At 39.6% G+C, this 72,089-nt stretch overlaps 1 protein-coding gene across 1 annotated transcript; it reads left to right on the forward strand.

The window, feature by feature from the left end:
* Positions 1 to 4,121: 4,121 nt before the first annotated feature.
* LOC108682128 lies at positions 4,122 to 50,684 on the forward strand. Its single transcript, XM_018171244.2, has 10 exons — positions 4,122 to 4,475; positions 29,282 to 29,498; positions 34,142 to 34,335; positions 34,747 to 34,972; positions 35,194 to 36,218; positions 36,551 to 38,195; positions 38,383 to 39,596; positions 39,915 to 40,254; positions 41,420 to 41,655; positions 50,425 to 50,684. Exons 2-10 carry the CDS (start codon positions 29,298 to 29,300, stop codon positions 50,591 to 50,593), a joined length of 5,250 nt encoding a protein of 1,749 aa, XP_018026733.2. The 5' UTR covers positions 4,122 to 4,475; positions 29,282 to 29,297; the 3' UTR covers positions 50,594 to 50,684.
* The last annotated feature ends 21,405 nt before the right edge of the window (positions 50,685 to 72,089 follow it).

Here is a 72,089-nt window from a genome sequence, read left to right on the forward strand (position 1 = left end):
AGAACATGTGACAATCTAACACGTGTGTGTATACAACTTGACATGGGCAAAAAAGCCTTCATTGCTGTTTTTCCCCTCAAAACGTGTAATTTCATGAAAAAATTTAGGGTGCTAGAGTTTTACACTATGTTCAGGCCTTAACTTAATGAGAGGAGTGGATAAAGTACAACAAAAAGTGGGAAACAGAACGCTCACCCGGAGGCCAAATTAAAATCTAGAATTTTATTAACGCTGCCTCTATATTCGAATTGTTTTCGTTGCCGCTACTCAGCTCATAAATGAGAAGCGTGAGTTTTCTAATAATTTTTTTAAAATGTAAATATATATATCGTCATACTCCTAAATATTTTAGCTAAATTCAACGAAAAGTTTTACTTCTCGAGCCTTAAGCTACGATTGTTACATGATAAAATGACATGGATGCTTCTTGCAGCCTTTGTGTATTGAATACAATGACGGGCCTTTGCTGCTAGTCAAAAGTCGGAGTTAAAATTAGCGCTGGTATATCTAAGTCCAAGCTTCCGTAACTTATAAAGAAAGCACGTAAAAATATGTACGTAGAAATACTTAATGACAAAATTAGGTATCCTGGCTTCAAACTCTCACATATAAACTTTAAATATATATTTAATAGCGTTGCGATGCATCTTCACTCACCCACGTGGGTTCTACATTAAAATTATTACAAGACTAACATTTGAGGTAAACTAATAACAGTGATTTATTGAGAACATGTTCCTGAAGGTACGCACGAGTTGGTTGCGCAGGAATGTATGACCTTGGCTCAAGATCTGGCCATACATCGACCACTTCAATGTCTATCAACAGCCCGAGAATCTACGGAGGCCACGTGCAATGCTACTAACGATAAATGCATTCAAAAATATTATTTAAGATTCCAATATATTGAACATTTTTTAACATGGAAATTGATGCTTGTACTCTGCATACTCAGGCGTGACCAAAAGTAACGAACTGACAAATATACACAAAAAAATATGTGTTAGAGATAGAGCAAGCCAATTCCTACCGAAACGCTATAGGAACCAAGGGAAGCAATGAAAACAGTTTGTTTCTGAAGGGCCCATGTACGCCATTGTGACCTTGTGATCTGTTGACAAGTACAGTCTGAAAATAACCATATGCTCCGTCGCAGAATATCTAATATTCGATTCTGTTATTTCAAATTTATAAAAATTTTCAATATTATATGAATAGTGTTAAATTGCTATGAATTCACTGGTAACATACTTTGTTCGACAGATATTTTAATATTTTAATTGAGATAGAGGCAAGTTACCCATAAAAAAAAATTTCTGTGAAGTATCTCACACACTTTGGCCAACCAGCTGATTATCATTCGCGTCCCAAGCTGGTGTCTTGTCAGGTTCCTAAAGTTGCTCAACAAATAAAATAGGAAATGGTGAAGGAAACCAAAAATTGAAAACCTCTATTTTAGAGTGAAATGCCTTCCCCTCACTAACTTATTTGATTAATTCAAAATAATACGCTTGTAATAGTAATAATATAATATAATAATACAACGTGCATTGTTGGGGTCAAAGACCCTACATTTTGTAAGCTCGCAGTAGTTCTGGTCATGTATTCGGCTTTGACTTTCACAGCTTGTTTTTCTAGGATAGCTATAATCAGCATTATAATGACATACGAGAAAAGTTCCAGTTTGTTATTATTACATATGAGCGAAATTCTAGGTTGAAACAGCTGTGGGCACCAAAACCAAACGTTTCTCATGGCTTTGTTTGCTTGTTCTTTGTCACTTGGGCCAACTTCAATATTTTCAGCCCCAGATTGAACCTCCAGTAGAACTGATATAAGATTTATATATGATTCATTCGCGACCAATAAAAATATCTGTAAATAGCCACAACTACGATACAATCCTGGTAAATGTTTCATATTAGGAATATGTCAGTTTTGAATAGCAGTACGCTACATCGGGTGCGGTAGCAGTACGCTACTTCGGGTGCTGTAGCAGCACGCTACAACGGGTGATGTAGCAGCACGCTACATCAGGTGCAGTAGCAGTACGCTACATCGGGTGCAGTAGCAGCACGCTACGTCGGGTGCAGTAGCAGCACGCTACATCAGATGCAGTAGCAGCACGCTACATCGGGTGCAGCAGCAGCACGCTACATCGGGTGCAGTAGCAGCACGCTACATCGGGTGCAGTGCAGTACGCTACATCGGGTACTGTAGCAGCACGCTACATCGGGTGCTGTAGCAGCACGCTACATCGGGTGCAGTAGCAGCACGCTACATCGGGTGCAGTAGCAGCACGCTACATCGGATGCAGCAGCAGCATGCTACAACGGGTTCTGTAGCAGCACGCTACATCGGGTGCAGTAGCAGCCCGCTATATTGCGTGCAGTAGCAGCATGCTACATCGAGTGCAGTAGCAGCAGCACGCTACATCGAGTGCAGTAGCAGCACGCTACATCGGGTGCAGCAGCAGCAGCACGCTACATGTGGGTTTACCTCTTTCCCCACTCTAATCCCCTCCCGCCACTCATCGCCCACTCAGCCCCACCCCCTCTCTGCCCCTCTCTCCCCACCTCCCGCTTCAACATGACGCAGGATTTCCACCACTAGGGCAGCGCCTCCGCAGTACAAAGGATTGTGTTCGAGGCAGCCAGTAGATCCTGCACAAAGCGCCACGTCAACAAACCAAACTATTCCAATCTATTTAAAAGTTATTAAATACATCGATAACTTATGGTAAATGATACCTAGCACCACACAAGTTTTAGGAAAAAAAACGAATGAAAAACTTTGTTCTGCACGAACCCAACCAGAAGCACCTAGCGACACAGAGACTACGGACAAACATACAAACTGTTGCTTCAGTTAACTCCTGGTGTTTGTCTCTACTCTCTTGCTGTACGCCTGAGAAAAAGATTGTGAAAAGAGGCAAATGAAGAAGATCAAACAGACGAATGAGACGTTCCAACAAATTTCTGGCAACTGTTTTAATTAATGATCGGAATCCCTGGACTCCATCAAGATGTAAGCATGTTAAATGATTTATGCATCAATGATTGTTCAAAATTACCAGAATTCCATGCATCCAACGAATGCAACGAATCGTGTACAGTTGTGCAAATATGTTCAAGTTACACTGAAAATTACTCAGATTTAAAACTAATGAGAAAATATTTCCTATGAATCATAGGCTCTACTCTACAAAAATCAACCATTGACCAGCAGTGACAATGTCGAGCACCGTTTATATCGAAAACTAACTACATTCACTTTAAGTTATAATTAATTCCACGACCAGATTTTTAGGAGAACACAAGTACACAACTGCGAAATTTCTAATTTTGCACGACCGACTCTCTTCACTTTACGATGAGGGCTTTTGTTGCTTGCATCCCAGACAAGCGCCTAACACTGAGTCTGTACCTTTGTTAGGAAGGAAGAGGAAAAACCCATCACAATGAAGGAAGTTGTATAATATTTATTGATTTCATTTACATTATACATGAGAAAATTTATGTAACGATATTCAAAAATTCAGGCCTAAATGACATCAGTTAATATAAATAGAAGCACAAAATCGTTTCGTATAATTTTTTATGTTCAACCTGAAAATATTATTGCTGCCAATGGTGATAATGATGAAGATGCGTGTAATTTCTTATCCATGTGTGAGAGAATAATTTCAAATAATAATCATAAATCCTAAAAGCTTTGGGACAGGCTCTTTGTGATCGACAATTGATTAAATTATAAAAATACCAGTACTTGTGAGGGTTGCTAGCTAATCATAACGTTCTGGTGTTTTTTAGATGTTTTATCGTGGCAGGCTTTATCAGTCTGTAAGGCTTCCCAGGACCAAACATATTTCGCTTCGTGTCCGAAGGAATTCCTGGACTAATTTTATTAATTGGATGTAAACTATAGCGTTGAATGACGTAATGCGCTGTAGGGTTATCATCCTATGCAGGTGGAGAGCCTCGTAGCGATGTGTTTTCATGTCACAAATAATAATGGGTTCTGCTCGCCCAGTTGGGGCCTGGTTACAGCAAAGCGGCTTGGGACGAGAATGACTAGGCGATCAGCTGTGCCAGCTGTTGTGCTAGCAGTGTTCATGCAGGCGACGTTTGAGCTGTGTCTGACGCGATGAGTCTCGAACATTTCACAACTTCCAACTATTCATTACTCTTTGGAGTTCGGTAAAGAAGGCTAGTCCTTTTCTCTGATGAGTTTTTCATTGTGAGAAAAATGAGGACTGGAAGTGCGGCGTTTCAGTTTAAAACCATGTAGCCCGATTCCTAGGGTCTTTCCTTTGTTTGATCTGCCTGTCACATTGAAGCATCAGCTTCTTGCTTAACGATTTCAATTTTTTTTAAATCAACCCTAAAAAAGTCAAAATGCGGTTCTGATCCTGAGTTTAATTAGAATTTCAAGGCTACTCCCTCTTCTGGTTGTGGGATTTGGTATCTTATTTGGTGAGTAATATTACTGTTAACTGTAACTGTAGCAGGTATCTCTTATTGAATTAAGCAATTATATAAATAGCCTAAACATGAGTTCATTAAGTTGATCTGTTGATGTTACCTTAATTTGTTTAACCTGAGTTTAAGTATCTTAATCATGCACTGTGAGTTTGATAGTCCTATGGATTATTATGGAATTTTTTTGGCAATGCAAGATTCCCACTATCACTATATCACTCTATTAGTCTATATGAATTATCTTCCAGATTCCAAATGTATTCAAAATTGCATGCTTAGGAGCTGCAAAATTTTATAAGTAGGTAAATTTCAATCTTGAATCATTTTAACCTTTGTGATAAGAGTTTTTTTTTTTGATTAGGTATTTGCTTATTTTCTGCCCAGCAGCACTAGGTTCAGTAGGTTCACTTGGTTGAACGGGTTGATGAGATTCAAAGCCAATTTTGATTGATATGCAACTAATAATGTGAGACAGATTTTTAGAATCCTGCAGCCTGCAGAAAGGTAGGAATATTAATTTGATTTACCTTTACCTAAAAATTAGTATATATTTTGATGGACCATTTATTTTTAATGGATTTTGTCAGCTACATTAACTACTTGAAGGCCATGTGTATAGGACACAGATTATATTTTCTTTGGGTCATGTGAGTTTTGGCAATTGATGAAACATTTTGAGGCCTTTCTCCAAGTTCATGTGTGAAGTTGGGCAAAATCAAGAATGAAAAATTGCATAGTTCATATTTTTTTTATTAAATCTAGAGTTATGCAACTTGATATACTTGCTTCTATGAAAATTGTCATTCTCAAAAGTTTAGATCAATATTTTCTCATGATTTTGTGGCTTTTAAAATAAAGGCATCTCTTAACAAAATCTATAAACTTGCAGCTCCAAAAAACTAATCACAGCTCAGTGAGCTCAACTTTTCTTATGTCTGGAAAACATGGATTCTTTAGGAGTGGTTCTGATTGGAAGGTTGGAACGACAATTCTTTCCATACTGGAGATAATTGTTTCAAGTCAATTGTTTTATTATATCACAGTTAGGCCAAATTTTTTGAAAGATACACCTACCAACTTATGTACCTATAGTACTATATCATTTCCAGAATTTCAACCTTGGCCATTAGAGATTGCTGAGGCTGCATGAGGCACCAACCATCAACTTGTTCAAATAGGCTTGATTTGATCATGTGTTATTATATGTACAGTATATATACTGAGGAGCTTCCCATCAGAATGAGACAACTAGACAGTTGACATAACATGTGATTTTTTTGATGTAGATGTGATTGGAAGTGTTATTTTTGGGGACTTTGCAAGTCAAGTGCCAGACAAAGATATTGAAGGACAGAACCTGACAGGCCAGAACATCAAGTTGCACCAACTCAAGCTATGCTATGTTGAGTTCTGTTCAAATCAGCCTATATACTACCAAGACAGTACCAGTTTTGTATAAAAATTGGTAACCTTTATTTGTGACATAAAATTCAGACAATTTTGGTCCATTCTCAAACTTAACTCTGCATAATCTGTAATCATACTGCCATTACACTTACTGCCTGTCTGTATATAACTGTTGATGGAAATGGGAGTCAAATTGGAAAATCAACCTCAGCACCATGTATGAAAAATTGCACAAGTCATTAGATTTTTCACATGTGAGGAGAATGTGGTGACCTAGTACGTATGGCCTTCAACTTTTGAAAAAGTTAGCTAGAAAAAACTGTAAAGTATTTTAATTCCCTTTCATGAGATATATATAAAGTTATTACAAGTGTGCTGCAACTTGATTAAGATGCTGTCAGTAGCTGGATTTTAGGTAATTATTTTGAGGATGTTATTTATCATCTCTGATGGAACTTGAACTGAATGCATGACAACTTGTCTGACTGGACTATTGATTATGACTGGCATATACGTAATACATACACAAACATTTTGGAAGGCTGTAAAGAACAAAGAGGAAGCTGGATATTTAGTTTCTGACTGAATAAATGCTAATTCTATGTAGGCTACAATCTACAAGACATACAAATTCTGTTTTATTTTAATTATTCAAGCCTTAAAATCTAGACTGAAAACGTCTTGTGTGATGAAATCTTTGTATTTGTTGTAAAATAATTCAATTGTCAAGGAATATACCAGTATATGAAAATATTTTTAAAATAATTTGATTGTTGTAGCTATTTGCATTTTTGGTGCTGTTAAGAAATAATAATCAACTATGTTTATTGACAGAAAGATCACTGGACATGAATACTGAATAATGCTTGTGTAGATAACTCATGGGTACATTACAATTGCCAGGCATATTGTAATATCAACCTTGCCCTGCATAAAGGTTGAGTAACATCACAATCATCAAAATGTTTAAATATGTGAAATCAACCTTGCCCTGCTTCATAATAATGGAATAACACATGGTACAGTACATTTGCCAACATTGCTAGGTACCTACTTATCTTGATAGTTTACTTGATAATAGCTTTGCTCTCTATTTCATTTCATTATCTAGCAATCACATTTCTCATCAATACCTGGTATTATCTATTATTGTCCATGATATTCTAGGATTTCCTTTTCAGTATTTTGGATCAGGCATGAACTGGCCTTTGATAATAACATTCTATCAACATGATTGTTAGTGGCATAGGTACCGTATATACATGGCAGATTGAAATGCTGCAGTTCATGATTGCAGTGATATAGGTAGTATACAATGTAATTTCATCAGTATTCTCTCCTTGTATTATACTATATGTTTTTAGCATTGGCGTTGAACAGTGGGGATTGGCCTCCTGACATTAAGTTTCAACTTTTAAACATTGTGTACATACCGGTAGTATATAATTGAAGTAATTTGTGCCATTACAAGATATTAATAGAAATCAACTGTCTGCTACCGTATTTTATACTTCTTTTGTTCATGATGTTATCATGGTGATGTTATAGGTACCCTACTCATTAGGTTCATAAAATTTATTTTATTTAAATCCATTTATATTTATTTGAATTTCTATGGACAACATAGAAATATTCGTGTTGTTTAATTTAATTTGTTGTTTATTTTAGCCAAAGCTAATATGTAAGAAAACTTGAAATATGTTAGTAATCATTTAGATGTTGTTGTAAAATTTTTAGGTATGAATAAACTATGTTTGGTTGGCAGAACTTATCACTGCAGCTGTTGAGTTATGCAAGTGTACCGGTAGTTGCCACTCATGAATAGCGGGGCTGAAAAACTGGTAAATGCCACGCAATCCAGATCCATCATTCATATGCATTGCATAGAAACGAATACATTCAAACGTGTCCATACCAGGACACGTACTATCGGCTTGATGCATTCTAAACTATACTCTACTGATTATTACAATTGTTATGACAGAAACTCTGCAATTTTTCTGTGAATTTGTAATTGCAACGTCTAATTTCTATGCAAAGTCTTCATTGCATGCATAAATTGAAATCGTTGAAAGTTCTATGTGAAGCAAAAGCGACGATATAGATTCTGATTTTCTTGAAAATTAATTAATTTGTTACCTGAATTGAAGTTTCCACGAAGCATGCTCTAGAGTGGTCCGAGTAACAACATGTGCGTGAGGAAAAGCTGATTTTCGCATCGATTTCTGTTTCCCTGATCTGTGTGGCTACACGAACAACTGCTACGTGTGTGTATTCGTCCGTCCCTGTTCAATACAGCGCTACAAGTTACGTACCTGCGTGATTGTTTAGTAGCGTTATTGTATCTTCTTTGAAGCTAGAATCTGCATCATTAGCTGAAGGAAAGCTACATGGAAGTTTGGTTTTATGTCCGAAGCTCAAGTCTAACCGCATTCCAATTTGATTTTGAGTCGACGTTTAACTGCAGCTTAACCGACGTTCAGATTTGAGTTTGCTAAGCTAACTATTCATCAAAGTTTGATTGTTCGACTAAAGTTAAAAGGTAACTGCATCGAAGTAAGGTTCAGCTCTATCGAAATCCACGTTTTGTTATCGCTTGAAGCTTAACATCACTCACCAAACAATATCGCGTAATATTGCTATCGTCAGAAATATTGCATTTAAATCAAAGTAAGAAATCAAAATTTACGGACTTTTGTTGTTACTGTGCCTCTGAGTAACCGCGCGATAACCTTTGATCGCCCTCAAATAACCATAGCTTGGTTGACAGAGGTTTACCATGCATAAAGGTTTCATCAATATACTTACCCTGTGCTATGATCTATTGTTTGTGGCTGCAATGATCGGTGTCGACAGCACAATCGCGTCACGAGAGCCTCTAGTTGACACAGAATGGGAAAGAACAATCCTATGAGCCTTCACGATGTCAACTTTCTCACCAACACTCTCGCTATCTCTACTGATAACGTTACAGTTTTTTGCTCCTGTTGCCTTCCGATAAATATTTTTTCAAGATTTTTTCGTTTTTGCCTCTGAAATATTCCAACTTTTGAATTGATTTTCCTTACCGATGAAATTTTATCCTTTGTTGGTAGGTACCTCTGATAAAGGTACGCATGAGGATTACAGGCATTTGTTCAATTTTGTTGCTATTTATTTGTAGGATATACATTTTTTATCATTTCTTTCTAAAGGTTTGCAGGAAATGTGTCAGTCCCCTTTTTTATTTTATTTTTTGGTTCACTCTCTAATGATGATTTTGTTATTGCTATTTCCTCTGATGATCTCCCGTAGTAACTCTTCAGTTAAATTTGACGATTGAAGGTAGGTACTCTGCTGATGTAATTTGTAATGCAATATTTTGGATGTGCTGGAAAAGATTTCTGTAGGTACTCAGAACGAGCCCTAACAAAGATCAAGCTGCTGACTGAAATATAAATACCCTTTGTTCCCAAAAATAAATAAACATCCAGAACTAGACAAATGAACGCGTCCTTAAGTCAGTATACCAAAGGTTTATCGTAATTACAACAGAAAATCCGTTGAATCAGTTCATGGAACGCAATAGGATAATTTTGTTTGCGTTGCCAGGCAGTATAATGCGCAGCACTGTTGTGCAGACCCTACCAGACCCCACTCACTTGAGGGGGGTTGCTAACCTTGACGCTTCTTGTTCATGGATTGGTTGCGCCGTAGCAACCTTGAGTAGCCCCCTTAGCTCTAACCTTCACCAAAATATTTAATGCTGATTACCTTCTGGACTTTTCATTTTAATCTGTAATGCATAAAATTTAAATAAATCTTTTTGGTAAATTTCGTTAAGGACTAGATTAGTTAGTTGTCTGTCATCGAGTATAATTTCTTTAATTCCAAAACACTCTCTTATAACGAAATCCTTTTTTGGTCATAACTCACGACGACTCGTGGATTTCCTGACAAAATTTGCTATCAAGAAATATGTTCGGATTGAATTTAACAAAGCACTAACAGTTGTAGATAATTTGTTTGTCACTGAAGCCCATCACGATTATACTGATCACCAAATGCACAGGGAAGATTTTGAACGAAGTTTGCGTATGTATCGGCCGCAGCGGCTACCGAACGAACGATCGAATACCGTAATCCCGAGAGCAGTCGTGATTGGCTCATGCATGAGGTAAATGAATACAGAACTCGGAAACTGCAACTACACAAACTGCCAATTACACAAACTGCCAACTACGGAAACTGCTAACTAGAAGTTATTTAATTTAAGAAATTAATTGTATTAAATATCTATTTGGACCAGAAATTATTCTGTGTGTCATTCATGTATTACAATCAGTTTATTTTCTGTAAAGATTTTGTCATTGCGATGCATTCATTGGCTCATTTGCGCAGTCAACTTTAGGTTAGGCACTTTATCCACACTTCTGTGTTGTGTGTGATATTGCAAAGTTTTTAGGTGTGTATATGTGTATGGTCTTCCGGACGATCATGCTTCTCAGTGGCCGACTCACTGATATTTAGGCCTAAGCTATTCAAACTGCTTCCTATAGAGACACGGTTTACAGGCCCATAGCCACTTGCCAAGTTCTTGCAAAGCTGCCGTTGTGGGGATCGTCAATCGTTCATCGTTGTGATGAACAATAGCTGCCGCTATTGTTCTATCTGCTGGCATTTGAAACCTTATTTATACAACTCTGCTCGTTTTAGTAATCTAAAGTGAGTAATCGCTTGAACTTTTTAACTACAGGACAAGCAATTTTTGGAATGTAAAGCTTCACGTGCGGCTTTCTTAATTACACTAATAATTTGGCGTGTAAAACTAATAGTACCGGTATTGACTTGCTTTTCAGAAATGTGTCATTGGTTGAAAGGCTGTTTTTCAAATATCTTCGGGTTATATTCGCGTTTTGATCGACACCGATTAAAATGACAGAGTTTTTTTTATTTCCTCTTAATGCAGACACTATGGCAGTAATGTGGTTTCTCCATCCAGTGCCCTTACCGTATAAACGTTAGCATGATTGATAACTCAAATAAGTTGCAATTTCTTTGCATCTCTTCTAGAATAAGCCAATCTTTCCTTTCACGCAGCATTTGTGCTACACAGTTCTTTAGATGTGGGACCGGTTCACTTTTGGTCGCGCGCGTGAAAGCTGCCGGTCTTATTGTTCTGCGCAGCTCCCGTGTAGCGCCGCTAAACCTCTCCTTCACTCCCGTGTAGCGCCGCTAAACCTTTCCTTCACTCCCGTGTAGCGCGGCTAAACCTCTCCTTCACTCCCGTGTAGCGCCGCTAAACCTCTCCTTCACTCCCGTGTAGCACCGCTAAACCTTTCCTTCACTCCCGTGTAGCGCCGCTAAACCTTTCCTTCACTCCCGTGTAGCGCGGCTAAACCTCTCCTTCACTCCCGTGTAGCACCGCTAAACCTATGCGCGGCTAAACCTCCCCTTCGCTCCCGTGTTGCGCGGCTAACCCTTTCCTCTACTCCCGTGTAGTACAGCTAAACCTTTCCTTAACTCCCGTGTTGCGCGGCTAAACCTCCCCTTCGCTCCCGTGTTGCGCGGCTAAACCTCCCCTTCGCTCCCGTGTTGCGCGGCTAAACCTTTCATCTACTCCCGTGTTGCGCGGCTAAACATTCCTTTCGCTCCCATGTTGCGCGGCTAAACCTTTCATCTACTCCCGTGTTGCGCGGCTAAACCTTTCCTCTACTCTCGTGTTGCGCGCTGAACCTTTCATCTACTCCCGTGTTGCGTGGGAACTCTTTTCTTCGCTGCATTTTTGATCTCGACCGCATATTGTTAGCCCTTATTTTGGACTTCAGTCGTGAGCTCTTGTTCTATTCCTGTGCCTTTAGAATCAATTCAGTGCGATAATTGTGTGCTTTTCTCAGTCGCAGCGTCAAAGTTTTTGTGTTGAGTTGATTATGTTTGATTGCATTCCTAATGAAATGAACAATTCGTTACAAGTTCTGAATACTTCAATGTCTAAACTCTAAACAATTTATTTCCTCATGTTCGTGTTATATGACGTTATAATTTGTGAGACCATTCATTTATACCTCAGAAAATTTTATAACTGTTTTTTTTTTGGACAACCAAATAGTGTGGAGAAAATTCTCACGTGCATACAAAATGCATTTGATTATACACTATACGAGTTGTACGTTGCTGCCGTGTGTCGTAGCTGCACTTCACTCACGACTTCTGCTTGCATCAATCTGACAACTTTCTCTCCTAAATTGTGGTGAGGACGGCGTATACAAGTAGGAGGAGGCATCCTTCACCTGCTTGTTGTTCTGCCACGTTCTCTTCCAAGACGAGCTCTGATGTGCAGAGTTACGCAAACCTAATTCAACCCTTCACTCTCATTTATTTGCTCTTCACGGATGAAAAAGTTATTCTCTTGTCAATAATAACTTTGTTTTGCTAAAAAATTTAGTTAGTGCTTTTGCACATTGGTTCTATGTTCATTCTGAATACACCTATTAATATGCATAATACGCTTATCAAACTGATGTAAATTTTTTTTAATTCAATTAAATAGACGCAAATGTATATTCTTTATGATCTTACAGTTTTTCATATTTCTTAGGCTTTTCTCTTTTCTCGCCTGCATTGTTTGTTTCGTTTAATGCTTTGACAAGAAACGTTAACCGACTGCAACCTTATATGCACGTATTCTTGAGCCAATTATATTTTGGACCTCGCAAAATGACAGCATTAAGAATACATGCACCGTGAAATTGATCAATGCTTGTTACTGTGATTTCCTTCTGATGTTGATTTAAATGTTACCACAAATGAGGCTTCTAACAAAATGGTGACTAGAAGCCTCGTTTCAATTTACAAACTTGATGGAGTACAATTTGAAGTTGAACAGAGTACTGCATGTGTTCGACGTGTACAATTTCATTCATCTGAATTTATATCAACTGCTCCACAAATTTGCAGGCAGTTGATATAAATTTAGTAAGTAACGGTAAGTTTGTTGATATTTATCAACACATAGACTGCAGTGTTGGGTTAAGTGACCATAGACCGTCTGCGGATTCTATGAGATTAGTTCAGTTTGTCATTCAGTGAAGGGAGTTGACAGGGTAAAATATTGTGGGGGAAATGTGGAGATGGTAGGGAAGAAATGTGGAGATGATAGGGAAGAAATGTGGAGATGATAGGATAATAGACTTGAAAGAAAAAGGTTTGAGATGATAGGATAATAGATTGAAAGGAAGAAGTGTGGAGATAATAGGATAATAGATTTAAAAGACGAAGTGTGAAGATGACAGCATAATAGATTTAAAGGAAAATTGTGGAGATGATAGCATAATAGATTTAAAGGAAGAATTGTGTTGTGACCACGTGATGACCTCACATGGATGTGTTTCCTGCGTCGCTCGTGACCTCACAAGTAGGTCAGCTGGGTTAGTAGGCTTCGCTGTGACCCTACACTGGAAAACTTTCTGGAGGTTGCGACAAGGCTGACGTGCAGCGATCTTTGAATTCTCCTCCACAATCACGTTGATATAATCATTAATATAGATTAGTCACACTCATTAATATAATAGATTGATATTAATGCAGTGGTGTAAGCTTAGATTAAGTCGTGGTGTCCTGTCGAATTTTAATCACGTGGCTCCAATACATGCCGATTTAGACCACAAATTTCACACGTATAGTTGCGGGTTTCAAACCCCCAACTTACTGCTCCAATCTTGGTAATTTTAACCACTCGAAGACCTCGACCTTCGAGCTTACACGCATATTTTGTTGTTGTTTGAATGCTGATGAACTTTGATCTAAGAAAACATATTTTAACAAAAGGCTGTTTGTATGTTTACTATTGGATGATTAATTTTTAGTAATAAATTATCCAGAATGACTGTGAACATTTGCTTTCGGGCGACCTCATAGCTTTCACTTGGGCTCATCTTCTCCCGTTGCCTCACTTCATTACTTTTAGTTTCTGGAGTTTGTTCGTCAAATATTTTTCTCTTTTAACTTTTCATTCGTCGATTATACTTGCGTCTTTAATTTTTTTTCGTTCGTAATTTTCGCACCTATCACTCAATTATTTATTATTGGTATTTATTAACAGCCATAGGTATTTATTATTCAGAGAGATTGTTAGGACGGTTATTACTACATGGTTTGTGCGCGCGCATATAGGTTCTGCACATGCAATATTGGTGCTGGCGCAAGGCCTCTTATAGACGCGGTTGCCGCGTGTCACGCACATAATATATAATCAATCAGTAGGAGTTTCGACAGCGGCGCGCTCTACTCCCGCAAACTGTTGAGAATGCGCCGTCTATAATGGTTCATGTTCTCCAAATAGTGACACTTTCTTTCCTATAGCACGAGCAGAGAGCGGACGTAGCATTGATACGCCCGTAGCAGGGACAAACTAGGTCAATGTGACCCACAAAAGGGGGCGAAATTGCATCGCAATATGGCCAAAGTCTCACTGAGTTCTCTGAGTGCATGTTTTCTGGAGGAGCCATGACCGCGTTCTGTAAGGCGTGACGCGTGAGCAGAAGTAGAAGGGATTTTGATGGCTGAGTTAAATTGTGCGAGGCAAAAGCTGTGGCAACAATCAGAAAGAGAAGTGTAAATCTTACAGATGAGATGACGAGGTAGAATTATGCTGATGCAAATCAAGGTTATGCAAACGAGGCTGAAAGTGCAGCGTCAGAAATACTGCAGTCAGTTTCTGAATATAACTAATGAAAAAAACCTGGTCACCAGGGAGGTGCTCTGTTCTATAAAATGTAGCTCTATTATAATGATAGAAAAGCACACACAATCTAACTTCTATTAATATACTGTGCAATTAGACGAAGTTTCGATTTTTCTATTAGAGAAAATTTTCATTTTATTAATCTACCGCTGATTGTTAATTTTTCCATTCTCATTGTATTTTTCAAAGTATTTTTATTTAAATAACGTGCAAAATTGCCTGCAGGGTGGCAACACGCGTGTTGATCACGGTATCTTATACGCACAAAGATGCTGAATACTTGGAATTACAACCGCATTAATTAAAGCTTTTGATAAATTCGAGATATTCCGAAGCATGTTTTTTTTGCGACGGCCCGCAATGCTGCTGGACGCGCGTCATGTTATATACGTAGTACGCAGCGTCTGCGACACTCACTATAGTGCGCTTTGCGAAGAAGCTGAAAACTTGGAAATGCAAAGTCATTAATGTAAGCTCTTTAGTGTAAGTTTTGTTGAGGACCTGACAGTAGTTACAATTAGCAATTTTCTTATTTTTATTAATTTATTAGTCATTGTAATATTGATTATGAATTAAGTGCTCCTATTCCATGGTGGTGCTTAAATACATTTTCGTTGATGGTTGAATTTAATTTTTCTTCTTTTTTTGTCGATTGCTAGTAAAGTCTGATCCTGGCTGCCGTATCTTTTAAGGTTCACAAATAAAGCCAAATAAAGTTTGCTTTATCTCTGCGTGGCTCAGAATCAGAGTAAAATATTGCCCGCCTTATCATACTTGGTCTCTCAAATAAAACTTTGTGACCTCGCATCTCTTACCAGTTGTGCCTCTGCCAACCTGCGTTGGCTGGGAAGCGACGAGCTGGCTTCATCAGCTGACTGGCGCGACGAGCAGCCACATGGCTGAGGAACAGCCATCTGGCTGGGCAGCAGCAAGTGGCTGCTATTGCATCCCACTTGGCCAAGGTCAAAAGTTCAGGGGCTTTAAGCTACGAGCGCTCCAATGAATGGAAGCGAGACTGGGTCTTAGGGCTGTTCAATAACCGAAATATAGCTTATTGAATGCTTCTCTTCGATGTTATGGGTGTATTGTAGTTCAACTGTTCATGTTTTTCAGTCAAATTTCGCTCTTGGGTTTCATTATAGGGTAATCTTCTGCCTTACCCGTGTTCAGGGCGAAGGCTGTGGTCACACTGGAACATCTGGACGACAAGGCTATTTATTCTGCTTTCTATTTTAATAAACATCTGGGGCTATTCCGATGCTCATTGACAGCAAGCGCATGGATCCTAAACTAGAGGTTAATTTAATACTGATGAAACGAAAATTTTCAGTTAAAGTGGCGTTAAGTTAGTTAGTTTAAAGTGGAGCCTGGTAAAATTGCTACCAATGCAAAAAATTATGGAATTAGTATTACTGAACCGCAAGTGATGCATGTACTACGACACAGCCGCGGGTGATGACGCCAACAGCCACTTGAGCCGTAGAGCAGGAGCAGAGCCCTTACTAGCTAAAATGGGCATGAGTTCGTCGTTCTGTCAGCAATCACTGAAAGCTTTTCAAGCTAAACCCATCAATCTTAGACGAGGAAACGTTTACTCGGGCCGCTGTGTGTACTTGAGCGAGTTCTGAGCGTACGGCCTTATAACATTACTCCGAAGAGATTCTATGAAGTTTGCTGAGGCTCCTGCAGATCCCGAAATGTCCGCCGTCAGCCAGTGTTCCAGCAAGCAGCTTTCAACTCCGGTTCCTCGCTGTGAGTCACCATCGTTCGTGCACCGCCTACTCCTTATTTTCTTCATATTTGTTTTTTCTTATCATCTCGGTAAACCTCAAAATATCGTGGGTGTCATTCGATGGTTTGGTGAGACTCGTGGATGTATTTTCTGTCTCCAATTTGAGTTCAGAATGCAAATTGAGTGTACAAACATACCTGTACAACACCGAATGTAATGCTTTCTCAATAGCCACCAGTAATTTTACTCATCCAAAACCTGTTCTTAGTTAGAAATTTGTTTCGATTATTTATTACCGTAAAAAGTTCGCCGTCCCTTATAAGTTCCGTCGACTCTCTGTAACAGTCTCCGCAGAAATGAAAGTTTTTCGATATGGTTGAACTTCCCGTAATCATTGGGCGAAAAAAAAAACGTAACGGGGTTCGTAGCCTCTCTACCGTCAGTGTAGTTACAGCTGGAAATACTGGTTGCAAGCTCACCGAAGTGAATCTTCTAAGTTTTAGGAGCTGAGCACGGGGTTAACTGGTTGTCGTGGGGGATGGTGGGGTATGACAGATTAGGTTCCCCGTAGCAGGGTTGGTTGCACATGCAACACAGGCGTGGAGGCGGGGCATAAAGAAGGAGTTCGGTTGGTGGGGCGATAGAGCCTCCAGTTTAGGGATCAAGAAGTGGCAGCCTAGGGAACAATTCTGCGGGTTGTCTTCTTTCTAGCATGAAGAAGAGCGTCCATGTGGCTTTGATGTCGTGCTCTGCTGCTGGAATCATCGGTGTTGATTTATCTCGCACAAAAGTCAATCTGGTCACTATACAATGTTGACTTGAGTTGACTATGTCTTTCAATGAATAGCGTTAAACAATTAGTTTGTTGATGTGTAAGTACGGAAATTGAAGAATCTATCGCTAATTCAAAAAATTATACTGCCGCTTTATTTTCGCTAATCAATAAAGGAATTGCGATTAAATTCTTAATTGTCTTGCTCTAAATCGAAATTTCAGTTTTAAACATTTTTTGTAAGATTGTTTGATTAATTGGAATGTAAATTCCTTTATTATTTGCATGGACTGCCTGCCGTAAGCTTCCTACTTTAAATACTTTTTTTCGAGGAACTCGAAATAATTCAACTGTGGACTGTTTATTATATCGAGCTTAAAATACTGTGTAACTGTGGACGCAACACAAGTACAGGTCAAGGCTGCTCACGGTGCTCGATTAGTCGACGATTACTGATTGGTCTAATGCATTTCTGTGAGCGAGATCTTCGATGCTGCGGTTACGACTAGACCTCCAGAATTCAGGCTCGAGTTCTAGCTGTCTCTTTGAATGGAGGGGACCCAGTGAACGAATACTCGGAGCGTAGCTAATTCATATCTACTAATTTATATCTGACATTCGTTACGCTTCTCGAATATTTCACGATGTAAAAATCACAAGAATCATTATTAACGCCGTTAAACGGGGTGACTTAGACCATTGACGGAGTGACTGCAGACCGTTTTGACATTTAAGAAAGAAAAGCCTGTACTGGAAATAATTTTTGCCTAAGAAAAATTGTGTTGATGGCTCTTGAATTACCATGAGATAACCTACAAATGCAATAAAGCGATACATTTTATTTATTTACTATGTGACTATTTGTGTCACAAAAAGGTAAACGCTGAAAACTGTACAAATACCCCGTCAATTGTCCAAGTCACCCCGTTTTATGGTGCTCATTATCATGGGAAGTTTAGTCCTGTCATGTGTGTAATATAGTTTAACGATTGTATTATATTGTGGAATAGATCGCATTTAACTGTGTTTAAAAATAATGCAATGTTCCGGCCGAGCCGCAACGTGATCTTGTGCAACAGACGTGATGACGAGTATGTACGTGTTGTGAGACCGTATATACTTTTTCAGAGCTGACAAAAGATACGCCGATGTGCGCATTTGTGCAGCATCATTCTGAGCTGACCCGAGCGCTCCAACCGCGCTGCCTCAGCGTCATGGCAAAACGCGTCTCGCCACCACCTCCGTTGCATGGCGAGCGCACGCTGATTATCCTTGTTGTCTCGGCTGCATGGCTGAGGCGCTGCCTCTGCTGCTTAGCAGAGCAACTGCGCCGCTTCTTGACTGACTAAAATTAATGCGTTGTCTAAGCTGCGTAGAGCAGGCCGTGCCGCTTTTTGGCACCCTATACAGAACGCTGCCTCACGCAGCTGTATAAAACACCTCGAGGCGCTGCCTCTGCAGCTGCGTGGCAGACCACAAGGTTCTGTGTGCTCTGCAATGCAGACTGCACGGCGCTGCATTACAGACCACAAGGCTCTGTCTGAGCTGCTAAACAAGGCTCTGCCTGCGCTGCATTGCGAGCCCACCTCTCTGCACTACAAGGCACTCGCTTTCGTATCTAAAAAACAAGACTGTCAGTGTTGAGCTTGTTGCTTTATTAGACGCTGTTGCTAAGCTTTTTCCTGCAGTATTGCGAACTCTTCGATTATTATTGATGCCTCATCGATGTTCATTTTAGTCTGAATGAAGTTTTTTGTTATTTTCAGGAACGATACTTTTTCATACCCTATAATTCCTGATTTTGAGTGTGACCGTCATTCAGCAGTACTGCTGCATTGTGATTCATGGTGCCTTTTCATTCTAGTTAAGCAACTTATATAATTCATTTTTACAAATAGTTTATCGTGGATACATTGTAGGTTGTTCTCACTGCTCAATTGGAAATCCCTTGGCAACAAACTTGATGCTGCGTATGACTTCTAACAATTTATATTGGGCGTCGTTCGCTTCTTGAGCGAGTGAAGAAGCCTAACAGCTCTCGTGCCCATGCACTCTCATGATCAATACCCCCGCTGCTGCAGCTTTAGGGGCATCAGCCTTCCTTGTAGCTGCGACCCGCTCTTTCTCGCCATTCTTTCTTCATGTCTTCATAAGATATATCCCGTATCTGACTCATCTCAAGTGAGCGATGCATCTGCAATATAGTCGTGTATATATCTCGAATAATTACCAGCTAGAACTCGATTATAACTCTTGATTATACTTTTATTTTTTACCAGGAACGGCACTGCGTGGGAATGCCGAATAATCCATTTTCAAGTTCAAACGAAATTCACGGGTTATTGTGTTTTGGCTCGTTTGTGTGTTTTAATGCACTTATTTAATGATTCTTGTATATAACAAAGCCAATAAGTGTGCAGCTGCATATCAAACGATTTTTTTGCTTATTTGATTGCTGACAACTTATGTACCTACGCTTTGGATCTTGATGATCACGTTAAATTTTTGTAACTTCTTTTCGCGTGAACCCTCTTCACTTGTGTACGAGTTATTGCCTTACAGAAGTCCGCTGTCGACGATGGGAAAAAAATAAAGTCTGATTTTAATTATTATTAATAATGTTACTCCTAATTGAATCATTATATTAATTGGGCCCTTTTGATTTGTAAGAAAACCTCTGTTTGGTAGTTTGTGCGTTTTAATAGAGCTTCTGGCCTGTAAGGTAAGAGGGTACGTGAGCTGATGTAGCCGCCCCAGATGTGCTTGCTTGTATCTCGTATACTAGACTCCTTGTTCTGTCATAACCAGTGCGCTACTTAGCGTCTAAAATTGACATATACTCTTAACTCCAGCTGCGAAGTTAAGAGCACTTGCTTACAGCGATGTATTCATTGATATACATCAAAGTCGAAGATGTATAAATTGATTTGACCATTTTAATTTTCAGTTTACTTCATAACTTTTTTGCGAGTTGATTGCGGGCAAACCTAAAATGACCGTTTCTTGGAACTGAGAGCTCATGTTCACTGCAAATATACATGTACATCAGAAATGGTAGTTTATGTCAATGATGAGCAATGAATGCTCTGACGTAACTGGTATAGTTCTACGGTTTCGTTGTCAATGGGACTAGTGACGCAGATGTTCAGAATATATGGGTGCTTATTTGCTTTTTATGTTAAATATTCTGGTGCACGCATGTTGCGGAATAAATTGCTGCGCCTCGTGGTAAAGAACTCATATTTTCACGACCATGCAGGGTGGGAAGAACTTCAGCAACGATATTAATTATTTGCACTGTTCAGGCATTCTCCGAGTTATTTTGATCTGATATTGCATTGATATTATTGAGATTAGCCATGATATTGCATTATCTTTTAGCGTCAATGCTTATTGATTGGAGCTTGGCACTTGAGTAGGGGAATTTGAAAGGTTAATGGCACTCGTAATTAGGCCTACTTTTTCCAATTATTTAATACAATGGTTGAAAAGGAATATGAATAATCAAGAACGTAGCTCTTTCGATTAATTAGAGCAAGTTTTTCCCGAAAATTGAGTTAACTTATTTAGATTTTGTGTTTAACATGAACCTGATTATTAAACAGCTGTTAGAATGGAATATCGGCAAGACTTGTGATGTTGACCCGCTTGACTTCTTAGACATGGCTTCCTTGATCTGAATTGTGTGAGTGTTTAAACGAATTTTATTCATCTATTAAGCACTGCGTTCATTACTATGCAGTAGAATTTTCATTGAAATCTCTACTTATTTCATAAGATTGAAATACGTATATCTATCTCATTCACATGTTATTTAACGTCCCTTGTGGATCATTTTTATTCACAATTCATGTTAACCATTAAAAAATTTTGAAGTTACACTATTAAAAAATTATCGTTAAGTTTAATTCCAGTAGTTACTGATATTTTTTCTCATTGAATTCATGTAGTGTCGTAACACAAGCGCTACGGCACGGACTCTTGCTTTGCGGTCGGCTTGCTCGAGCTTCTCTCGAGTGGAATGATTCGAGACTTCTGGTGCACTATCGCATTTCACGAGTGCTTCAGCTTACATATCATAATCTTGTGTGTCGGTGTTGGCTGTGCAGTTGCTGGCACGAAGGAAAGGCTGGTCACTTCTATAAACAAGTGTCAATTGGAGGTGATGAACACTGCACAGTTTCTGCTGACTTAATTTTCTCATATCATGTAAAATTCTGCCTCCCGTAAACTTTTACTATGGTATTTATTTTAATATATCAAATTGACTATGTTATCCCCATTAAAGATATCTTTTTTATTTATTGCAAATAAACATTCTCTATCAACCTTTCAATAAACCTCGAAAAATCGAAGAATCACCCACACTGGCTTAATCAATTCATAATATACACGAACGGTTCTCCACCCCAAGTGAGAGTGTTCAGAGACTTGGGATGCATTCATGATGATTCGTAGTTGCCATACTCTTTTTCTTCATTAATCTGTACAATTTATATTGATTTCATTTATAATTTATGAACAATGTACACTGATTTCATTCAAGGCTATGCGTATATGTGCGTGATTCAAATTAATGTTCTTGAACCCTTTGTCTGCCGACGGCAATTATCACAATAAGACGTCTAGATACGAATAGCAAGGCCGAAGATTAACGTGTTCGTAGCCGACGGGTTAGTTGACCGTCTTAGTGAACACTGATATATCGTAGGCATTCAGTGATAACACCATGAATTTCATGACGAAGTATATAAGTTTCAGCATACCTCAAGTTGAGATGCTACCAATACGTTCATTTTCATTGAGCGAAAGTCAGTGGAATTGTAGAAAGTACGCGCCATGCAGCCCTGAGGCACACGCACCAACCCAACACAATTGTATCCTTTCCCTTGTTTTTGCCATTCACCGCTTTGCATTGGTCATCGTGCTGTGGAATACTAAACAGTTTTTCATTGCCTTCAGCATCGATATCATGTGCTTGTCGATTTTTTGATTATTTTCAGGTTATCAATTTTTCTTCCAGCTTATGTAGGTGGCAGGATTAATTTTGCGTCCATTCACAAGCATAGTAGAACAGTATTATGTTCAAGTAATTAAAATATATCAAGTCATTGTAAGGTGGAGCAGTTTATCTGGGCCGTATTATTTCCTAACTTTTAATTCTCAGGAATTAATCTTTCGAAATTCAGTCTGGCATTCATTCTCGCCGCTTTATTCATTCATTTGGTAAGCGTGCGATCGAGCGACACCTTGACAATCTTGCCGCGTTGTCGGCCTGGAACCGCGGCGCTGATGCATGCAGTGCACCGCCTCTTGCGAAGCGGCTAAGTGGGTCACAGGAACCTCAAAGGTCGGTCATTGTCTTAATGCAGCGCGCGGTTGCCTGCTATTGCTACTCTCGTCTGCCTCCTTGCTGCTATGCACCGAACAATTATCTTGAGAAAGGCTCCGCTCACCATCACACTGGTCGGCAACTTCGACAACTCGTGGATAAAACTTCAAATGTACGGGTTAACTAGCTTGCGCTGAAGCTAGTTGAAATCTTGCCATCATTCATGACTGTTATGTGTCGATTAGTTTAACTGAATCTTTAATTCGAGCAATTCATTCATCGGGATCTTCGAATTGCGAAAAAATTAAGTACGCTTGTATCTATTATTCTATGTAGACTACTTAACGAATCCCTTGAACCCGGATCTGCATAGACGAAACCTTTTCCTAACACAATTATCTATCGATAAAAGCTCTGTAAAGCAGCTGCACAGTTATTACTGTAGAGCAGTAATAACTGTACATTTATTTTATGTGTCCCACTAATGTTTCCGTACAAATTGCCTGCACACGATGCCCCAGTAATGCCAATATTTTTTACTGAAACTTGGATGTCGAGCGACGGCTGGTGCGCGGATTTCCCTTCTACAGCAGCCGGGGACGCGCGGTGCGTGGAGGCCGGGTTAAGTCGCTTCACTTTCTCCTGCCGAGCAGCGTTTGTTTGCCGCAGACCAGGACGCGTTATACACGCGAGAATATTATATTACTCGACACTAAATCCTTTTTATTGTTTCACTTTCTCCTGCACTAAAACTGAGTAAAATGTACAAGAGCCAAGGTACAGAAATTTTATTCAACCACTGAAATTAATCGGAATAGTGCTTCTAATCCAGACTCCTTCCCGTTCCAGGCATCTTCTGTTTCAGCGAAACTTCACGTCTGTTAACAAAAAACATATGGAATTTAAATGATATAAATGGAATTCAGACTGTTAGACGATATGAAAGTTACTAGTAAATTGAAAATAAATATCCAAATATTCCAAATGTAAGTGAGATTGACAGTAGATGTTGAAGCATATTATTTTTTGGAAAGTGCTCAGATGATCGGAAGCTAGTTCCATACTGAATGAGAACAAGTGCACTCTTGGAGTAGTACCGTGATCTCACCTTGAATGATTTCAGTGCGAATAATGTTGCTCATTACGGATCCACGAATCCTCCAGCACCAACCGCTAAGCCAAGTATGTCAGCCTGCGCCGCTTGCGGTTCGCCAAGTGCCGCTCTTATCCGTTCCCGTACCTGGGCTGATAACTCGGAGAAATGAAGCAAAAAGCGAGCATTACGTGTGCACAAGTGGTGTGGGCCCGGGTCAAAACTGCTGCGCTGAAGTCCTACACTCTGAAGGCAATTGCGGACCGAGTAGTCAGGTCTGCAAAGTGCGGCGTCTAAAGATCTACTGGCCACTGGCTAGTCCGCTATAGTGGTTCCGAGTTTCGGACTTCTGCATAGTCTAAAATTACAGAGAGTGACTAAAACATTCTGGAATATGCTGTACGTAGTTACGCTACTGGAATGCATTGAATTTGGCAGTGAAGTCTGATTTTTACTTCTGATTTAATTTGTCTACTATAAGGTTTGACATGCAATCGTTTATTTTACATTTAAGTGCACTGTATGTTGTTCACAATAGAACCCTTCCTCGAGGAGTGTTGCAAGTAAAAATAATGATAAAATTTATCGAAATTTTTGTTCTGCGTGTGAAAAAATTTAATTTTACAACAAGATTTCAGGTCTAAGAAAATTGCGTGTCAAAAGAGTTGTATGAAAATTAAATAGCTTCCATACGTCTCAATGCAGTTCATTTTTGCTTGGGTAAAAACTTTCCTTTTAGTGCGGCGGTTCACTTTCAACTTCTTGTGAGAAATTTGTCTTAGTTTCTCAATTTCAGACTGGCAATTCGATGCGATGTCTGTGAAGCGACTTTATTTAAACTTTTGGGTCATTTTACATCGGCTGTTTCCGTCCATCTTGCTTATTCGGCGTCATGTTCGCCGCCTCGTGCCGTCGTAGTATTTACTGGGTTAGGAGCGCTCAAAGCACCCTACGAATTAACTAGTTTTTTTTTATATTCAATTATTACTAAGTTCGTAAGTTCGTTAATTGCACGTCTCCATTTCGGTTAATGAACTTTCAATATAACATGAGAATGAATGGAATTATCTCGTTATTGCGAAGACTTTTGTTTCTATAGGTGATGATTTATCATGCGGTGAGTATCAAGTAAAATTTTTTGAAGTGCTATTTACTGTCTGACGTGAAGCAACTATTGCGGCTGATAAACTTTTTATAAAACCAAAGGTTGAATTATTTATCTCCTTATAACTATGAATTTTGAATACCTAGTGAAACTTCGAATATCTGCGTTGAGTATGGAGTGAAACTTTTCGAGTGGAAATACAGCAAGTGCAACCGAAATGCGTTGCTTCGTGCGGCAGCACCAAAGCCGTCCAATTGTCGGGCGTGGCTCACGGTCCTCGACTGCAAAAACACTCCACCTTTCTCGCAGTGTATTGTAGTTTGTGTATTTTTCACGCAGTGTATTGTAGTTCGTGTATTTTTCACGCAGTGTATTGTAGTTCGTGTATTTTTCACGCAGTGTATTGTAGTTTGTGACTTGTTTTTACGCAGTATTTTGTTGTTTGCGACTTTTTCATACAGTTTGTGACTTTTTTACGCAGTGTATTGTAGTACGAGTCTCGTTTTCACGAAGTGTATTGCAGTTTGTGGCTCCTTTGCATTGTGGCAGTTTGTTTCCCTCTAAGTTGTCATTTTTCGATTGAATCACGAATGCGTTATTCTAAGAACATAGGCTGATTTTATTCAAAGCAATATATACTGATATTCATTCCAGTTTCTTATTCAGTGTTCACTCCTACCTAGTAAAAGTTCTTACAAAAATAAAATCACAATCAGGGAAATTTTTACCAAAAAGATAATGATATTGCACTGGAAACCATTTTAATTCGTTAAATTTATTCTACATTCAGTCTTCAAGAGATTTATATGTAATACTCAGATGCCAGAGTATTCGCCTATATATAGCGTTTTCACGGCCGTCCGAATAGTTTACAATAAACAACGTCTCTGTGCTGTTCTTTTATCATTGTCTCGAGCTACTGAAGGCTATTTGAACACAAGGCTACCGTCGGTTCCACGCGTGATATCTCGGCAATCACGTTCATGTATCATGTCACCTTCAGTTGAGTGTTGAAACTCTCGACGCCTCGACCTCCTCACATACATTGATTATATCTTCATCGGTTGGGTTTCCAAACTTTCGACGTCTCGACTATTATTATATTTTGTCGTCTCGATTGGTTGCCAACATTATGATGAGACCTTGAGTTGGTTACCATTAGTTGCCTCCTTATACCTCTATAGTCACTGGCTTGCGTATTTCCGTATCTTCTTAATTACGATTGAGACTAAAGCCCTTCTATTCCGACTTCTTTCTCATAACTTGTTGGCATATTCTCACGATTGTCAAATTATGTGCAAGCGTTACATCCTGTGTGACACTCTTATTATATTCTAAATATCATACGAGCTCACGATTGGGGATAGCGATAGTCATGTAGGTTAAGATTGTACGTAATTAGTTTAGTTTCACGTAAGTCATTATGGTACCTGGCCACCATCATGGTGTATTCATTTTTCTGAACAACATACCTATTCAATTTATACGTGCTTGGGTGTGGTGACAATATCGTGCTTAAACGTACGCGTGTATGCAGATACTTCCGCGTGTTCTTTGTTCTGCTCAACCTTGAAGATCTACTGCAACTGATAGAATTAATCTTGAATCAGTTGTACGTTAATTGATTATTAAGTGATAGCGTCGCGATGCTTGCATGCACGTACAAGAGAGATTCATATGCGCTCTTAATATGAAAATTGAATGTAATATTTCGAATTTCAAGCTTCTCACTGTTTGTTGTTTATAGCACGATTAACGGTATCTGCTTTCTCGGTCCTGCTCGTTTACGAACAACGAGAATTTGAATTTATTCAGTATATTATTTTAAATATTTCCCGTTTCATTATTACAAATCGCTTGCTGTAAGATCTGAAAATATTGCTCTCGTGACAGTATAAACTAATCAAAATTTTAATGAAAAGTTGTTATTTTTTGTTGTTTTACTATTTTCTCATTTTTGGTGTTCTCTTTTTCATCGATTTCAATTTTAATCTCGATCGCTGGACTGTTGACGCTCGCTGCTGAATAATTCCCTTTCTACCTCCCATGCAATTGAAAGTCGATGTCGTTATTGCTCCCATGTCAATCTTTGTAGCATGCGTTCTAGGCATCGCATAGAATAGAGCTATAAGAATTTATAATATAATAATATATATTAGTTCATCGAGTTAATCACTTTCTTGGCTGTGTGTGTGTCTTTGTATTCTATCATTTCTGTCACTTGCGGTACCAGAAAATCTCCCGTGACTGAATGACCGAGTAATTTTTATCTTCCTCTCACTTTCAATTAATGGGAGTAAAATATTTTTCATGTCTAGTTGCCCTCATAGAAGAAGTCTTTCTTTCCGTGGTTCTAACAACCGGATAGAGAAGCATGTAGTAATGTCTTCTCTTCCTCCGATTGTTGCCGATTAGGGCTTAGCAGCGCGGCAATATGACTCCACCACTCTGCTCGTTTGGTATGCATAAACCCTTTATTATTCTCATGTTGATGAATCATTGAAGCTTAGAAAACATTTTTTTGGTTGCATTGGGATGTGATTTTGGTGCGCGCGTTTTACTTCTAATTGGAATTTGCTATTTATTCGCGCGAATTGCTTTACTCAAATGCACCTCTTAATTTTCGGTGCTACCTAAACTGTGACACGCGTGTCCTAAACTGTGTGAACCTCCTCCTACTAAGAATGAATTCAATGATGTGCAAATAATTGCGAATTTGATCTTCACTTTTCATATTGATGTTCTACATACTACGAGTCTAAAATAATCTTAGGTTAAATCCCCTCACGGAGAAAGTTGAATCCTGCGCCCGACGTTGGTGCGTGCTGGATGCGAGTGTTGAGGACTTACTCATTAAAGTCTCACCATTTCGCTCGTTATTGATCCTGCAGTGTAGCATTTGCAAGTCCGATAAGCTCGACATGAGTTGCGCTCATTTCCGCTTATTCTTTTGCGGTGATCCCTGCACTGGCATGCGCTGCCGGATGCTTCACTTGCTACAGGTCGCTTGCTGCCTTACTTGCTGCAGGTTACTGCCTTACTTGCTACAGGTCGCTGCCTTACTTGCTGCAGGTCGCTGCCTTACTTGCTACAGGTCGCTGCCTTACTTGCTGCAGGTCGCTGCCTTACTTGCTACAGGTCGCTGCCTTACTTGCTGCAGGTCGCTGCCTTACTTGCTACAGGTCGCTGCCTTACTTGCTGCAGGTCGCTGCCTTACTTGCTACAGGTCGCTGCCTTACTTGCTGCAGGTCGCTGCCTTACTTGCTACAGGTCGCTGCCTTACTTGCTGCAGGTCGCTGCCTTACTTGCTACAGGTCGCTGCCTTNATCAACATTGATTGAACGTTTAAAAATAAATAAACATTCAACGTACCAATATCGACATTGTTTCAACGTTGAAATAAGGTTGTTTTACGTCTGTTCTAGTTTTGGTCAGATTTCGACATTGATCGGACGTTTATTTTTTGTTGTTCAGCACTTCAACCTGATATCAACATTGATTCAACGTTTAAAAATAAATAAACATTCAACGTACCAATATCGACATTGTTTCAACGTTGAAATAAGGTTGTTTTACTTCTGTTCTAGTTTTGGTCATATTTCCACGTTGATCGGACGTTTAATTTTGGTTGTTCCGCATTTCAACCTGAAATCAACATTGATTCAACGTTTAAAAATTAGTAAGAATTCAACGTATCAATATCGACGTTGTTTCAATGTTGAAATAAGGTTGTTTTACGTCCGTTCTAGTTTGGTCAGATTTCGACGTTGATCAGATTTTTAATTTTGGTTGTTCAGCATTTCAACCTGAAATAAACATTGATTCAACGTTTAAAAATTAGTAAAAATTCAACATACCAATATCTACGATATTTCAACGTTGAAATAAGGTTGTTTTACGTCTCTTCTAGTGTTGGTCAGATTTCGACGTTGATATGACGTTTAATTTTGGTTGTTCAGCACTTCAACCTGAAATCAACATTGATTCAACGTTTAAAAATTAGTAAACATTCAACGCACCAATATCGACGTTATTTCCACGTTGAAATAAGATTGTTTTACATCCGTTCTAGTTTTGATCAGATTTCGACGTTGATTGGACGTATAATTTGGGTTTTTCAGCATCTCAACCTGATATCAACTTTGATTCGACGTTTAAAAATTAGTATAAATTCAACGTACCAATATCGACGTTATTTCAACGTTGGAATAAGGTTGTTTTACGTCCCTTCTAGTGTTGGTCATATTTCGACGTTGATATGACGTTTAATTTTGGTTGTTCAACATTTCAACCTGAAATCAACCAATAATCAACGTTGTTTCAACGTCAGATGCCTGCTGGGATTATATCTCTTAAAAATTCATTATAAGCAACAGCGTCTACTAATTATTGACCCCATTCGTGAGAATATGTGAGCAGGTCGTAGATAACATAGGGAATAGTTTCAGTTCCCTATATTTACTCTAGTGTTTACTCAGGCAGGCTGTAGGCTTGGAGGATGAATGAAGGCTTGAAGGATAATTTCAATTTCTTATTTTTTATTTTATTGTTCACTCGGGCAGGCAGTAGAATTGGAGAATGATGGTTTGAAGGATTATTCCAACTCCTTATTTTTAATTTAGTGTTTCCCCCGGCAGGCTGTAGGCTTGAAGGATGCGGGCGAGCGGGGGTTCGGACGACCCAGGGCCCGGGGACCCGTGGGAGGTGTTCAGTGCCCTGGCGCTGCTCATCGTCGAGGGTAGGAACCCTGGCGGAGACAAAGGATACCATGCAGGACCTCACTGCCCCACCACCTTCCCCGCTCTGCACAAGTGCGCCAACCATCATCATGTCTGCAACTCTGACAACCCTGAGGTACTTATTAATCTATTTATCTATTTTCTTTATCATCAATTTTTTATTAGTTGGTATTTTATTTTTATTTTGTATTTATTGTATTTTTATATTTTTATTTATTGGTATTTTATGTAACACCCATATTTGCTTATCCACTTAACTTCAAGCGCATATACTGAGACCAGTAAATATTAAATGCAAAAACCTTTCTCAAGTGAAGATCGAAGCATGAAGTTTCGCGTCACTACTGAGAGTTGAGAAATAAAGTGTACGTATTTCTTGTATTACCGGTGAAATTGTCAGCGTTACATTTAAATTGATTTACCTATCCACCAAATATCAGTGTGCAAAATCATTCTAAAAGAAAAACGGAAGCACGTAGCTTTTCTTCATCTATGAAGTCTTCATGAGTGCACTACATGGTGCGGCTTCGTGCAGTTATGTTGGTCTCGCTTGCTCCCTATTTGTTGGTATGACTCATCTAGTCTGTTGATATGACTCACATAGCCATATCAACACTCATCTAGTCTGTTGACGAGCACTGCAGATCTGGTTGCTGAGCCTTGTTTCACATTTAAGCCCGAAACGGAGGAAAACAGTAAAACACGCTCTTTATTTTTCTTTTATTCTTACAAATTCTATGATTTAAATAAAGCTGGTTAATTTTATTCATCTTGATTTGCGTGGGCGATTTCAAACCATGAATAATTCCTAATGAATTGAATGAGCAAGAAGTAGGCGAAGCATATACATGCATTAATCTGAACTATAATAAATATACATTGTACGATTATTATGCTGAAATATTTTCTTTAGTACTGGCATTAAGCTGAACTAATTGGCGGTCGGAGGTAGTTCGTGCAATGTTGTGTAAGCTAATGCGAGTCTGCAAGTAATAGAGATAAGGTAGATATTACATTTAGTGAGATGTATAGGAACAATGAAGAGCTTTATGGGTTGACTTTGTGACGGCTTCATAAGTTTTTTTATCGGGAAGCTTTTTCATGCTATGTATTGTTCCTTGTCTTGTCAAACTGTCAAAAAATATAACTCAGTACTCACTGCAGTGAGTGACAGAGAGCGCATTATCTCGTCGACGAAAACTTGAGGTCACGGACGGACAGACTGACGGACATGTCGAGCACAATATTGCATTTTTTCCATAAATGAGAAAATGCGCTAAAAATTGACATGACAGAAGCGGCGTGCGGGAACCTTTTCAAACTGGTAAAGAATTGGCCACGAAAGAACAAAATAGCGTTCTCGAATACAGCTGATACGTCCTGCCGTGGTTATTCCCATGAAATTTACAATATTTACAGTTTACAATTAACAATAGTATTACAGTTTGAATTATGATCGCTCCTTTTTTCAACTTTGGAAATTATTTATAATGAACTAACTTTTCCTTAAATTATTTAGTGTTCATTTGCGTCCAACCGTCGTCTCTCGAGTCGAATTTGAAAACTGTTTTCTTTGAGAATATTTTTTGTTGAAAGTGCAGCAAATTTAGCTCCGGATTTTTTGTGGCTCTAATTCATGAAAAATTTTTTAATGTAATGCTCCCGGTTACAACATTTTTTATCCTCTATATCCCCTAGGGAGTGACAAATATTCGTCCCACCGCCCCCTCCAGCGCTCGAATGTCCGCCTCTAAGGCGCCAAGTTACCGATATTTTTACTTGGATTTGTAAAGCTTTTCTTCCTCGCGTTTGCCTGTGTTTATATCTAACACTCCGAGAAATTAGTGAGATTTTGTCTAAATAGTGATGCACTTTTTACTCATGTGTGGGTCACCCTGACCCAGTTTCAGTGCTAAGTTTTCTTTGTTCGTATTGTGGTTACCAAAGCGTGTCAGTATTTGTATTATATGACCCATTTATTTATCTTAAGTGCTTGCTACACCCGAGGTCGTTGACATGTTCTTGGCTCTGTTCTTAGCTCTCGCTATTTGCACAATGTCTCCCTCATTTGTCTGAGTGTATCATCTCTGACGTCTAAATTTCATAATGAATTTCAAGATTTCATCTATTTCATCTCAGTGTGAAGATTTCACCCTGATTTCATCTATTTGAATTCCCTGATGAAGCAAGATGAATTCCTATCCCTGATGTTGAAATAGCTTCATCTTGCTATTAGCATGATTTTTTATTGTGCGAAACTATCTGCCCTCGAACGAAAACTCCGGCACACGCACATCTAGTTTGTTTCTTATTTTATTCAATTCAGTAATATTATTAGAAAGCACATGCACTCATTGTTAGAAAACACATGCACTAAAGTCAATTAGATCCACATCTACCAAAAAGTAGAATATTTTATTCAAGAAGAAGTGACTCGTGAGCTCAGGCCAGCCTGTTTATAGCTGCCTTAACTGGCTTAGTGACAGGTTCTTCTCGCTGGTTACTCGCAATCTTATAAACTCTAAGGCTGCACTAATCCTTCGAAGTGCGAGCTAAAAATTTCTTTTTAAACTCTTTCATTTCGATTTTCGTTTGTTATAACTGAATTTGATATTATATTAACGAAAATGTTAATTACCAACAATACGTGGACAACGTAATCGTGTTTCCAATAAACGCAAAATGAAGATGTGGTAGAGAATATATTAATCTTCCTTGCTGCGCGCTATTAATTTTGTGGTTGAATGAAGTTTCGGTTCTGCGTGACAGCTTTTGTTGTTGTTATCAGTTCTATTTGCATGGTAACTCTGGTCACGTGAGTCACCAGAGCTGTGCTTCACACGACGCGCTGTGCACGCGAGTTACTTGGCCCTCTTGTTGGCAACCGCTCTCGTGTTGACACCTTCTCATGCAGTGCGCTGTTCATGAGCTAAATGATATGTGATGCATTCAAGTTTTTTTCTGTGTCTTATGGATCTTATGTAATTTATTGTTGCAGCACCTTTTTCTTTTTAACCATTTTTCTTTCTGACCATTTTTCTTTCTTTTTCTAATTAATAGTATCTCGTAAATGCGCCATGGGTCTAATTTCATACTTCCTAAACTCTGAAAAAAATGGGTAATATTGTTCAAAAATTTACACTCTCTTACTCTTAGCACGAGCAGAGAGCGGACGTAGCTCTGATACGCGTGTTTGACTGGCCAAACTGTGTCATGATAACCCACCAAAGGGCATAAAGTTCCTTGCTACTTGAACAATCTCCTTCATTTGTCTTAGTGTACGCTTCAGGCCTAGCCTCTGTCACACATCGGACCTAGCCTCTGTCACACATCAGACCTAGCCTCTGTCACACATCGGGCCTAGCGTCTGTCACACATCAATCCTAGCCTCTGTCACACATCAGACCTAGCCTCTGTCACACATCAGACCTATAGCCTCTGTCACACACCAGGCCTAGCCTCTGTCACACATCGGACCTAGCCTCTGTCACACATCAGACCTAGCCTCTGTCACACATCAGGCCTAGCCTCTGTCACACATAGTATGCCGCACCTCTTGCATTGTAGTAGTGATTCAACTCAGAAAAGATCTCCGGAGGAGATTCTATTTAACGTTTCGTTCGCGGAACCTCCTCGTTCAGCTCATGTTTTTTGTCATGCTGGTGCTCCGTCTTATAATTGCTTTCTCAATTGAAAATTATTGGCCGGTCATCCACTGGCCCGTTATTTTTTACATTTAGTCGGCGGCATTTTCGAATAAGAGTGACAGATTTCGGAGGGATTAGGGTCGAATTATCAAAAATAATAATGAGTTTGTAGCCAATTAAATCTTTACGCTAATTACAGAGTAAATCTGTAAGCCAATCACTGACGACATCTCAAGCTAAACTCGACAATCACTGATGTAAGATCGTCTCTCCGTTCACTTCAGCAAGTTTTGACAGTAGGGCACCTGCGTTCTCATTTCTTCAATGAGAAACTAAACGTTTAATTCCATTAAGTATGCTGCAAGAGACAGACAGTTTTCCTTTCCTTTATATTTGACCAGATACGCAGAGATCCTAGACACCTGCCTGAACCACTGAGCCCCGTGACGTTGGTTAATTGTAAACAGTCAACTCTCATAAGCACGTATGGCCGGAGCTGACCTACAGTAAACACTACCCTAGCCTCGTACTGACGCCATACTAACAAAAATAGTAATTTATAAAAGAAAAATAGTTTATAACTCACTCAGGTAATTACTGACGGCTTTTTAAGCTTGACCTGCCAATCATTGACAAGGAATTTAGCGCTAAGTTTAGGGTCGCATCATCAAAAATAATAATGAGTTTGTAGCCAATTAAATGGGACGAGTTTTGGAAGTGCGGCCGCTGCGCCCGACTTGCGTCGTTCAAGATCTCGCACTCGCCAAAATTATTAACCTAATACGTGGTACTCTTTTAATCATATTTAAGACTCCTTCGTAACTGTTGCTAAGTTGTCATCTAAGTTCGAAACCCTAACTGTGCGACACTGGATTAGTTTTCGAGTGGGTCTAAACAGAACGTTGTGTAACTTTATAATTGGTTCAGAATTACTTCCGATTATAGCCTGTCTGTGGACAGCAACTGCTATTTGTAGCATTTTTACTGCAGCTGTACATTTGATAGCGTGTAGATAGAAAAAATTTATTAAATTCTCATAACAATAATTCGATTAATAGTGTCGTTTGTTGGTGATGAATATCATTGTATTCGTGTCCATTTGTCTGGTCAGTGCGCGCGAGCATGCGCGTTACTGCGGCAGTTGCGCGTGATGTGGGGCGTGGGTGTGGGCGTGAGCATGGAGGTGCTGGTGGCCCCAGAGTGTGAGCATGGCAAGCTTCTCGCCGCCACGCTTGACACCGCCACCGCCCCACGACCTTCTCTCAAACTCATCGAGCAGTGGAACTTTACCATCAACCATAACAGGTGACCGATGCCTGCCCCTTGACTGCATAGCGCTCTTTGGAATCGCCAAAAATAGTAAGTGTGTTGTAAAAAATGGTCAAAAATTGGTTAACTTTCTTCGCAGCTTTCTGGTGCCTAATGAGATTTTGAATTCGTATATCGTCAGGAAGAATTTTGTTTGAAATAATGGTGTACAAAACATTCTCGGAACCGTGACATGGCGCAAGTGTAACTCGTCGAGTGTGGGCAATGAAATCATTGTTCTCACATAATCTATCAGAATGTTGTATGAAAGAATAGGTAGTGTACACAATATTCCCGTAACCGTGGCAGGTGCAACTCGTCGAGTGCGGGCAATGCAATCATTGTTCTCATTTCATCTAGCAAGTATATGAAAGAATAGTGTACACAATATTCCCGTAACCGTGGTAGGTGCAACTCGTCGAGCGTGGGCGGTTGGCCACTGGTGGCGGCGGTGCGGTCGTTCCTCCACTTCTCGCAGTTGTCCGCGTGGCTCAGTCGCTCCGCGGGCCGTCGTCCGCCTAATGTTCTCTATCGCCTCACCGTCTCCTCCCCCGTCTTCTGCTCCAAGTTTCAGGGCAAGTTCGAGGAGCACGTCTTTCCTGTGGCTTCCGTTGGCGCTCAGACGAGTATTCAGGTTGGTTCAATTGACCATCGAAGTTTTATTTTAGTACTTCTATATGCCTCAGTGACTTTTATATGCCTCAAATTTCGGTATTTTTTCCAAAAAACTTGATTATTCTGTACGGATTTTCTCCCGATAGAGGATTCATTGATCATTATTTGGCCATTTTTGGCGAGCGGAGGTCGCTGTTATCGTATTTCCAATGTTCTATTTCTGAACATTTGTGTGTGCAGGTTTCTGTGAAGTCTTTGCCACGTACCGATGTTGTGCCTACCGCAATATGCACAGAGAAACACGGCGAAATCTTGCCTCGTGGTGCTCAAGGCTTGTCAAGCTCGTGTGCTACATCCGTGGCTTTGACTTGGAGGACAGGAATAAACACATCGTCCTCGAAACCCTCTGTGCCTCAGATGGATTGTGGTCCTGGAGTTTCTTTTTCGACGGCTCCAAACTCGAGCGTCGAAGCTTCGAGCTCTGCATCCACTCAAGCGGGTGGCTTGGTTTCCTGTCCTCGTTCTGAAGGAAGTGGTGCTTCGCCTGGCGTTTCTTCGTTGCTTGTCTCGAAAGTTGTCTCAGTTAGTGGTTCATCTGGCTTAGCCTCTGCTAGTCGGGATGAAAAGGCCTTTGACAACGTTCCGTGCACCAAGTCATCTGCAGCTCCAAATAATTTAACGGAAATTGCAGTTCACCAGGACTTATCGAAGGAAAAATTCATTTCTGTTAGTCCCGCTCCTATGGAAAATATGCCATCTCAGGATCTTACCTCGTCTCCGCCCTCCGAAGCTGGCCTGACCCATGATTCCGTTTTCGTCCAAGCTTCATCTATACCCGATGCTCCATTTAACACATCTTTGTCATCAGAAGATGGAAATGTCGTCTCGCATTCTTCGCTGCCGCAGGATCTTCCGTCCTCTGGGTTCGTTTCCTCTGTAATTTCTGGTAAATTTTCAAAGTCCAGTACTACAAATGACTCTTTGTGTAGTCCATCTACATCTGGAAACTCGTCTTGCACGGCCAAGTCTACCGCTTCACCTTCGTGTTCGTCGCGATCTTTCATCTTCGACAACTCGACGTCTCCTCCGCCTGAAACAGCTTCTTCCTTCGGGACTGCCGTCCTTCCCGTTACTTCAGTTCTGTCTTCTTCTCCATCCAACTCTGATGCTTCTCAGTTGCAGTCATCACCCCCTGCAAACGGCTCCCAATCAAACGGCTGCTCAACTGCATCGAACGGCTGCTCTGGTCCAAAACTGGCAAAAAGGTTAGTACTAGTAGAATCTGTATAGTTTATTTTATGTTCTTTCCTCACTCGAGATTGTCAAGTGCAACAAATAAGCCTGTTTCGGAAACTTTGTGTTTCGCCTCATCACCCGCGATTATTCTTTTTTTCAAAATAAGGGTATCATTTATATAAAGAATATCAATTTAGTTCTAAGTAATATTTCTTATGTTTCGACGAATGAACCATTAAATTGTTTCATGACATAAGTTCAGAGTAGAAAATGCGCGGGATATTTCTCGAACTCAAACTTTTCCTCATGCGATGGATTGGAAGTCTGGAGAAATGATCTCACGTAAGCTTTTGATTTGCAGTGACGACCTCCGAGTGTGCCTGATGAAGGCGCAGCTGGAGGAGAGCAGCAGTAGCAGTCGTGGGTCCTCCCCAGACGTGATGCAGCTGGGGGAGAGCTTGCTTGATCCTCCTCACGCCTCACGCATTCCCCGTTGTTACCAGTCCCCTTCTCGGTCAGGCTCCCCATCTCGAGAAACACCCGAGCACCTCATCTGTCGTCCCCGGCACTACTCGGTGTCAGAGATCCGCATGAGCTCCTCAGGAAGTGGGGAGTCGAACGGTTCTTGTCGGCCCATCGAACCCGACGTCATCATCGGCCGGAATCCTGTCAGCTTGGGTGGTGGCTACAACCCCATGGCCTGGACTCAGTCGCGGTACCCCATCCATACCACTGCCCAGCACCACAGCGCGCACGCCCAGAACCACAGCGCCCACGCCCAGAACCACAGCGCCCACGCCCAGCACCACAGCGCACTCGCCCAGCACCACAGCGCCCAAGCCCGTCACTATTGTCCTCCAGCTTACGGGCATCATCATCTGTCGAAATCACCTCCTCACGTGCCAATGTCTCCTCTGCCTCACTCGTCTCAACACCCTCCGCCTCACACATACGAGCATCCATTGCCTGACACATCCCAACACATAGATCAGCCATCCCAACACCTCCAGACTTACTCATCTCAACTCCAAATAAAACTTGCATCATCACACCCACCGCCGCATCAACTACAACGCTCATTGCCTCACTCTTCGCAGCAGCCACTGCCTCCTCCACCTCAACAACCGCTGACCCATCCAGCTCAACATTCACTACCTCACCCATCCCCCCATTTACAATCTTACTCATCACAAGACCCAATGAAACTCGCATTCCCACTGCCCAATTCATCTCAACACCCGTTGCCTCACTCTTCCCAACACCAAGTGTCGGATTTTTTGCAGTTCAAACCGCTACCCCCTTCTTCCCAGCGTCTTTTGTCCAATAGTTCACAACACGAGTTTTTCCACAATCCAACAGTCATTCCTCAGGAGACTCCAAATCAAATATCCGCGTCTGGCGTGGCTGACCGGCCTGGCACTCCCGGCTGCGTCAAAGGGAGCAGTGGCTGCGGCAAGCAGAACATGCTAGAAAATGTGGAGAATCTGCGTAATTTGCGAGGAGTTGCGGATCCCAATAACGGTGCAACGCGCGTCTCTAACCCTCCTTACGACGCGAGCCGCGCCTTGAAGCACACGCAGTGGGGAAAGAGATTCAGGGAAGATTATGGTCAGTCGATCCCCGTGCCAGGTAAGAAAGAAGCGGAAATTCATCGAATGCTTAATTTCTACGATGAAATTGACTCCTTTTGTTCGGACGACTGGGGCCGCTTGCTTGAATCAAAATCGCAAAGTTCAACAGATCAGCTCGCAAAGTCAGACGAAGCGACCATACGAGCTGCTAAACTGGAACTTGATCTGTCAAAAATGGGGAAGGACTGGGTTAGTGCTCAAGGGTCCATTTTGCCTCCTGATGAATGGAGTCCACGCAGTCGTGAACTGCTCATGCAGCACCTCGGCAGCGGCGGCACGAAGAGAAAAGTAGACTCGAGTGGCGACGAGGCTACTCTTACCTCTGCAAATAAGGGCAGGAGAAAGGAACAACCGATCAGCAGCAGCAAGAATGGGGTAAGCTAATCTGATGAATATTTATCATGTTTTCATTAGACGATGTCTTCAAATGTAATCCTTTATTACGCTTTGACGTTCAGTAAATTTAGTGATTCGATAACTTACGTGTCTTTTGCAAACGAGAAACTATTCGAATTGGAATAGTTTGTTTTAACTCAATATAATTCTCTTCTTCATCCGGCAGAGTACGTGCAATGAGACTTCTAACAACGGTGCCCCCAAGCACCATTTCGAGTTGACTCCAAAAGAAACTCTTGAAATTTTATCAGTTTTGCACCAAAGAACGCCTTGGCTTCCATCTCGATCTCCACGTTCTGAATTGTCGCAGCGGTCTTCAACCTGCCACTTCTCCCCGAAACACAGCAAACCTTACGACAGAGTTCCAGAAAAGACATATTCTAATACGCGGGAGGCTGAAAATATTGCGAGTTCTTTACTGAACTACCGTACACCCAGACAACCTTCGGGCTCAGACAGCGATGATGATGATGATGATGAGGAGGAGGAGGAGGAGGAGGAGCAAGACGATGATAAAGGTATATATAAGTCTCAAGATGATCTCAATGGTTATGGAAATGGCAACGGTATTCATGTTACGAACGAGTCGACTAAAAATGGGAAAGCTCCTTGTGAATCGGTATCTAACACTAACCCTTCTGAAGCTGAAGGTTCCGATTTGTGTTCCAAGACCGACGACTCGGACCAGGGAAGATCAAACGAGAATTTAAATTCTCACGTAGCGACCATTGGTGAAAGAGTGCGCAGAGCGCTGACTTTTGAAGGCGAACACTACGATTCTTCTAGCAATGGCCGAGCGGACTGCTCCGGTCCGTCTTATAAAAGATCTCCGCAGCAAGCGAGTCTATTCAGGTCTTTGATGAAACGCTCCTATCAGGTTAGCACCGACCATCCATGGAGCAGCTGCAAACAAGCCAAACCAGATACGTTGGAGCTCAATCAAGAAGCAAATGATCTCACTAGCTCTTCAAGTAGTTTTAGTACTAGTATTGATAGAGAAAAACACGTCAGTGAAGCTAACGGGTATACCACGGTGTCAACTTCCGAGACTCGCCCAGATAGTCCGGGCACGCTGCTCGGCGACGAAGAGGTTGCCCACATCACCAGTCGCGCCGCGTCTCAGGGCAGCCAAAACGCCTCGCCCAGTGATACCAACTCTACGCCCACTAGCCTCACTTCCATGCCAACAAGCCCTATCACCATTCCCTCCGCCTGTGAATCGCAGCGCAAACCTCCGCGAACTACGCTCAATTCACAATCAAATTTGGTATTTCACATGAAAACTGGCCTACCTCTTAACTCTTCTCCTGCACCTCTAAGGAAAGGCGGTTCCAGATTTGATTACGACGCAAGTCTCAATTCTTCTGCGGCCATTAAAAGGTATGACGTTCTGGCCCCGCATTTGTTACACATTAATTCAAGCGAGTCTAATATCCTTGAAGCTTGTTTATACGCACTAATAAGATTCTCGTTTCTTTTTACGTCTATAGCATCGATTGTTTTAGCTCTTTTTTGAAAATTTGTAACTTTCCTAGCGCTCACGGATCATTATGAATGAAATTGAGTCAATTAATTTTCATCGGCACTTCTAACATGCATCAATTAAACTATTAGACTTACCTACTTTGAGATTCTTTTTACTAAACTTGATAGGCTGAAATTCCGGACTTGAAGTCTGACGCACATATTTTGTTTCAGGTCGATATCATTCCACAACAGCGTCCACAACGGAGAGAACAACGACTCCATCATGCACCAGCTTTGTGACTGTGAGGAGTCTGCAGCTTGTGGGTCAGAGGCTTGTTGCCGACACACTTTGTGCTCCATGTCTGCTCCTGCGACTGTGGCGTCGTCCAACCTGCTGGGCACGTTCGAGGAGTGCGTCCTGCACGGCAGGCTGGAGCCTGTCTCTACCGTCCAGGGCTTCAGGGCAGAGATCGCCGCGTCGGGCGCCTTCTGCCCCGAACATCTCATTAAGCCCGTCACTGTCTTCTTCTACACGCTCGGCGACAACGACCACATCTCCAGCCCGTACATGGTTCGTTATGAGAGTTCCTCTAGCCCTTACATGGCTCGTAGTAAAGATATACTCGGCGATAACGACCACACCTCAAGCCCGTACATGGTTCGTTTTGAGATCTTTTTAAGCCCTTATATGGTCCGTAGTAAAAATATGCTCGGCGACAACGACCACATCTCCAGCCGTTATATGGTTCACAGTGAGAGACCTTCTCCAGCCCTTATATGGTTCGTAGTGAGAGACCTTCTCCAGCCCTTATATGGTTCACAGTGAGAGACCTTCTCCAGCCCTTATGGTTCGCAGTGAGAGACCTCCAGCCCTTATATGGTTCACAGTGAGAGACCTTCTCCAGCCCTTATATGGTTCGCACTGAGGGACCTTATCTGGTCCCTACATGGTTGGCATCTGCCAATTGTTTTGATTCATTTCATTTAACTATGTTTTACGCACGTAGCAGTTGCATTACTATATTCTATTCTATTCTTTATGCCTTTAATAATTTCCACCATAATTTGCTATTTTGCCCTGAAGCAATTTATGGTGAGAATTGCCCTGAATTTTTCTGGTGAGCGCTGAATTCAACCAATAAATTCTATCATTTTTCTATGGGTAACGTGAGCCTAGAGAAGAAAGGCTGCCCTGAATTTTATCAATAAATTTTGTCGTTAAATTAGAGCCATTTGAACTTTCCTCACGAATTTTTATTTTCTCACGGCTCACGTGAGCCCTGAATTTTTCCTACCAATCTTATCGATTTTCTCCCTAGGTCACATGAGCTCTAAATTTCCTCCCTCTACCGCCTGACATGAGTAACCGGAGCAATATTGTCACAAGTCTACTTCCTAAAAAGAATACGTTCTAGTGAGCGCAAAATGACTTGCACTGATGGTTGCCATAACATACGACAACTTTAAAATGTTCTCTGTTGCGTACAAACGTCCTCAGGTTGCTACACTCAATAGTTTACGTGTAATTGAATGTTCCCGGAGAGTTACATGCGGCGATGGAGGGTTAAACTCCGTTATTTTCGCATGGTTCAAATGTCCTCCGAATTTCCTCCTTCAAATTCTATTATTCTCGCCAGGTTCAAATGACCTCCGAATTTTCTCCGCAAATTCTATTTTTTCCGTAAGGTTCACATAAGTTCTGAATTTCCTCCTTCAAATTATATTTTTTACTCCAGGGTCACGTGAGTCTTGAGAAGAAAGGCTACCGTGTACCAGGCAAGGGGACCGTACAAGTGACGTTACTGAACCCCCTGGGCACGGTGGTGAAGATGTTCGTGGTGATGTACGATCTGAGCGACATGCCCTGCAATGCCCGTACCTTCCTCAGACAACGGACCCTCAACATGCCCGTGGGCGCCTCCGACCTCGACCCTGATGCCCACCAGTGGCTGCGATACCTCATACATCTCAAGTCTGGGCTCCTTCAATCATTATAGAATTATTTTCTCTGATAATTGTGGCATAAACCTTTAAATTCTCAACATTCAGTTAAAAAATAATAAAGATTCAATCAAATAGACCCTGACATTAAGCCTGACGCGATATCTCATTCAAGGCTTCTAAAAAATTGTAGAATAAACCTAAATTCCAATGAAATACTCAAAATATTATTCATTTGTTGGAATAAACATTTCAAGGTTCAAGATTGTTACACCTAAAGTATAAACAACATTAATGTTCAAGATTGTTACACCTAGAGTATAAATAACAATGATGTTTAAGATTGTTACACCTAAAGTATAAATAACAATGATGTTTAAGATTGTTACACCTAAAGTATAAATAACAATGACTGTCTCTTATACACATCTAGATGTGTATAAGAGACAGCCTAGGAAGTGAGCACCACACATGTGCTCCCCTAGGAAGTGAGCACCACACATGTGCTCCCCTAGGTGCATATTAAACGCTGTGATGAATTTCATCATCGATCATCTTCACGGTTCGATGCCAATGATGGGAGATCGTCTGCTAATCACTGAAATCACTGAAAATCATCCGCCTGTTTCATGCTTAATCGGCATCGTTGCCTTTGAGTTTTCGCCCAGGATGAAGCGAGCGTCGATTGTTCTGCCCGAGCGAATCCAATTTCGTAGATATCTTTTTTAGGAGTGTATTCTAAAAAATATTAATGCTGGGATGAATGATGAATTGTCAGAAAGTTTGGAACGGGACTTCACAATACGTTATGATTCAAGTCTTCCAATAGATGGTGAGATACGTGCTGATAAATGTTCCTAAATGTATCATTGTTAGGCTGCATTTTAAGTACAGCTCAAATTAGGTTATTTTTGTTCAGCAGCATTTGGGAGTCTTCATTAAATAGGATTCCTAATTACCGACCAATTATATTTCGGATAAAATTTATGTCTATCATCGCTTAATGGATTTACTTAGGGGGCTCCTTGTGTAAATGTTATCAAGGATTCATCATCGTTTTGTCAACTCCCTTACTATTCGAAAAATTTTACTATATGCAAGTTACTAACATTTAATATTCTTTTACGTATATATACCTTTTTCGAGATATTGGCTTCATGTAATTATTTTCCATCAGTAATCTGTGAAATTGAGTTCAATTTAACTTTCTTGTAAATCACTTGAGCCGACAAATTACAAATGGGATGTTTTAAAATGTTCACGAGTTGACATTTAATTTGAAGTTGTTCATTCCATGGACGTTACTCAAAAAATTTCCTTAGTAACAACTAACATTTATTAATGGCACCGAAGGATGAATCCATTTTTTGTGATACAAGTGTTCACTTTCAATCAAATTAACTTCAAACATGTAAAAATTTATTCATTATTTCACTTACTTTAATCTGTCAAATTTTGAGTTTTTCATAGTCTTCGATATCTTTATTTGTTCCTTGCTGTCTGGAATTTATTCTCTGTTTTAGCTTTCTGCCTCAGCCAAAATATATTAGAGATATTATATGTATATTGTACAGCCAGTATCATATTACTCATTCTGAGAGACTCTTCAGCAATATTTGTATTAAAAAACATCAGTATTGGTTTCTCGACCATTTGTGATTTTGAGTGACCGAACACATCGATTAAATAAGATGCAAATTCAACTCTCAAGCATAATAATTCAACTAAGTCTCAGTTACTTACATCTTTTCATTGTTCTGCATCTTTAGACCAAAGTTTCGACAGCTTCTAGAGTCTATGACTTAAGAGTTTTGCGTCCATCATAAATTTCTAGTTCTATTGCATGTTCTATGCTGTGGCAATGCGCATGCTTCACTATTGACAATGCGCATACTTGACTATCTGCGTGTCTGATGCGTTGTCATAATGACTAATTATATGACATGTCTTGTTGTTAATTAACAGACATCTTACTTATTATTTCATATGTAATTATACTAAGTGGGAGGTCTGCTTTGAATATTATTCATAGTTCCCGCAATTATGTGAAAGTAAATCATTTTATATAGTTTAACGACTATCAAAAATAGTAGACAGCTTTCACCATTTTGAACTTCGACTTGAACCAATTGAAAGTTAGCCTTTTTCACTTTAAAGTTTGACTTTTTCAATTTGAAGTCTGCCTTTAACCACTTCCAAAGTCCACTTCAAACCCTTTTATGACTGCACAGGATGAACTGTACCTACACCAAGCATGATTGTAACACTCATTAATGATGCAGTCTGACAAGGGTTAAAGTTACTCAAGTAAATGATAATGGGTGGAGTCAATTATAAATATGTCACTCACACAGCAAGTGGCTCAATGTGATATGGACCCAACAGACATTTGACGTTAAACTAACGGCGAATTCTTCGTTTTTTTGTTGAATCAACGTCAATTAAACATTTGTTCGACGTCATTTGCCTTGTGGGCCGCGAAGCTCTTTGTTCATAAGGAGCTCGACTGGCCGAGTCCGTTGTTTGTACAGTACGGAGTATATCTCATTATCTTAGGTATCTTTATCATTATCTATGACATCTTCATTAGCTAAGATATCTTTATTGTTAATCATGATGTCATGTGCGCGAGAGCAGTTCTGTGATCTTGCTCATGAGGTTGAGTGAAAATTATATTTCTGAGGTTTGAATGAAAAAACTTACGATGGCTTTTGAATTTAAGCAATGATAATCATCGCGGTAGTTGATTAAATTTTATGTTTATATTATTTTAATATATATTGGAAATTTTGTTTAATAAGACTTTCAATTAAAGGCATCGAAATTTTATGAAGTTTGAACATTTAAGTTATGCATTCGAATTATCTTGTAGTATTGCAGTGGCGATAGCTTCTTCTGAATTCATGATAGTTGTCATGTAGTGGCTCATGATAGTTGTCATGTAGTGGCTCATGATAGTTGTCATGTAGTGGCTCATGATAGTTGTCATGTAGTGGCTCATGACCACGTAAAAGACACCCGCTGCGTTCAAGAGACATCCTCAAGACATTACCGTCTCACTCCGAGCAAATTACGACCTAAGGAGCCCAATGTATGCGCTCGAATAAATAAAAATAGAATAAAATTCTGAATAAAAACATTAGGAAAAATAAATGGGCCATATTATCCATACAGTCACAGTTGACATTCTTTCAACTCGTGGCAAAGATATTGACTTTTTTCCCGATCAAACTTGGTCACGATGGCCAACACCAAGGCAAAAAGTGCATTGCTTTTTGGACAAAGCCAAAATTTGTTTCTTTTCAGTGCCAGTGGTCGAGAAACACGCTTTATTTTTTCGATAGAACCGCGTGCAGCACTTGACTTTCATTTTAGTGCTCGCGTCGCACCAGATATTCGAACTTATAGTTAACATTTTCTATCATTTATTATATCGATAGGCAGGAAATTTTCTTATAATGTGATCTTTTGACTTCAGAATGACCATAAGACTGGCTCTTCTTCTTTGTGCAAGTTTTCTGTATAAATTAGAGTTGCGTTCCCGGCCTCAGATAGGCCGAACGCCTAAAATTTTATTGATGCCAACTTTATTTATTTATAAGAAGATAATAGATCTTGATGGACAGCATAGAGTGTGAATAATGGCAGGGCATGAGTGGTGAGTGATCACAAGTCTGAATAGAGCTAAAGAGTTTGAGATGGAGTGATGAATAGTGTGAGCTGGAGTGAAGAAAGTGTGAGATGGAGTGATGAAAAATGTGAGATTGAGTGATGAATAGTGTGAGCTGGAGTGATGAATAGTGTGAGCTGGAGTGATGAATAGTATGAGCTGGAGTGATGAATAGTGCAAGCTGGAGTGATGAATAGTGTGAGCTGGAGTGATGAATAGTGTGAGCTGGAGTGATGAATAGTGCAAGCTGGAGTGATGAATAGTGTGAGCTGGAGTGATGATTAGTGAACTGGTGTGGTGACATATGAGCTGGAGTGATGTTATACTTTGCTATGTTGGTTTTGTTCGATGCTTTTACCTATATAATGTACATTTTACCTCAAGAATCTGAACCACGGCAATTCCTATTCCGACGCCTTCATAAGTCAACTTTTCTTATTCTATTCTTTGTTTACATTTGTACTTCAATACAATTATTTTGGTTCAACTACGTTTATGCTAATTCTTCAGTGACATGGCTCGAGGAACAAAAAATTGTAATGATATCGTGTCATTAGTATTTCTCAAACTGCATCTTCGTAAGATCTGCCTCTAAATCTTGCTATAAACATTTTACTAAAGACTTGAGTAGGTTCTTAATTTTTAGGAAAAGTGCTTGACCAATCTCAATTTCTTACTTATTTTTCCATTTCTGTCTAGGACTATGAAAGTTGTTACATTAATAATTAAATTACTTCTACTTATCTTCATCCGCAATAGTAATCAAATTTTTGGTGATTTAAATAACGACGAAGGGTTAATGAGAAATCCCTTCTTTTTCCATGGGTTGTTTTGCTGTGGTCGATTTGACGAGGTAATTAGGGAATACCCTCGGAAAAACGATTGGGTCATTGTTCAAATATTTGACACACATACATAAAATATTTGACACACATACATAAAATATTTGACACACATACATAAAATATTTGACACACATACATACTTACCTAAGACGAGCAGAGAGCGGACGTGGCGCTGATGCACCATTTTTCCAGGCCGAACTGGGTTGAGATGACCCAATTTAGGATAAAAAGTGCATAGATATTTGGACAATGTCTCACTCATTTCTCCGAATGTCGGAAGAGAATTTCCATGGAGCTCAGGGAAATCGTAGGTGTCGTGTGGTCTGTAAATGTCTTTCACGTGTAAATAGTGTGTTAATTTTAAGAGGTCTGTAAATGTCTTTCATATGTACAGTGCGTAATCATAAGCTATTAATTCCCACGCTACAGCTTTACGTTATTTCTAATTTCTAAATCGCTATTTTCACGAGAGCAATTCTCCATCCTTCGTCTTCACTAATTTCAAATCCCGGTTTGTTTCACTTGATATTTGTGTTCAACTTTTATGATGATAACGCGTGTCCACGGTTCCATGGTAATTTTATTTTAGTGTCATCATTGTTTGAAGGTGCCTCTGACTCACCATTTCTACCTGTGTGCTAATAATCATTTTGCCTGACCATTTTTAAATGGAACTCCACTATTTCATCGAAAAGTGTGGAAAAAGTTTTAGTTGTGCAATCCAGCCACTTGCTGTGAGCAGAAAGGAGGCGGGCTTTTTTTGCAAGTTAGTCTAAATTTTGCTTCGTAATGCCAAAATCATCGTGCCATTTACATTCATTTTTTCAGATGATTCAGTAACATGAACAAAATTTTGCAAACTCTTCACGTGTAGTTACATGCTTGCATGAGAAATGTTCCGTTATGTCATCAAATTTAGTGTAAAAAGTGATGGTTGAGAGTACCGAAAGAGCGTAAAAATCTTCAATATTCCGTTGATTACTTTCAGCCAATTACTTCTACGTACGGATTGAATTAGTATAAAACTTCAGTGTTGAAATTTGTTACTATTAATAATTTGAAGCTTGCGCTTGTATCCTGCCATTAATCGTGTAGAGGCCAGAATCTTCATCGAACGTCCCATATCTACGCGACGACATGCATATCTACTATCAAACGCGTACTCTTATTATTGATCATTTATTTGAACTAGCACATTGATCCTATGATTTATCTCAGAGATTCATGCTTCCAAAAAACTACGGTGGAACTATTTCACATGCGTTCAAGGACGGTATAGAACCTTTTGGTCACCACGGTAGAACTATGACACATATGTTCGAAGAACCTTCTTGTCATCACGGTAGAACTATGACTTATGTGGCATGTGTTCTAAGATCAGGTCATCTACACCTGCTACATCGCATGTGCTACAGCCGACACCAATGCCTGTGAGGAATTTCATTGCCGGGAAAAGTGCCGCGGAAATTTGATGGAAATTTAAATTTACGGAACATGAATTTACGGGACACAATAATTTACTCCATTTCATCATGTAAAAATTTGTTTGTTTACTATTCTATGTGTGTCTGTGAAGAGAGCTTCGTTCTCGGTGTCAGCGATATGGTTCTGAGTGTTAATTAGTCGTGCATTAGTAAAGGCCAAAAGTTGTAACTTGATTTATTTGATTTCATTTTTAATATCATGAGGATAGGAACGTGTTTCCCGATCTACTTGGTGCAAAAGAGATGGTCCGGTGCAGTTGTTCACGATGTTTTGCTTTATTGATGCCTTGTTAGCCGCAATTAACACTCGCCTTCTGAAGACTTGAGTTAAAATTCGACGAGTTCAGCAATTTGGACGATAGCAGAGGCTGCACTGTTAACTCTAAGACTAAAACTACATATTTTGTGCATTGCAATGAAATTGTTGATCTATATATATATATGAAGAATATATATAATTAGATGTTTAACGAAGTAAATCCCGCTATTTATGCAGTTTCTTATTTCTTCCTTTTTTACTAGTTATAAATTTTAAATAGTATTATGAGAATTAATAACGCTAACTTGAACGGTGCTTGATGCAACTTTTCCTTGGAAACATTATCGAGACTCTAAACCTTTATGCCAGGATTTTAATTTTAATGGATGATGGAATCCTAATTTAAATCTACTATTATCAGGGACGGTGCCGTATACCGGGAATTTTGCATGGTGTTCAATTTAATTACCCGCATGAGAGATATGGAAGTAATACCTGGTTTGTTACATTAGCTTAATTAATTGGAAAAGTGAGATTTGTTAGAACATAATCGTACTTAATGGTAGTAACAGGTACTCGTCGCATGTCCAAATTTGTCAAAAAAAAAAAAAAAAATATGCCCCAGTTGGAGGAATTCCTTGCTTGGCTGTTATACTGCAGTAAATTATGCAGAACCGACCAAGAAAGCATCCCAGGAATTTTACGTAGAATTCGTTTGACATTCGCTTTACATTAATAGGGGCATTTATTAACAATTTTTCTAGGGAATTATCGATGAACTTGCATTCCGCACATAGAAGTTAACGAGTTGTTGTGTCCAAGCAGAGAGCGACCGCGGCAATGTTGCGACTTTTTCCATGCAGATATTCCCGGATCTCAGATTGATTCTCATTTATTTATTCTCAGATTTATTTATACGAATAAGATCGTCTGTCTGGATGAAAATTCCCGTGCTCAGCGAGTTCAATCAGAGTAGAGGAAATTACTGGTTTATCGTTCTCACATTTATTGTCATCACATTCATCGTCCTCATAGGGCCTATGAGAACTCCACATCGTGGAGTTTTCATAGGCCCTTTTAAGTTAAGGCATATATGATGTGCCCCTCGAAACCGGAATACAAAGGAAAGCAGTAATGTTGTAATGAAAGTATATAAAATTTCATTAAAATTGATTGATAAAATTGCGTCATAACTTGACATTTGCATGACTAAAATGACTAAGTAGACGACCAGTGTATCTTCATTACTAAATACATAAAATGGGTTTGTTAGGTAACCTTTCACTACACTCATGCATTTGAAGCGAGGAAACTATGATTCAATGCATCATCCTCACAACGTATGCCGTTTTTGTTTCAGAAGGAATTGATTATTTCTATGTTGTATTTGGATTATGAAGGAGGGCTCGCTTAGATTCTTCTAGCGGAGTCATTGAACTTTGAGTTTCATCAACCGATCAACAACAAGCCGCTCGTCTATAATGTATACCTAAACCGTTTCAAATTTTGGTTTTGCAGCCTTATAGGAACAGGTGTGAGGTGTCTATTGGCATTAACAATACTATTTTAAACATTTTTAAAGTTATAAGACTAAAAAATTGCACCTGAAAAGTAGCTTTATTACATGAACATTTCGGAGGTTGGGTGTTTTTAGATGCTGAGAGAACGCTTCCCAGCGGAAGTGGTTGTTGATGTTCGTTATCGTACCTCCTTGTGAAGCCGCAGTGCCCAGCTAACGCTTGTGGCGACTGGCAAAATCGAGCAATGCAGCTACCTATTTTGGTGTTATTTGAACGGGTATACAGTTGCTATTAGAGCCATACAACTTGATTCCTAATTTCAATGTTTCATGCAGACTTGCAGTCACATCTGTTGTGTTGTGTCATAAGTCATAACTGTCATTTAAAAAAACTTGCATCTCAGTTCAGTCAGTTGAACTCACTGCCCCAAATTTGCTTTTCACCACCGCCTGGCGCCCAGCCCCTTTGGCTGATTCTGACCAGAAACTGGTGCACAGAGCTGGGATCAAACATGCTGCACCTTTCTGCTCTAATGAGCCAATCATCTAATCCTGGTTCCCTAAATTTTAACCACAGTTGAACTTTGTAGTGTTGAACCACTTACCACTGGGCACCATAGTGGCAAACCAGAGCTTTTTTAGAATCAGTTCATTTTTAATTTCCTCATTTACTCAAGATTTAAGCCAATTTCTTAAGTATGATATTACATAGTGGCATAGTGGCAAAGCAGAGAGTTTTTTAGACTCTCCCTCAAGTTCATTTTTGAGTCCTATAAGTAGACCAGTAAAGTATCCTGGATACCAGCTGTCTCTTATACACATCTAGATGTGTATAAGAGACAGATCCTNCAATGATGTTTAAGATTGTTACACCTAAAGTATAAATAACAATGATGTTTAAGATTGTTACACCTAAAGTATAAATAACAATGAGGTTTAAGATTGTTACAATTTAGTATAAATAACAATGATGTTTAAGATTGTTACACCTTAAGTATAAATAACATCGATGTGTTGGTGCAGGTTTGCGAGCTCCAAGTCCGGCAAAGTTTACCTGCACACCGACATCCGCATGTTGATATTCCGCAAGAGCGACGCGGACGCCGCGGCGCTCCACAAAACTGGTACGCCCTACGAGCTGCGCTCCTTCACACACGGCCCCACCAACCCCAAGTACTCCCCTAGGAAGTGAGCACCATGTGCTCCCCTAGGATGTGAGCACCACACATGTTCCCCTAGGAAGTGAGCACCACACATGTGCTCCCCTAGGAAGTGAGCACCACACATGTATGGATGTCGGCAATACGTATCAGTTAAATTTGAAGCGCTGACGCAATACACCTCACCACGTGTCGAATATTGCCACACAAAGTGACGGAATATAGGGATTTGGTAGGTTTCCATTCTAAAGGCTTTTTAATAAATATGGCAACATTTTGTGACGTTTCATCGTTGCTGACGCGTAGTGAAGTGTTTTGAGAGTCATATGAAGGCAACAGAACTTACGTAACGCATACGGTTTTTTTTATAGTTTTTCATTTCTCGATGCGTCCTTAATGTGCTGGAATATACCGCGTTTACCCTATGCTGATTTTCTGAGAGCTGAATTTTCTTTCTGAAGGCTTTACATTGCCAAATAGTGAAGATTCATTGCCAAAATTAGCTACTGACTACTGTCAACTTGTCAAGCTTCAAACAGGTAACAGGCCAATGAGGCCAATAAGCAATAACAAATAAGGGACAGGTGGCCCGGTGGGAACGTGGGATGAATTGGATTTGGAATGGTCCTCTCAGGCTCTCACTCCTCTGACATTTTGTACTAGATATGTTGTAGAATCTAAACTGATTGAAATATTGCATTATAGCAAAACTAAAAATAGTATTGTAAAATTCAAAAATTTATCTAGCCTATTTATGTAGTCAGTAGTGTCAAGCAAGTTAAGAAATTTTATATGTACTATCTCTAAAAAATCACTGAAAAAAGTGTGAAAAGTGATATTTTGGAATAGTACCTCAGCTCAGGCTCAGCTGCTCAGCTAAGGTCTGTAGCAAAATAATAATAATAATAATAAATTGATTCACAATATTAAAAATTTTACTTAGCTACAAATTTTTTTACAGAAAGTTGAACACATGCTTTGGCTTAAAACCACAATTGACTGAATTTAGGTAGCTCATTCCAATTTCCAAAAAATGGTGGCCATTTTTGCATGATGGGGCAATAACTATAAGGGACACCCCCCTCCCCTGGGCCCCTGAGGCAGGATGGAATTCTAATTTTGAAGGTTCATATATTATTTCGATCCACCAAGACCACTTTTTCTACCCAACCTCATTATTTGAGGCAAAAAATTAACTTCTTAACGGTTTAAAATACGTACGCTAACTTGCTCAGTTTCTATAGAGTACCTAATCACTTGGAAGTTGTAAGCCTGCACCTTTCACTCAACAAAACTATTAAAATTAGACTTCTAAAAAGTATTACCGTAGTTGGTTGAAAATTTGTCTCTTAAGTTGACCGCAATGAACTAAACTTCATTAAGTAATTATAAGTATAACTACGCTGCAAAGCAGAGTTTTCCATCATGCACACTAAACACGCTATTCTGGGTTCAGACGAGCAAAACTAGATATCAAGTCAGCTAACGCTAATTAAATACCTAGCTTCTTTCCTCACATCCCGCTCATGCATAATCTAGCGGGATGATCAATGCAGACGGGAACAGAGTCCAACTAATCATTCGTATACTTAGTACAAGAGAATGAATAATTATGTTGTTTCTGATCAAACGAACAAAAACTTTTTCTGTTTCTAATCAAAGAAACAAAAACTTCTGCTCAAACAAACAAAAACTTCTGATCAAACGAACAAAAACTTCTGATCGAACGAACGAAAACACACTTTTTGAAGATAATTCTGAAATCGTAACATCTATTGAATTCTAATACGGATCGTTAATTTTAGCATCGTATTTCCAAGAATCAAGTATTGCATTTTTTTTAATTGAAAAACATTCTTTTACATCATAAACAAATAATTTTTTCTTACAGCTCCTCACGAATGACAAATGAATGCTCCTCATATTGACGAATGACGATGTTACTCTTATAGCTAAAAATTTTAAATTAAACCATTTTGTCATTTCAAAGACTCCATTGATTACAGAACTTAAGTTTTCAAAAGTGTATTCAAGAAAAGTTTCTGAAATAGTAGGAACATTTCCATTATCATTCTGAAATAGAAGCGTCATTTCCATTCTTATATAAAATAGGATTAATAAAATACCCATCAAATCCATCCAATGTCATTCAATTTGTGATGTATGAATGACAGTTTTACTTTCATTCCTATGATGCTCATTTTTACCGGTTGAAGCTGTAGAATTAAATTAAAAAATTAATTGAAATTTAATTTTTCTAAATCAAATTTTATTATTTAATACCTACACTAGATGGTACATGCTGTAGAATCAAATTCTATTAGAAAAATGTTGAATTAAAAATATGATTATATTTTTTAAATTAAAAATTAATTTTTATTAAATTAAATTGTATTATTTATGCACTATATGGGATGTGCTCTATGTTTTATATAATGAAATAGTTTCCCATGTTAAGCAACAAACATTTTCTAAAAGACACAAAATGTTCGAAAACACGGGATGGCAGATGAAATCATTCAGAATTTGAAATGAATTTATTGAGATAAATTAAACATAATAGGGCAAAAAAATGGAAAAATTCAAATCTGGAACATATAAATGGGTTTTATAATTTAAAAAAACTTTCAATCATTTAAATCTCAGAATGGAATGTGAATCAAACCTATTTAATGTGAAATCAAACTAGACACAACCAAAACATAAGTATGTGTGACACCGTCTTGTAATACTACATAAACATAGAAAACACCGATGTGAACGTACGCAGTGAAAGAGTAGCAGTTTATCTCTTAATTTTGTGTGATATCGAAAACTTTGTTGGTGTTGTCCAATCGTGAGAATTTTTTACAAAGCTGGATGTGTTTTTTTTTTTATTTTACAACATATTCATTGCAAAAAATGTGTCCACCAGCCTACAGATAAACGACTAGTTAACTTGATTAAGCGTTGGCAACACGGGATTGGATTTCAAACCACGCACAATTTCAGATGCACGGCAGTTTCTAATGAGCTCAGTTTATCAATTTTCATTGCAGTGGAAGGTGGTGTAACACGGTGGTAGGGTTGGTTTTTCGATACGTTTTCTTATATTGACATGAGAATATATTACCTATACAGAATTCCACACTGCTTTGAGCGTCTGAGGTAATAAAGGATTCACCTAAAAACATATTTACAGCAGAACCTTGGTTAGCAAGAAGCCAATGGCTCCAGTTAGTAACAAAAAATTTGATTATCAGCAAAGAATTTTGATTACATTTACCTTGCTCAGCCAAAAAAATTTCACTTGTCAAAAAAATTAATGCATCATTGGTCATTACGAAATTGTGCACAGAATGTCAATATGTCATGGATATAATTGTGCACCAGGCAGCCTAGAATGAAAAGTAATTAGCCTAAACTATGATTTACTTCTCCAAAAAATCTTATTGTTGTCTGATATTCCTTTCTTTTTCAAGTATGTTCTTTGGTTTTTTTTATAGTTTTGCTATAGTTTTTTCCACCATCATTTTTTCCTTTCTTTTTCAGGTATGTTCTTTGGTTTTTTTTGTTATAGTTTTGTTATAGTTTTGTTATAGTGGACTTGACCCAATTAAAATGATGTGAAATTGCAAGCTGTCCTGTCCTCAGGGCTGTAAGCTTACAGATTAACAGATGCATAACTTCAATAGAAATGGTATACGGCTGCGGATATGAAGCTTGCAGTGGACAAGGTTGTTGTAAATGCTCAATGGCATGTTCATGGATATGGTAATATCACTTCAATAATTAGGTAATATATGGATTAGGGTGATGACTTCATTACATTCTTGTTTCCCTGTATCATAATCTGATGAGCTTTCATTCAAGATTAAATAAAATATTACATTTGCGGCTATTTGACGAAAAATCTCATGCTTAAAACGACTTAGAAACTTTTATTTTTTAGCTTCTAGATACAACATTTAAAACAAGTTAAAAATCACGTTCATATTGCATACAAAATTAAATAGGATAATCAAACGTACAAGATGTCAAATACCGTACTCACTATAATGTCATTAGAGAGGATGAATCTCAGTGGGAGGTTGTCCCTGTTGCAACATGAGTTGTGCAATTCTTGCAAAACTTTTATGGCTCACTTGCAGCACTGGTTGTTTCAAGAAGTGTTGATTGGAGTGTCATCTGTTCTCCAGTGATCTAGACTGTGCTTCAAGCAGTTGAGAGCTTTTGGGTAGTCATTCAGAGCTTCAGAGAGTTATTCAAAATAGCTACCACAAAACAATTGACTGCAGAACCAAGGGTCAACCCATGAGTAACAAATGAACTAACAGATTTTACGCAACATGATTCAGGTTTCTGGCATGAGAATGAACACAAGGAGGGCTAAAATGGCACAATAGCTCTGGTGTACACTGCTGATGTTTGTGATTTGTATCATGTGATTCAATTATCATAATTGCTCATCAAATCCTGCACAAAGAAATACTCAATATTTGATGAGTCGTACACCCATGGAGCTCATCGTCCATGACAATCTGAGGAACACAGTCTAGATCATGGTGCTGACAACTGATGAACTTGGGTTTAGGGTGACCATTCTCTTCGAGCATTTGTTGCAGCTAAACAATGCCTGTCTTCTTTCCGGTATTCACGCTTGTTGTGTCAGCAACAATCGCCAAACTGATCCCACAGGTTGAATTTTAACACATCCTGGAGTCTGTCTGCGATTGTTTGAGCTTTCCCATCTTTCAATTTTAGAGCCATAAAATAATTTCTTTAGATTCATTCTTGAGGACCACAGCCTGATATTCAAAGCCCATGATGTATTTACTGTCAAAGTGTATGCTCCACTTCTCCAGATGAAGCGTGCTCACCAAGTGTTTCTTCAGTCTTCACCCAAGGGGTTCTGTGGTAGAGAGCCTTACGGATTGCTGATTGACATGGGGTTGGAATTTCAATCACTTGCCAGAAAGCTTGTGCACACCACTGTCGCTCTGTGGGACAATAGCCTTGAGCTTCTAACAAGACGTCTTGCAATGCCAGTTGGGTTATGCTTCCTTTTGCCCCTTGACTCTGCATTGTCATCCTCCCAAGTGCTGTCGCTTGTGTTTTCAGATGAGCCAATGCTACTTTCCGAACAATCAGGTCACACAAAGCTCTTAGTGTAAAGTGTAGAGTCTGTGGACACTGTCACTTCCATTTCTCTCTTTTGCTTGGATGGGTGGATTGTATTGGCACTAGCAGGTTTGCCAGTTGAATAACCAATGTGACCTTTGCTCTCAATTAGCAGTTTGTAGAGGTTCTTATTCTATTTGCACAAAAAGCTTGATCAAATACATGAAGGGAGTTCAATGTTTTGGTTCGTAGGCATTTAAGCTCTTCAGCAACTAAACCTCCGTTCCTCTCTCTCAGTTCTTTGGCGGTGGATTCAAGAAATTTAAAGTGTTCAATGACCTGGTTTTTCAGGGGCATGCGACTTTGGTTGCTCAAGATTTCTTCATAAATTGCTGCATTGCCTCTTCTTGACATGGCTTGAAAGTGTAGTAAGTTCTTTGTCCAGGTTTCCTTATTCTTCACCATGTTGCAATAGCTAATTTTGAACAACACTGAACTTCTACTCTGCAACCAAAATAGGAGAATCCTTGATGTCAATTACATAAAAAATTGAAGAAACTGTTTTCAAGTTTTCAATTAATCAGTTAATGGTAACATATAGTATACCATTTCAAAAGAAGCAAACAATGATTGTAGGAAATGAAAAAGGCAGACACTAATAACATGTATGCTCAATTATAATTGGCAAAAGAACTAAATCTAACTTGGCAAATGATACAGGAAAGCTTTAGACTTGAATTCCAGAGAAAGCTCAATAATCAAAATAACGCAATAATAATGTTCACAACAAAATAGGATAATTAGGACTCAACCACCAGCTTTGAACACCTTGCTTCCATAATAGTTTATAGCAGACTGCAGAGCAGCTGAAGGATTAGAACTCAACAGAAGCTTTGCGAAAAATTATGTGACCATGACGTCACTGTCATGGCTGACTGCATGCAGCACTACCTATATGGTGCTCTGGAAAGTTCTATACATTTCTCTGCTACATAAAATATTTGCTAGAGTTGGTTTAATAACTTATGTTTTATGTACAGAATATAGGTACCATCAAACAGGGTATTAAGGGATGGTTTTGAGTTTTTTTTGTTGATAACTTCTTACCATGAAGCATTTCATAAACAAGTTTGGGCTCATTTTATAGCTCTTTGCTATTACTATTGAATGGCATCTCTGAAAAAATTCCATATGCTATTTGTCAGGTGCCAGATGCAAAATAAAAGTGTCCCAAATTTCCCCTGGGAATGGGATAATCCGGGACACTTGAAATAAAACTAATTCTAAAATGTTTGAAGCATGCAAAGTGTACTCATTCATTGCTAAAAGTAAAGTGAAGTCCTCCTCTTCCTTTGTAGATGATGTAGATGTAGAATAAATAAAATTTTCTGTGATTTTTACTCAGTTTTCCTTTATTGATATGATATTACCATATCCATACATTACCGTATATTGATGTGATATTACCGTATCCATGAACATGCTATTGAGCATTGACAACGACCTTGTCCATTGCAAGCTTCATATCAGCAGCCATACCTATAGCACTTTTCTGTTTATGTAAGCTTACAGGAAGGCTTGTAATTTCACACCATTTTAATTCACTATTACAAAAAAAAAAAACATCATAAAACATACCTAAAACAGAAAGGAATACTCTAGTGACAACCATCATAACTTTTGAAGGAGTAGTAAATCATAGTTTAGGATAATTACTTTTCACTCTATGTTACCCGGTGCAGTACCTATTATATCTACGACATTCTATGCACAATTTTGTATTGATTGACGATCAATGCATTAATTTTTTGTTGAAATAACTGTTGTTAAGTGAAATTTTTTTCGCTGAGCAAGGCAAATGTAATGCGGAAATGGCCACCATTTTTTTGGAACAAATATGAAAATTCTGTTGATTTAGTTTTTAAGCCAACACCTATGTGGAACTTTTATGTAAGTCGAATTTTTTAATACAGCAAATATTTTTTTGCTACAGACCTAGACAGAGGGACTTTTTTCAAAATCTCACATTCCACACTTTTTCAGTGATTAATTAGAAGTACCGGTAGTAAATGTATGATTTTACAACTTGCTTCATGCTACATAGATACCAAAATGTTGATCTTTACGCCACTTTTTTAGTTTTGCAATTTTTTTATTAATTTAGCTGCTACAACATTTCTACGAAATGAGGGATGACTGCCCCTGTTTAACCCACCCGTCCCATATTACCCCGTTTGATGGTATATAAATATAAGGCATGATATTTTTATATAAGTGTACTTTTTAGAAAATATTCCAGCTTGTGCATTGTGTTTCTTATGTCTTATTGTCTTTTCTTGCCACTGACAAGATACTCATGTGAGTGACAGGATGGCTGTGCCAGTGCAAGTGTTTGATCTGAATGGTGTAGTTGAGGCCTTTTTTAGGGAGTTCATATCACAACCTGGGGAGAGACAAAACTTTAGTTTGCTGTTGAATTCCATCAGAGAAGGTGAGTTGAAGAATTCAATCAGATGATAGACAGAAGGATGAAGTTATCTCTTTAATTCAGTAATTACTAACAGTTAAGTTATTTAAATTTAGAAGACTGTTACATCTAATAAGTAATTTCCTTACTATTATTGTCTTCTAATGTGCATTCCTAGAAATTGAACTTTCCCAAGTTATGCTAATCGGAAGTAGTTTTTATCCAAATCTACCATCAATCTATAAATGAATTAATTTATTGCATTTAAACTAGGAAACTGGCCTTTTGTTTGACCCTTTCTATGTTGGTTAGTTATAAAACTCATCTGTAATATATGATCTTTCTGGTTAGAAAATTGTCTCCTTCTCCAGATTGGAAGCAAGCATCTATCTTGAATTTTCATCACCAAAATTATGTCAATAATTGAAAAATGTAATCCGCTTTCATTAGCTGACCTTCAACTACAATGGTCTCATTTATAAATGATTTAGATACAGTACTTACTGTATATATATGTGTAATCTTAAATAGGTACCTACAACAGTTTGATATTTAGACTTTATAATTGCAGTACTATTATATGCTCACACAAATAACTCCATTGCATTAATTGGACCTCAAGTACCATTTTATGATAATTGCTTCAGTTAGAGCATTACTGAATACTTTCATAAATGCCTCCATCAAATTACTTGGGTCTCAAATTTATACTGGCAATTAATGCTACATTATAAGTTCATCAAACATTTTTTATATACCTATCTTTAGTAGTTCAATTGCATGTATTTATTTCACAGTAAAATGTAACTCGTGTTATATTTTTGCAGGCGAGCCACTGGGGGATGGGGAGTTGTTGCCTCTGCCAAGCAGTGACAACATCACCAGACATTCCCCTCGCTCATCTCCTTATGGATCTCCACTGAACCCGTCTCAGTTGTCTCCCCTCTTCCTGCCTCATTCCCCTAGATCTCCTTTTGCTGCCCTTGCAGGAGTCTCTCAGCGCACACCCACTTCATCACAGAGCCGCTTCAGCCGGACCTACAGCTCGCCACACTCACCTCTTGCTCGGTCCGTCTTCAAAGCTGTTGGAGTATCACGAACTACTAGTCTACCCATCCCACTCATATCTGTGACTTGTGAACCTAGTGCTTCTCCAAACAATGAATGTCATTCATATTGCAGACAGAAACCTAGTGACCGAGTGTCTTGCCCGAGCATTGCTTCGCCTGACAACCTCAGTTCAGGTAAAAATGGATGCCCACAATTGCCTGCGCGCAATGTTGAGAAACCTAAAGTTGATCATTCAACTAGGCCTGATTTAGGCAAGGATACATCAATTGAAGAAGATCGTAATGTTGACCAGCCAGATTATATTATTCCAACATCTATTCCTGCTAGCATAACAGCTGAAAAAGCGTTAATAAACTTAAGATCAAATGAATGTCTATTGAAAGAGGATTGTCTCCAGCAGAAGCTCTCAGCTGTTGATCACAGCGCTCCCTGTTGCGTTGAAAAACTAAACAACTCCTGTGATAGTAAGTTTGTTAATTTCTGTGATGATGCCACTCGTAACAATGTTGTAGCATTGTCTTCCGTTCCCTCTTCTTCTGAGGTCATCAATACTCAATTTGAAAACATGAGCCTGCAGCACATGAACATGAGCACTTTAATTGAAAACATGAGCACTTTAATTTCCAGTGTTTTAAATGAGAAAATAAATGTGTCGTCTAATAATCATAGTATCTCTAAGCGTAAGGGGAATGCTGCGTCTGTGTCGTCTCTTATTGCCAAATTTAATTCTTTAGAACCTGAACATGACCAAAGCAGTATTATTAATCTTAAGGAATCTCTAAGTGAAAATTCGCAAGTGCCTCCGCGTGTGAGTTACCTCGTATCTCGAGCTAACTGTGATGCTGGCTATAGAGACGGTCATGTTACTCTAGAATGTGATAAAGAAAATCTAATTAATGCATCTGATGATATGAAGAGGCAAAGCGTGATGCAGAGTTCGCTACTGCAGCTCGGTCTTGAGAGCTCAGCTCTCCGTGAGAAACCTCTGCATCAAAGTGCCAAGCCTCATGTGATCAGAACTGTACGATCTCCGCCGTCCGAAGTTTTTATCCCGTCCTTGCATTCCACTGCAAACAATTCCATGTCTCCACCAAAGATTTCTGTACCACCTTTACTTAAGCCAAAGATCTGTGGTTCCACGCAGGAAAGCCATGAGAATCACGAGAACTACGTTGTTCGAGGCCCTTGTGATTCCTTGCACGGGAAGCACAAACCTCGTCGTAAAGATTACCAAGCTTTAGCTGATCCAAGTGTTGTTGACGACCGGAAGAAGCGACACGCTCTTAATTTAGACCAAAAGTTTTATCTTGAAGATCAAACGCTTCTAGACGAGTCCGAGTGTACTCTCAGTGATCCACTCAATGCTGGTTTCATTGATCCTGATGACTCAATTTCTCAAGTGAACTCAGCTGACGCTAATAACATTCCAGAAACTGTCAGGAATAATTACTCATCTTATTCCTCTTTGATGATTGAAAATGATTATAGAAAACTAGATGATTCGGATATTCATCCTGCGCACCGAGAAGCAGGCGTAACTCGGAATACGTCCGGTGTTTTACTGAGTCATGACAAGTCCGGCTTTAAAATTCCGTCAAACGTGGCTCGCCAGGAGCAAAAATGGAAAGAACCCTCGGCGCCCGTTAGTGCGGATGGCAAAGCCTTCAGCACATCGACTCCAACCACGGAATCCAATGTCTTCAAACGGCCTCGGCTTAGGGTGAGTACCTAGCGTCAGGCTGTATAGATGTCTATGATAGGTCGTTCATGTATTCATGATAGATTCATAAATTCAGTCTTGCTCAGCCCAAAAATTACATCTTGGAAATGAAAAGTGCTGTTTCAGGTTAAAGAGCCAAATACCTTGTTCGTGAATAACCATAACCGGTACCTCATTACTCAACGTGCTTGCTTGGCGTGATTATGAAATTAAACTAATGAATGCAATCTTGGTGTTCAAAATTATTGATTTATTCTCCCGTTCGTTGATTCTTTGTAATTGGTTATTGACGTAGGTTGAGTTGGGTATTTGCAGTCTACCTCTGATGAATTATATATTATTAAATCAATCATTTTGAGACGCGAAAGCTGAGTTTGTATGAGTAACGCAGGTGAGTGTGCATGCGTTTTCATTTTAATGTTTTGATTATTCAGCGTTAATCGACGTTTGGCTTCTTGCCTTTTTCCACCTCTTATACCCTTTCATTTTTCTGACAAAAATTAGACTTTTATGTCCAAATTAAACGGTTTGTAAACTTGAAATTATTGTTCCACAAAATGTATAGTTTATCCACTGGAGGTTATTTACCATGATATGGGTTAACTGCCTCGAATTGGGATGAACAATAACTGCCTTCGAGACAGCGTCTGAGAACCCAGACATCGCGCGTCTGCTTATGTAATAGGAGTAGCGTGAATAAAAATAATAATTATACAGAATATTTTTAATTGTTATATTATTTCTGCTTCGAAAATTTCGGTTGGTCACTCTTTTTTGCCTGGAGCCTAAATATTAACAATGTCTTCCTTTCCAGTTTGAAATTAGTCTTTACACGGGAATAAGCAGTTCAACAAGCTACTTTTAATAAAGAGAAAGTTCATTTGTGAGTTTAATCCTGCGATATCGTATTTGTTTGATATTTTTGGTGTTCAAATTCGTGTTGTTTTCGGTGCGCCGTAGTTTATTTTTTACTGATGGAAACATTACACCACTATTTGCTTTACGTGCTACTGTTAGCAGTTGTCACTAAAGCAGTTCGTATATGAATTAGCGCTTCGGCCGCTGGCGCTGCAGCGAGTACCGCTGGAGAGTTGCTGGCATTCAGTGTGCCTTTGTGATGCATCGGTGTAGGTGTGTGCCGCTCCGTACGTCGGGCAACCTGTCCCCCTCCCACCTCGTTGTGCGTTGTATGCTGCATGGGTCTGCTTTTGGCACACCCAGCGCAGCCTTACCTTATATGGTACCACGGTCCTCTGCGATTGTGGTTGCCGCTGCTTCTGCTATTGTATTTTTCATGGAAAAATCGGATAATATTTCCGTCATCTTGTTTGAATTTTATATATTTACATTAAATAATATATATGATGTTATTGTCTCAGTCGATTACGTGCTTGTCGAGTATTCAATCGGTCGTAGCTTAGACGCCCACTCACTGCCCCGCTGCGGGACGGTCTGATGACTCTAATTTATTCATTAAATGTGGACCACGATTTACTCAGGTTTGTTACATATATTAGTTACCATTGAGTCGCCTTATATCAACCAGTGCGTGTGAGAAATATTAGTCTCCGTTGCTATCGAAAATGAGTTTTTTCTCTGATTCCAGTTGATTTTTATTAGCCTACGATATTATTTACCTTTTTTGAACAACTGAACTATTAACTTTTCTTTGATTAGGTACCTTAGTTTAAGTTAACGGTAATTTCTCACTCGTTATGTTATTTTTACTTGGTTTTCATTTACAAGAGACAAAAAAAAAACGATTATCTTTAGCTCGTTGATACGCAAATGGCGCACCGACAGTAAATATTCAAGACAAGTTGCCATATTATTCATTTAATTGTAGCAAAAGATATGTAGAGCCGATGAAAAGAGTTTTATCGGTTCTGGGACATTATTTTCTTATTTTTCTGACGTATACCAGAATTGATTGTTTGACTGGGCACCGCGACTTAATTGTTGCCAAACTTGCTGTTCTGATCGATTTTGCTGATTCTACGATACGCGGGGCTGTGTTGTAGTGGTTACACTACTATACACGTTGCTGTGTTGTATAGGTGACGCTCCTATACACGGTGCTGTGTTGTATAGGTTACACTACACGCGGTGCTGTGTTGTATAGGTGACGCTCCTATACACGGTGCTGTGTTGTATAGGTGACACTACACACGGTGCTGTGTTGTATAGGTGACGCTACACACNATGCCACCTACCTGTTGTTGCTGCAGGCCGTCCTACAGTCATGCAACCTACCTGTTGTTGCTGCAGGCCGTCCTACAGTCATGCAACCTACCTGCTGTTGCTGCAGGCCGTCCTACAGTCATGCCACCTACCTGTTGTTGCAGGCCGTCCTGCAGCCGCGCAATTTTCCCCCTGTTGTTGCAGGCCATCCTACCGTCTACATTAACAATTAACGGACGTAGGTAGTCAGGCTACTTCACGTCTGAGGTACAGTTTTCCCAATGCACGGCGTTTTGCAGTTCAGTTCCTGGAAACACCGAGCACATCAACCACATTTGAAAATTCGTAGTCAATTTCGAGTGTTGTTGAAGCGGTGAAAGGGAACACGTCGTGGCCGTGAGGTGTTGACACGAAAGGCAGCTTTAGACAGGCTGGTCGCATGATGTTGCCGAGTACTCTTAAGCGGCATGAAGGTATGCGACAGTGAAGCTGACCCTGAACCTGATGCCGTCGGCTATGAGGCTCATCACACCTGATAGCCTGGCTGGCACCCCATCCGTTCGTCCATACATCTTGGTTGCTGATTCTTCTGCTGCTGAAGTGTCGTCTGCTAACACATCTCAATTACCTTCTCATGTACACGTCATTGCTGATTAGAGGGAACCAAGTTTCACCATTGCGTCATTACGATCGTTCGTCTTGATCGGGTGTTTTAGTTCCAGTACTATCGCGGTCTAAATGGCTTTTCTAGTACGATCGGGTACGTTTTCCGGCTATGTTCCAGGTTATTACAATAAGTGAGATAAGTCGTGATAATTTTGGCTACATGATGGTATCGCTCGACTGAAATGTACTAGTTCCGCTCTAATATTATGGAAGACGTGCATTGTTCGTCGCCTGTCACTAAATATACTATAGCTGCATAATACTTCGTTTGATCCTCCGTTAATATGTTTCATGGAACGTTATATAAACATTGTCATTATTCCATTACTACTTAACCGATAACAACCAAGCGCTCTAATATTCACATAGGTTACATAGGTATACCCTATGAGTTCTGTAATTATCTGCTTCAATCATATATCCTTATATCATATAACAAATCTTTTGTATTTCTATTCTGTGAAAAGGCGTATGTCTCATCAGGATGATTCACTCAAGAAGTAAGCGGTTGAGTGTCCGCATTGTTTCTCGCGTAAGTCTTCCCATTGTTTATCGTGCTAATGACATATTGTGCTGAGGTTCCGATCATTCTCTTCACATTTCACTACTTGGCTCATCCCTGCGAACGTAATTCAACCATCTTACCTATTCTTATTGCAAGATGGTGGATAAATAGGTTCATATTCTATATTTTTCTTGTATTTGTTTAGAGTTGTAGACCTCGTTGTGTAATTCTATCGTGGCTTTTATTTTATAAAAATTTTTATGGGCCGTTTCTATTAATATCGCAGGTATTTATCAAGGTTCGAAATCTGTTAGTTTAGAATTGTGTTTGCCTATTATAGTTTCAAAAGTTATTCACGACATTCAGAAATAAATTTCTTCCTGCTGGTCAGAATAAATCTTCTGACTATTACAAAGTCACGCGCAACCTTCATTTTGATCGGACCTATGTTTGGGTTTGAATCACACTAGGTCCGAAATTTATTGTAAATTATTTCCTATAACAGAAATTTTTCGCTAACGAAAAGGTGAGACTTGCTTATGCATTTTATTGTATTTTGTGGTTCACACACTGACTTTCGAAAGCCGTGGTCCACCATCTGGCCACCGACAGGCCGTAGTCCACTCACTGGCCACCGATAGGCCGTATTGTACACACACTGACCGCCAAAGTGTCGTGGTCTACTCACTGGCCACCGATAGGCCGTGGTATACACACTGACCACCAAAGTATCGTGGTCCACTCACTGGCCACCGATAGGCCGTGGTATACACACTGACCACCGATAGGCCGTGGTATACACACTGACCACCGATAGGCCGTGGTATACACACTGACCACCAAAGTATCGTGGTCCACTCATTGGCCACCGATAAATCAGCGATGTTTTCACAAGAGCTGCAGCTCAGTGCCAGGTGTTCCAGCAGCCAGGAATGTTGGACGACTTCCACGCTCCTTGTTCTCATTCCAGCTCAGCTCCATAATTTCTCGCGTTAAACCTTGACGGATTATTGAGTACGTGTTGTATTATCGTGGCGCTTCAAATTTTTATTCATATTTTTCATTATTTAGGTCATGCGTCTAGCAACATTAAGTGTTTTACGATTTAACGGCTCTCGTTTTTGTGTAATTTATACTAAAAATGCCGTAATTTTCTCAATTGTTTACTCAATGTTTCTTATTTGTTTCTCAAAAAGAAGAAAGAATTTGAAAAGTTAAGCCTCGTATTCGTCCTTGTTCTGACCGACTGGACTCGTTGAGCGAAATTTTGGCGCGAGTTGTGAGCGCGCGACGCAGCAGCAGCCGCCGCTGATGTTGTAAGGTCGCGGCCTGAATTGTATCACTTCGGAATGCTATTGACGGGCGTCGATCTCTGGTCCACCCGTCACCTGGTGCACGGCCATATCAGCTCTCGTTGTATTCGAGCTCTTAGCCGACTAATTAATTCTACAACTTTGTTCTGAATAGTAAAGATGATTTGATCCTCATTAGCAAGGTTGGAAACTAACTATTTACTGCGTGAGAGATCTCACTTTGCCGGTTAAATCCGCTCTCTATACCGTATTAGATGAAAAATTTTGCCTAATAAACAGTTAAAGTAAATTACCCTTAGTTACTAAAAAATTACAGCTAAAATTACAATTTTGCGTGCATTTTATTTTCAGGCGACATGGGACTTGGTTTACTGTGTTACTCATCTTTGTACTCCAGGTAATAATTTTATTCGATTCTGAATTATAGACTTTGGCAATGAAATTGATTAGTTCGTATTCGGAATTGAAATTGTTGATTCATCATCTTCACTGCTAAGGTTAATTATATATTTATATCATTCCCAAAAGGGGCGTATCCTAATACTGCGAAAAATAATGAGAGATGTTCTTACATTGTTGAATGTCTTCTCGCGTTCCCGGCCGCGTCTCTGAAGAGAAATGTTTATCCCGACAAGTAGCTTGATGGGCACTTGAAAAGGCGAGCAGTTCGCGGCTGTGTTAATCTAATCTGCTCTTTGGATCGCTACTCGCTTGGTGCGTTCACTGTGTCCATGTCTCTCGGTACTCAAGTCTTTGTTTGAAGAGGTACCTCCCGTAGTCTCTGTTGATTGTGGACTTCCACGGAAAATTGGGGCACTCCGGCGCGTTTTTTTTACGGTAGCTTCTTTGAGAGCGAACTCGGTAGGTTCTCGTCAGCCTGTCTGTACTCGAGTCAACAGGTTCTTGCTTACACAAGCTGTTGTGTGTCGTCCTCTATGGTGTACTTAACCAAGTGCTCGGCAGATAGAGCGAGTCCTTCCGTAGGGGATAGTGGATAACTGGCAGCTCACCAAATTTTTTTATGATTATCAATTCGGTCAAACCTGAGAACTTTCCGTCTACTTTCATCGCAGTTATTTCTTCGAAAAAAGACGCATTGGAAAGCTAAAATTTCTTCCTGAATTCGTTAAGAGGCAATATGCTCGCTCCCAACAATATTTTCCTACTTCGACGATCATTGTTTTTTTTTTCACCAGGTGAAATTATAGCATGAGAGTTCATATATTATATAGAGTAGGTATAGCGCTTGGCTTCCTAATACCTGAATAATGCCCTAGCACGGAATTTTCAACCGAGTATTCTATCTTTCAAGCAAAGTTTCTTTTTTTTTGGCTTCAAAAATCTTTACTTCATCATTAAACTGAACATGACGATTGCGTCAGGTACAGATAAACTGCTATGCTGGCCGTATAATTCTATATTAAAGTCAAAATTTTCCTTCTGAGCAAGGAAGTACATTATCTCTAAGCTTGGTATTTCCTTTTGCTGATTTTCTGTTTACTGAGTTGCCAAAAACAGTTCAGCGTCGAGGCACTTGTGACAAGACCTCAGTGCCTGGTCTCTGCAACGACCTAGCGGGCGCGCTGCCATTTTTCGTAGTGTGTTTTTCGCAGCGACTTCATTTTCCCTCTACTACTTGAACGTCTTGTGTGATTTAGGTATTTAATGCAATTGTTCCGTTCTTAGGGTTTTTGTTTGTCTCTGTCTTCAATTACTGCGTAATTGTTGTAAAAAAATTCTTGTGCGGTAAATTTATTGAAATCGTATTTTATTGCAAAAAAAGTTGGAACCAGGGGAGCTAGCGGAAAGTACTGATAGATTATCGCAGTGTTTATTATCAGTGATAGCGACAGGTTATCATGCTTCCGGCTTGCTGTCTTGGTGAAGCACTTGTGAGCAAAATAATCTTGTGCTCAACTTCGATATATTTGCGTGGGTGCGTTGAAATGGACTTAAGTGTATATCGTGTATTGTGAATTCTAAAAAAATCAATGTACTTGCATGTTATTTCAGCCTTTGATAGGCTGATACATCTGTTTAGAAGTACCTAGTTATTTATCCCTTGTTTAATTTTATGTATTCTCACTGGACCGGAATAATTCAACTGCAATTAATTCATGCCTATATTTCAACGTTTCAAATTCTATTTCATAATAAATTCATCTCATTTACAGAACTTATTTGTCCCAACCTTACTGTGCATAATTAGATTTTCGGTCGTCACACGACCCTGATATCTTATGCTAGCAATTAATTTAAATATTTCGCTGACTTATTCTCTCGCGGAATTTCCTCAGCACTATTCATAGTAGCCAGTTCCTGTTTACAATTCAGCTCTCGTAGTCTCGATACTGTGCACCTGTTGAGCTTCGTGACCACAATTCCAGCATTTCCTGTCGACTTTTTGTCCTGTTCCGCTCACAATTAGCGTTTCCACCTGGTACGTTCTCTTAAACGTAACCAATTTTTGCCTTATCTTTATCATCGATTAAATTCTGACTATTTCGACACTTATATCATTCATGGTACATAACCAGGCTCGATTGAAGTCGATGCCATGTCATCAATCACCATTATTTGTGTGTAATATTTTCATTTTGGCGGCTTCACAGAACTCGCGCTTCTGTCACTGTTTGCAGCTTGCGTGCAACAATGCAGCGAGGTTGGTTGGCTCTGCATTAATAAATTATGTCGAGAGCTCCTCGCGTGAACGTGCGTGTTGCGTTCTTTGCCTGCGCTACAAGTTGCGTTCGTGTTGCGTACAGCGCAGCCGAGGGTGGAGTGCCGTTGCCGTGTGCGCTGCCCCATGCAGCGCTGCAAGTTGCGTTCATGTTGCGTACAGCGCAGCCGAGGGTGGAGTGCCGTTGCCGTGTGCTCTGCCCCAGCGCTGCAAGTTGCGTTCATGTTGCGTACAGCGCAGCCGAGGGTGGAGTGTCGTTGCTGTGTGCGCTGCCCCAGCGCTGCAAGTTGCGTTCATGTTGCGTACAGCGCAGCCGAGGGTGGAGTGCCATTGCTGTGTGCTCTGCCCCAGCGCTGCAAGTTGCGTTCATGTTGCGTACGGCGCAGCCGAGGGTGGAGTGTCGTTGCTGTGTGCGCTGCACCAGCGCTGCAAGTTGCGTTCGTGTTGCGCGCAGCGCAGCCGAGGGTGGAGTGCCGTTGCTGTGTGCGTGTTGTCTCGTCGTCGTGCTTCTGTGCGTACACGTGAGGGTTTGCTGAGCATTGTTTGAGTGTACGTTGATGTACTTTTCTTCTTTGAACTCTGGGCTAATGTGGGAAATTGGTTGCTTAACTGCTGCTTTTCTACTTCCATTATTTAGTTTCCCACAACCTCTTTTGGGTCATGGCTGGCATTTTTCTTGAGGTTATTGTATTTTTCCATGAGCGTTTTCCGTGCCTAAACTTGCCATTCCCGACTCCATTTGTTCGGCAACGACTTTATCCTGATTTAATTATATTCGAATTTATTCCACTATTTTAGTTATTTAGTATTAATTTATTTGATTTTCCCGTTACTAAATTTTAGTATTCTATTCAAATTTAATACCCATTGTGTTTTAGTTTAATGATTTTGCGGGGTACTTCTCATTGCCGTACGTGTGTTGCTGTTATGTCAACCTTGCACCATAAATGAGCTCACAGCTGCGTTGACTCCCGAGCCTTGATGTGTTCAGTGGCATGTCCTGCTAGGGTCAATTTCTCACCCGGCTCAGGTATGCTGATCGTGCTAAGCGTGACTAGACCTTAATTTGGTGCTTCATGATCACAAGTAAAGAATTTATCACGACAGGAATCTGTTATTTGGACACTAACATCGGTTATTGGGTTGGAACCGTGCACTCAATTAGTGTACGTATAACTGTTGTACCTGAGCTCCTGTAGGGCAGCTATAAGGTGGAAATTTATCAATGTACGATCGCAACGTTGCAAAATTAGGCAATCTGAAGAGGGTTAATGAAGCCTATTCCATGAATGAATCCCCCCTTGTTCGCCAATATATCATCAATTGCATTAAAATTTTTATTCATTATTGATCATCTGCTTTCCTTGTGATAAAATGGAAAGTCGTTGTAGCATTCTTGTGATGTGAAGGACGTGGGAAGTTCATTTCCCGTTCTATTTTATTATTCGTATCTAAGTCCCCAAGTAATTGTGTCAATGGGATTATCGACTTTTCAGTAGAAATTTCGGTAATTTTAATTAGAAATTTCGTGTTATTCACTTGTATTTATGATGCATGAACTGGGCCATTAATTATTGATACACAAAGCGTTTGCAGCTAGTCTCCGCCCTGTGAAGCGGCGCCCCCATGCAGAGCGTGTAGGCGGAATACCTCTTGGCACTGGCCTCTGCATACGCTGCCATGCCTCCTGCCACTACCGCTGCCCTGCCATGCCTCCTGCCACTACCGCTGCCATGCCTCCTGCCACTACCGCTGCTCTGCCATGCCTCCTGTCACTACCGCTGCCTTGCCATGCCTCCTGCCACTACCGCTACCGCTGCTTTGTCCTTTTTAAAGCCACTATCGCCACCGCTGCTCTGCCATGCCTACTGCCACTACCGCTACCGCTACTCTGCAATTTTTAATGCCACTGCAGCTTCAGTCATCTACTTCACATGCAAAAATTCACGCATGACGACAATTAATAATATTTCTGTGCTTCTTCGGCTGCAGTATTAGCCTTTTCTTGCCTTAACGTGCACAAAATTTTGGATGTGGAAATTAAAAAAATTATTCTGGATATTGAGAGTGAAATGATCATCGTTCGGTGCTTCTCCCGGTGAAAGTTACCGTCTCTTTCATTCCATCTTGAGAATTCTGAGACAAGAGCTCGATTTTTTGCATTATACAGTTCGTTCCATGACAATAATTTATGCGCGTTCCAATTCCTGTAATTGGCGGGTTTTGTTTGAGCTTGAATGGTGAATGTCTGATGTATTTACATCTCCATAGAAACTTTTTGCAATCGCTTCTCCGTGCAAGTTGAGTGGGTGGCGGTCTGATCTTGCTAGCACATCTTTTACATTAGAATTCAACCTAAATGAAGTCGCTCCTAAAGATGACCACGACGCTGCTTGCTTTGTACTGCAATTTGAGTTTGAAATTTGCCAAACGAGAACAATCGAACGGTATTGGCTCTTTGAGATCACTTTGAAAGACGTGAAGTCTCGCCAGTTTCTGGTTGCATTGAAAAGGTAATGACCAGTGACAAATATTAGAATTTTTAGCTTCATTTACAGATATTGTCCTTGTGAACTCTTAGTTCACACGCTGCAGAATATGGATGCACGAGAGCGCTTTTACGCTTATTCTTGTTAATAATAAGAATATAATAATATATTCTTATTAATATTATTATTATAATAATATTAATATATTGTTGATATTAATATAATATAATAAATCAAATATATTATAATTATATTATCATAATATGATAATATAATAATATAATTTAATAATATTATTATTATTCTACGAAGATATTATCGGGACGTCTTGTACAAGAGAAATTTGGAACCACGTTACTTACGGGGGTAACTATGAATAAATTTGAATATGAGAAAAAATACAAGACATGAAAAATGTATTAATGGATTAAAACGGGTATTTACAAGATTCAAAAACGTAATTTTGTGTTATAATCATTGCGACGCAATGTTTAGGTTGCTGCAAACAAACGAGCTTCTTTAATGCTGTCCGTGTCCTGCCTGGTTCTCCCTTGCATCTCGTGTGTGTTTAGTTCGTAGCTTCACGGCAATGTTATCCTTTCGGGGTCCGCTTTCTAGAAGTGAGCCACTTTCATGTAAGATTTCACGCTTGTACTCTTAAGTTTCTTGAACTTGAGAATTTTTTTGTTGCCAACACTAATTGTGCCAACACTAATCTCAACACTAATTGTGGAGACTGGTTAATGATGATCTTCATTCATCGAACGCGCCGTGCTTCAGCGTACGGATTAGTAGCAGATATGAATTATAAGTTAGCGAGCAATTTTATAGAAAATTTTGCGGACCAAAACTGATATACTTGAGTACATAAAAAAACATTGGACTTTTTTTTGTCTTGTGGATGATTACAATCGTAAAAAGCACCTTACGAGGTAAGAGCTACGCAGATGTCGCTGCGTAAGACTTTCTCGTGAATGCGTGCAAGCTGTCACGCCGAGTTTCTCATGCAAATGACTGCATACGTTCACTAGGCCTTCTGGCCGTGCATATGATCCGAGTCCGTGCTATCAAAAATAGTTTGTAACACCGTCAGCCTATCATTGACAGCTTATTAAGCTACACCCACCTATCACAGACGAGAAATCGGCCGCGACTTTACTTAGCGTGTTTTTTTGGCAGCCCAGGATCTTGGAAAGCCACTTCTGCACCGTTTCTGTAATTTACTTCTCAAAATTTGTACCGACGAATATATTTCTACTTATTTATTGTATAACTCAATCGTTCCTGCAAAACTTTTATAATTTTTTATTGTTAATGTCTTTCCAAATCATATTAT

The sequence above is a fragment of the Hyalella azteca genome, unplaced genomic scaffold (genome assembly GCF_000764305.2).
Source record: "Hyalella azteca isolate HAZT.00-mixed unplaced genomic scaffold, Hazt_2.0.2 contig13234, whole genome shotgun sequence".
NCBI lineage: Eukaryota > Metazoa > Arthropoda > Malacostraca > Amphipoda > Hyalellidae > Hyalella > Hyalella azteca.

Coding starts and splice junctions, on each gene's coding strand:
- LOC108682128 (XM_018171244.2), top strand. CDS start 29,298: ATGCGGGCGAGCGGGGGTTCGGACGACCCAGGGCCCGGGGACCCGTGG. Junction 36,219..36,550: donor GGTCCAAAACTGGCAAAAAG/GTTAGTACTAGT, acceptor TTTGATTTGCAG/TGACGACCTCCGAGTGTGCC. Junction 39,597..39,914: donor TCTTCTGCGGCCATTAAAAG/GTATGACGTTCT, acceptor ATTTTGTTTCAG/GTCGATATCATTCCACAACA.